At 37.4% G+C, this 72,089-nt stretch overlaps 2 protein-coding genes and 2 long non-coding RNA genes across 13 annotated transcripts; 3 read left to right on the top strand and 1 right to left on the bottom strand.

Annotated features, from left to right (window-relative positions):
* Positions 1–24,676: 24,676 nt before the first annotated feature.
* On the bottom strand, positions 24,677–27,646 carry LOC140180911 (uncharacterized). Its single transcript, XR_011875043.1, has 4 exons — positions 27,478–27,646; positions 27,332–27,385; positions 27,098–27,254; positions 24,677–24,956 (listed from the first exon to the last, which is right to left on the bottom strand). It is a non-coding gene; the product is annotated as an uncharacterized lncRNA (long non-coding RNA).
* A 3,700-nt stretch (positions 27,647–31,346) lies between these two features.
* On the top strand, positions 31,347–34,194 carry LOC112765016 (uncharacterized). The gene is made up of 2 exons (XR_003183438.3): positions 31,347–31,952; positions 33,501–34,194. It is a non-coding gene; the product is annotated as an uncharacterized lncRNA (long non-coding RNA).
* A 1,003-nt stretch (positions 34,195–35,197) lies between these two features.
* LOC112765015 (deoxyuridine 5'-triphosphate nucleotidohydrolase) lies at positions 35,198–36,409 on the top strand. The gene is made up of 3 exons (XM_025810871.2): positions 35,198–35,684; positions 35,780–35,871; positions 35,964–36,409. Exons 1-3 carry the CDS (start codon positions 35,338–35,340, stop codon positions 36,206–36,208), a joined length of 684 nt encoding a protein of 227 aa, XP_025666656.1. The 5' UTR covers positions 35,198–35,337; the 3' UTR covers positions 36,209–36,409.
* Positions 36,410–39,340: 2,931 nt separating this feature from the next.
* LOC112764623 (uncharacterized) lies at positions 39,341–47,328 on the top strand. Of its 10 annotated transcripts, XM_072222583.1 has the most exons (14): positions 39,341–39,509; positions 41,671–42,361; positions 42,464–42,497; positions 43,169–43,243; positions 43,316–43,351; positions 43,564–43,668; positions 43,872–44,089; positions 44,602–44,782; positions 44,911–45,008; positions 45,138–45,225; positions 45,378–46,185; positions 46,583–46,675; positions 46,768–46,833; positions 46,924–47,328. In XM_072222583.1, exons 11-14 carry the CDS (start codon positions 45,973–45,975, stop codon positions 47,107–47,109), a joined length of 558 nt encoding a protein of 185 aa, XP_072078684.1. In that variant the 5' UTR covers positions 39,341–39,509; positions 41,671–42,361; positions 42,464–42,497; positions 43,169–43,243; positions 43,316–43,351; positions 43,564–43,668; positions 43,872–44,089; positions 44,602–44,782; positions 44,911–45,008; positions 45,138–45,225; positions 45,378–45,972; the 3' UTR covers positions 47,110–47,328. The 10 variants fall into 10 exon arrangements, with proteins under 10 accessions (XP_072078684.1, XP_025666098.1, XP_072078683.1 ...); XM_025810313.3 differs by lacking the exon at positions 44,602–44,782 and having other exon boundaries at positions 46,017–46,185; XM_072222582.1 differs by lacking the exon at positions 44,602–44,782.
* Positions 47,329–72,089: the final 24,761 nt, after the last annotated feature.

The raw sequence follows: 72,089 nt of genomic DNA, 5'->3' as shown, positions 1-72,089 counted from the left end.
TCCACTCACTTCTTCTCACCCCTCTTTCACACAATCCTATAAACACTCTTCCCCAAAACTCTTCACCAATCACCTCAATCTCTCTTCCCTATCACCACTTCACCACTCACATCCATCCACTCTTCCCCATAAACCTACCTCATAAACTCCACCTACCTTCAAAATTCAAAATCAATTTCCCACCCAACCCACCCTAAATGGCCGAACCTAACACCCCTCCCTTCCCTATATAAAGCCATCCATTCTTCCTCATTTTCACACAACACAACCCTCTCTTCTCTTCTTGGCCGAATACATCTCTCCCCCTCTTCTCCACATTTCTTCTTCTTCTTCATCTATTCTTTCTTTTCTTGCTCGAGGGCGAGCAAAATTCTAAGTTTGGTGTGGTAAAAGCATAAGCTTTTTGTTTTTCCATCACCATTGATGGCACCTAAGACCAGAGAATCCTCTAGAAAAGGGAAAGGGAAGACAAAAGCTTCCACCTCCGAGTCATGGGAGATGGAAAGATTCATCTCCAAAGCTCATCAAGACCACTTCTATGATGTTGTGGCCAAGAAGAAGGTGATCCCTGAGGTCCCTTTCAAGCTCAAGAAGAATGAGTATCCGGAAATCCGACATGAAATCCAAAGAAGAGGTTGGGAAGTTCTAACAGAACCCATCCAACAAGTCGGAATCCTAATGGTTCAAGAGTTCTATGCCAATGCATAGATCACTAGGAACCATGATCAAAGTAAGAACCCGGACCCAAAGAATTATCTCACCATGGTTCGGGGGAAATACTTAGATTTTAGTCCGGAAAATGTGAGGTTGGCGTTTAACTTGCCTATGATGCAAGGAGATGCACGCCCCTACACTAGAAGGGTCAACTTTAATCAAAGGTTGGACCAAGTCCTCATGGACATATGTGTGGAAGGAGCTCAATGGAAGATTGACTCCAAAGGCAAGCCGGTTCAATTAAGAAGACTGGACCTCAAGCCTGTGGCTAGAGGATGGTTAGAGTTCATACAATGCTCCATCATCCCCACTAGCAACTGATCTGAAGTTACTGTGGATCGGGCCATCATGATTCATAGCATCATGACTGGTGAGGAAGTAGAAGTTCATGAAGTCATCTCCCTTGAACTCTACAAAATAGCTGAAAAGCCTTCTCCTGGGGCAAGGCTAGCTTTTCCTCATCTTATTTGCCATCTATGTTACTCAGCTGGAGCTTTTATAGAAGGAGACATTCACATTGAGGAAGAGAAGCTCATCACTAAGAAAAAGATGGAGCAAGCAAGAGAGCCCATTCATGGAGCTCAAGAGGCGCAGGAAGCTCATCACCATGAGATCCCGGAGATGCCTCAAATGCATTTTCCTCCACAAAACTATTGGGAGCAAATCAACACCTCCCTAGGAGAATTAAGTTCCAACATGGGACAACTAAGGGTGGAACATCAAGAGCACTCCATCATCCTTCATGAAATAAGAGAAGATCAAAAAGCAATGAGGGAGGAGCAACAAAGACAAGGAAGAGACATAGAAGAGCTCAAGGACATCATTGGTTCCTCAAGAAGGAAACGCCACCATCACTAAGGTGGACTCATTCCTTGTTCTTACATTCTTTGTTTTTCGTTTTCTCTATGTTAAGTGCTTATCTATGTTTGTGTCTTCATTACATGATCATTAGTAGTTAGTAACTTTGTCTTAAAGTTATGAATGTCCTATGAATCCATCACCTCTCTTAAATGAAAAATGTTTTAATTCAAAAGAACAAGAAGTACATGAGTTTCGAATTTATCCTTGAACTTAGTTTAATTATATTGATGTGGTGACAATGCTTCTTGTTTTCTGAATGAATGCTTGAACAGTGCATATGTCTTTTGAAGTTGTTGTTTAAGAATGTTAAATATGTTGGCTCTTGAAAGAATGATGACAAGGAGACATGTTATTTGATAATCTGAAAAATCATAAAAATGATTCTTGAAGCAAGAAAAAGCAGCAAAGAGCAAAGCTTGCAGGAAAAAAAATAGAAAGAAAAAGCAAGCAGAAAAAGCCAAAGCTCTTAAAACCAAGAGGCAAGAGCAAAAAGCCAATAACCCTTAAAACCAAAAGGCAGGGGCAAATAAAAAGGATCCCAAGGCTTTGAGCATCAGTGGATAGGAGGGCCTAAAGAAATAAAATCCTGGCCTAAGCGGCTAAACCAAGCTGTCCCTAACCATGTGCTTGTGGCGTGTAGGTGTCAAGTGAAAACTTGAGACTGAGTGGTTAAAGTCAAGGTCCAAAGCAAAAAAAGAGTGTGCTTAAGAACCCTGGACACCTCTAATTGGGGACTTTAGCAAAGCTGAGTCACAATCTGAAAAGGTTCACCCAATTATGTGTCTGTGGCATTTATGTATCCGGTGGTAATACTGGAAAACAAAGTGCTTAGGGCCACGGCCAAGACTCATAAAATAGCTGTGTTCAAGAATCATCATACTGAACTAGGAGAATCAATAACACTATCTGAACTCTGAGTTTCTATAGATACCAATCATTCTGAACCTCAATGGATAAAGTGAGATGCCAAAACTATTCAAGAGGCAAAAAGCTACAAGTCCCGCTCATCTGATTGGAGCTATGTTTCATTGATAGTTTGGAATTTATAGTATATTCTCTTCTTTTTATCCTATTTTATTTTCAGTTGCTTGGGGACAAGCAACAATTTAAGTTTGGTGTTGTGATGAGCGGATAATTTATACGCTTTTTGGCATTGTTTTTAGTAGAATCTGGTTACTTTTAGGGACGTTTTCATTAGTTTTTATGTTAAATTCACATTTCTGGACTTTACTATGAGTTTGTGTGTTTTTCTGTGATTTCAGGTATTTTCTGGCTGAAATTGAGGGACTTGAGCAAAAATCAGATTCAGAGGTTGAAGAAGGACTGCTGATGTTGTTGGATTCTGACCTCCCTGCACTCAAAGTCGAATTTCTGGAGCTACAGAACTCAAAATGGCACGCTTCCAATTGCGTTGGAAAGTATACATCCAGGGATTTCCAGAAATGTATAATAGTTCGTACTTTGGCCGAGTTTAGATGACGTAAAAGGGCGTTGAACGCCAGTTCTACGCTGCTATCTGGAGTTAAACGCCAGAAACAAGTCACAAACCAGAGTTGAACGCCAGAAATACGTTACAACCTGGCGTTCAACTCCAGAAAGAGCCTCTGCATGTGTAACATTCAAGCTCAGCCCAAGCACACACCAAGTGGGCCCCGAAAGTAGATTTATGCATCAATTACTTACTTCTGTAAACCCTAGTAGCTAGTTTATTATAAATAGGACTTTTTACTATTGTATTAGACATCTTTTGAACCATCTTTTGAACCATCTTGGGATCATATTGATCACGTTTGGGGGCTGGCCATTCGGCCATGCCTGAACCATTATCACTTATGTATTTTCATACGGTAGAGTTTCTGCACTCCATAGATTAAGGTGTGGAGCTCTGCTGTTCCTCAAAGATTAATGCAAAGTACTACTGTTTTCTATTCAATTCAACTTATTCCGCTTCTAAGATATTCATTCACACTTCAATCTGAATGTGATGAACGTGACAATCATCATCATTCCCTATGAACGCGTGCCTGACAACCACTTCCGTTCTACTTTAGATTGAATGAGTATCTCTTGGATCTCTTAATCAGAATCTTCGTGGTGTAAGCTAGATTGATGGCGGCATTCATGAGAATCCGGAAAGTCTAAACCTTGTCTGTGGTATTCCAAGTAGGATTCTGGGATTGAATGACTGTGACGAGCTTCAAACTCGCGATTGCTGGGCGTAGTGACAGACACAAAAGGAGGGTGAATCCTATTCCAGCATGATCGAGAACCTCAGATGATTAGCCGTGCTATGACAGAGCATTTGGACCATTTTCACAAGAGGATGGGATGTAACCATTGACAACGGTGATGCCCTTGCATAAAGCCAGCCATGGAAAGGAGTAAGACTGATTAGATGAAGACAGCGGGAAAGCAGAGATTCAGAGGAACGAAAGCATCTCTACACGCTTATCTGAAATTCTCACCAATAAATTACATAAGTGTTTCTATCCTTAGTTTATTATTTATTTTTGAAAACTCCATAACTATTTTATATCCGCCTGACTGAGATTTACAAGGTGACCATAGCTTGCTTCATACCAACAATCTCCGTGGGATCGACCCTTACTCACGTAAGGTTTATTACTTGGACGACCCAGTGCACTTGCTGGTTAGTTGTATCGAAGTTGTGACAAATTATGAATTGAGATTAGAGCACCAAGTTTTTGGAGCCATTACTAGAGATCACAATTTCGTGCACCACACTACTATTGAGAAAGAGCTTCTTGCTATTGTTTTTGCTCTGGATAAATTCTGAGCCTATTTACTTGGTGCAAAAGTAGTAGTGTACTCATACCACACAGCTCTAAAGTATTTATTAGCTAAAAAGGAGTCCAAACCAAGGCTTATACGTTGGATACTGCTACTACAAGAATTTGATTTAGAAATTAAGGATAGGAGTGGTAACTAGAATCTAGTGGCAGATCACTTGAGTCGCCTTGAGCACATTAGGGATGACTCCACTCCTATAGATGATAATTTCCCATTTGATAACCTGCAAGCAGTATCTGAAGTAGTCCCTTGGTATGCACCTGTAGCTAATTATCTAGTCAGCCACACCTTTCCTCCAAACTTTACTAAGCATCAGAGAGACAAGCTGAAAAGCGAGTCCAAATATTATATATGGGATGACCCATATTTATGGAGATGTGGTGCTGACCAGGTAATTAGACGGTGTGTGCCTCAACCAGAATTCTAGTCCATTTTAGAGGCCTGCCACTCATCTGAGAGTGGAGGACATTTTGGCCCTCAAAGAACAGCTAGAAAAATTTTAGACTGTGGATTCTGGTGGCCTACTCTTTTTTAAGATGCTGCTGAATTTTGTAAATCTCGTTCCCCATGCCAAAGGTTTGGTAATATATCCAAGAGGGATGAGATGCCTCAACAGACTATGCTTTTCTGTGAAATATTTTATGTTTGGGGCATTGACTTCATGGGTCCATTTCCAAATTCTAATGGTTATTTTTATATATTGTTAGCTATAGATTACGTTTCTAAATGGGTGGAAGCAATTCCTACCCGCACTGATGATGCTAACACTGTTGTTTCCTTTGTTAGAAACCATATTATTTGTCACTTTGGATCACCACGAGCAATCGTGAGCAATCAAGGCACCCATTTTTGTAACAGGAGACTAACAGGATTACTGAAGAAGCATGGGATAATTCATAAAATGGCAACAGCCTACCATCTCCAGACTAATGGGTAAGCCAAGGTGTCAAACAGAGAAATAAAGCGTATCTTGCAGAAGATAGTCAAACCTCATAGAAGAGACTAGAGCACCAGGCTGCAAGATGCACTCTGGGCATACAGAACGGCATACAAGACACCCATTGGGATGAGTCCCTTCCGCTTAGTTTATGAAAAAGCCTGTCACCTCCTAGTTGAGGTAGAGCACAGAGCCTTTTGGGTAGTGAAGGAGTGCAATATGGAATTTGAGAAAGCTGGAGCTGAAAGGAAGTTGTAACTGCAATAATTAGAAAGCCTTCGCCTAGAAGCTTATGAGAACTCAAGGCTGTATAAGGAAAAGATGAAGGATGTGCATGATAAGCACATCAAGAGGAAAGAGTTCCAACCTGGGGACTTAGTCCTCCTTTACAACTCTAGACTGCGGCTCATGCCAGGCAAGTTGAGATCAAGATGGAAAGATCCATATAGAGTCGAGAAGGCCGAGCCATACGGAATTTTCCACCTAAGTCATCCTTCCAGTTCTGAATTCATCAAAGTTAATAGACATCGCTTAAAGCTATATCATGGTGAGAAGGCGACGAAAAACAAAGAGCTAGAGATCCTCCTCTTGGAGGATCCACCAACAGCAGAAGACTGAGCTAGTGGAGCGTCCAACTTAAGGACGTTAAAGCAAAGTGCTGGGTGGGAGACAACCCACCATGGTATAATCGTTTCTTTCTTTTATCTATTTATTTCCTTTCTCAATAACTCTTCTCAGCACTAGTGCCTATAGTTTGCATCTGCATTTGCATATTACATATATATATAAAAAAAAGCGAAAGGAGGAAAGCGGCATGCGACGCGACAGCGTCACCGACGCGTTTGCGTCATATTGGTCCTGGGAAGCAAAAGCAAACTTAACAGAAAGTCATGCGAGAGCGTGGCTGGAGGCGTGCCTTTGGCACAGATTACCCCACGCGACCGCGTTGCTGATGTGTCCGCGTCATGCGGGAAAAATACCTCTCACGCGTCTGCGTCAAGCACGCGAACGCGTGCCCTAAAAATCGACGTAAGAGCAGCAAGTTGTGATGGAGTGGGGCTGGAATGGTGCTAGTCGCACAGGCCCTACCACGTGAACACATGCCCCACGCGTCCGTGTCATCTTCCAATATTAGCCATCCACGCGATCACGTCCACCATGCGAACGCGTCACCCTGGAACTTGGCAACAATGAGTTTCGAACAGAGAGTTGTGCGAGCGCGAGGCTGCCCTCGCGCCAGTAGCACAGAACAAGTCACGCGTCCGTGTTTTTTTAATGCAATATGCAGAATGCAATGCTTAATGTGAATGCTATGAAAACTTCCAGGTTCAATGAAAATTAAAATAAAATAAAAACAAACAACATGAAATAAAATTGAAAAAGAAACAATCATACCATGGTGGGTTGTCTCCTACCTAGCACTTTTAGTTAAAGTCCTTAAGTTGGACATTTGGTGAGCTCCTTGTTATGGTGGCTTATGCTTGTATTCATCTGGGAATTTCCACCAATGTTTGTACTTCCAGTAACCTCCGGGGTCCCAAACTAGGCATGTAAAGCCCTTAAGAAGCTTCAAATAGATTCTTAGGCTCCCGGGTGACAAATGTCAGAGCAGATTCCAGGATCCCAAATCTTGCTTTTACACCCATCTTCAAGTTGATTATCATGATTCCATCCGGGTGGTTCAGCTTTAGAATTCTCACTGAAGCGTCCAAACAACTTCCTAGACCCATTCAATTGAGCTTTACACCAACCTTTGCGTTTAAACTGAAAGCTTCCAACTGTAATGAATCTTGCAGGACAATTCTTACCACTGACCATCTTCCTCTTACTCTTAATGCCACAAAGAGCTTTAAGTTGACCATCCGTCTCCAGTAGCCCACACTACAAGAAAACAGCTCTATTGCCACGCTTTTAAAGCGTGGCAAAAAGCTGAAAAAAGCGTGGCAATAGCTTTTTGCCACGCTTTTTGAGCTACCGCCACGCTTTTGAAAGGGTGGCCTCTACAAGCGTGGCGGTTGCTCTATCGCCACGCTTTTGGTGACCTATCGCCACGCTTTTTCTTTTGCCACGCTTTTTACAAATGGCCACCCGTTAAAGCGTGACCGTATGTGGGAGATATGGCCACGCTTTAAGAGCGTGGCCATATAGGAGATATGGCCACGCTTTTGAAGTGTGACAATAGAGAGAGATATGGCCACGCTTTTGAAGCGTGACAATAAAGAGAGATATGGCCACGCTTTTGAAGCGTAACGATAGCAAGATATCGCCACGCTTTTAAAGCGTGGCCATAGGCAGAGATACAGCCACGCTTTAAAAGCGTGGCCATAGCCTTATAAAATTAAAAAAAAAATCCCTTTTCTGATTTTTACCTTCATCAATACAAAATATAAAATTTTCAGTTCTTTTTTATTACCAAATTTATAAATATAGTATACAATTTTTATTACAAGACAAATCAAATAATAATTAGTGACATATATAATTTTTGCTATAATTGTTTTATACATTAAAAAACTAATACTCAAATACAACATAAATCTCGAGTTCAAATTCCAAAACTAAAAACTAAAGAAAAATACAAAAACAATACGACTTAAATCCTAAGTCCTTTGCTGTTCCTCCTTCCTCTAGCCCTCTTAAACTTCCTTCCCTTAGATCTTATTCTGCACAAACATGAGATAACATTGGCAGATGATAGTAAGAAAGTAAAGAAACAAAGTTAAACTTAAAAACTACAATTCATCTTTCTACTCAATATCATATCCATGTTCCACTCAAACCTCATTGAATTTCAAATGTTTTAGCAGCAATGTGTAAAATTAAGAACATGATACAGTTCATTTGAATATCAGAATTCCAGATATATATGCCAAAGAAACCTACCATGTTTTGGCTAATATTTTTTTTGTTACCAACCATTTCCGATTCCCCAATTACTCACCAAATCCTTAGTTATATTTGACAAATTAACAATTGAACTTAACCAAGAACACAGACCTCACTAGTCTTGAGTAACCCCATGAGTTGATTTATGTATTCCATTGCATTTAACGGTTCAATCTCTTTAATAACATGGATCATGGTAGCAGCAGCCAATGTAGAAGGGAGATAACCCATGAACCTTGAATCTGAATACAATGATAATAAGTATATGAATGTGTATATAATTAATAGAAAATGGTGTAGCATAAATAAATGCTTACTGGGAATGACAGAAAGAAGAACACGCTGGCACCTCCATAAGAACTCCCAATGCAAAAGGGTCTTCAAACCAATCCTTCTAACAATGTGTTCAAAGAAGGAAATTGGGGTGACAGGGTTCATCCTCCATTGGAGTGTAGACAACACAAGAAGCTCCATTCTCTGAACAGTCTTGGCTTCGAACAAGAACTTGGGTTCCTCCACCTATGAATAAAACCCCAGGTTCAGAAAGAAAGAAAGAAAGAAAGAAAGAAACTTGAGGAAGAGTTAGAGAAAAAGAAGTATACTTGGAGGTCCAAGAGAAGTGGGACATGGATTTAAGAAAACTAATTTCATGTATTACATTCTTAAACCGTCATTATGAAATTCCATTCCTCATTTGTATGGGATCAATCAACAAGTATTTAGCAGGGCAAGTTTAAATCCCTTATTATGCTTAACAATAAGTTTATAGGCATCCACTTATATTTTTTCAAAGAAAAAATGAAAACAGAAAGCCTCATAATGACCTATCAATCATTCCAGATCCAAGTTTCTAATCTGCAAAGTATTTTTCTTATTTATCGGTGCTGTTCTCAGACTATACACTCAACATTAAGAAAGATAAGAACAACCCTAAACCAGGCAGCTCAGAAAATTCTAACCATAACCAAAACCAGCCCTTCTCACGTATCACATATGTACAAGTACAATTTACAACTTCAAGCAGATGAACACGAAGAGTGAGATTCCCACAAAATTTAAAGCAATCACAGCAAAACAATACTTAAAATCTCGATTTAATGAAACCAAACCGTACCATCACTCCGATTGTTCACAACAGGTGATTCAGCAGCTAGGGTTCCTGAATTCGACCCCTTCGGAGGTTTATCTGAACTCTTCATCACGCCGCGCTGCGACTCAGTTTCGCAAGGCGATTCACTAGCTCGTTCTTCTCCCTCTGACGCCTTCCCTTGTTGTCCTTGTTTGTTTCCACCTTCGCCGCCATGTTTGAACAATCTGCGGAATAAAGAGGAATCAATAGCATTCCTGCAATGGAAAACAACAAAAACCAAACCAAACCACCACAACTGAGACATGTTTTTTATATAGCATGATAACAAGAAGAAACTGTGTGCCTATCAATTCTCTTTTGCCATTACATCTCATGGGGACTTGTCAAAACCTAGCATCTAATTGAACAAAACCTCCAATATCTAATTTTAGTAGCTGTCAAAACCTGCAGGGTGTGAAAGAGGAAGAAAAGAATGCCTAAATCCATCTTTTAATATAATTATTCAGCACATTCCCTTCCTGAACAAACACACTGTGAACTTTCAACATATATCTCACCCTGAAATCAAAACAAGAACAAAATGTTAAAGAGTGTCATTATAATGTGTAACCTGAGTTTCTTCATTATTAATTCACGTAAGAGAAATAAAATCAAATGAGATGAAAGGAGAACCTGGGAAGCAGGGAATTGGAACAGGGGAAGGGAAGGGAAAGATTGATGATGATGAGTGAATGGCTGGAGCAACACGGTGGCGGCCTAGTGGTGGCGCTGGGGTAGCGGCAGTGGCGGAGGGTGGCTCTTAACAGAATCTTGGACAAGTGCCCCGAGAGTGCCATGCTGAACAAGAATAAAGGTAATTAATTAGTTCAAATAATCACAGTTGCTAGTCCAAAATTTAGTACAGAAAATAGAAAAATGCTCAAAAATTGACTCACATTCTAGCTTATTAATACATTTTCTGCAAGTTAAACTTACATTGCTATTTAAAGAAACAAGATAAACAAATCTTTGTAAAGAACAACATTCAGAGTTTGAGCATTGATAACAAAAAATTGATTTCTGAAACAAAACAAACACTGCAAAACCAACAGAACATCATTTAAAGTTTGAGCATTGATCACAAAAAATTAATTTCTGAAACAAAACAAACAATCAACAAAACAATGAAAACAGAATTTTTTTTCCTTCAGAAGAAGAAAACAATGAAAACATGAAGCATATAATAAATCAATGATCACCAATATCTAGCAAGAATCTCAAACACAACAATAAATACACAACAACAATTTATTCTAATTTCACGCCCAATCAACTTACTAAGTTTCTAAAGGCTAGAAATGATAAAACCAACCCGAAATATGGTTAAAGCATTTCATCAAACATGTTGAGTGCGAAAAACTTGAAACGAAATAAGAGAATTCAAAGCTTAGTATCAATGTGATAGAGAAGAGAACATAACTATTGTATACTTTAATGCAGTCTATGAAAAAAATCCAAACCACTGCCAAATCAAATAGTTACTTATTGTAATAGAAATAAGAAGTTGCAGAGTTTCAAGCAGTGTATTGGTGTTGTGTGAGTGTGTTGGTGGTGGGTTTAGGGAACTCACGGCGGCGACAAAAGAGAGCAGTTCGACAGCTAGGTGGAGCGCACGGGTTGGTCGCAGAGTTTGAAGCAGGGCAACGTGGCTTCCAGACGAACGCGAACCCGAACGGTGAACGGCGAGTGAACGCGAATGGTGAACGGCGAGTGAACGCGAACGGTGAACGGCGAGTGAACGCGAACGGTGAACGCCGAGCAAACTTGAACGGCGAAGAATGCGAACGAAGACGACGGCTGAACGAAGACGCGAACGTTAACGGCAACCAACGGCGGCGGAAGCGCGGCTGAGCAGACAAAGACGACGGACGCCGAGCTCGAGGAAGCAGCTGCGATCGGTGACAGCGAACGGGGGTTGGAGACTTGGAGCACGAGGGAAGCTAGATAGACGAACGGACGGCATCAGTATGCCACTCCTTGCGGCGGCGGTGGTGTAGGCTTACATTGCTAGGGTTTTTTGGCTGAGTTTCTGTGAATGAAAGAAACGGAGGGAGAAAGGGAGAAAGAAACGAAGGAGCTTTAGAACCAAGCTAAGAGTGAAAGTAAGCAAGTTTGGCAAAAACGACGCCGTTTCTTTTAAACCGGTCGGTTTTCTGTTCGGTTCAACCCTCTCGCCACGCTTTTAAAAACGTTCCTGTAGCTCTCTACGGCCACGCTTTTGAAGCGTGGCAGAAAAAAACCTTTTGGCCACGCTTTTAAAGCGTGCCAAAAGAGTACCAGGATATGGCCACGTTTTGTAAGCGTGGCCGTAATGAAACCCTGTCGCCACGCTTTTAAAACGTCCTTGTTTCTCTCTATGGCCACGCTTTTGAAGTGTGACAGAAAAAAAATGTTGCCGTTTCTCTAATCAATTGCCACCCTTACAAAAGCGTGGCCGTTGATCCTTTTCGCCACGCTTTTAAAGCGTGACAAAAAAAAAGTGGCCAAATCTCTAATCTACCGCCACCCTCATAAAAGCGTGGCCATTGACCACTTTTGGCCACGCTTTTGAAGCGTGGCAAGAAAAAAGCGTGGCCATAGGCCTTTTTTCTTGTAGTGCCATATTCAAGTGGGATTAGAAAGCTAAGGGGTATGAATTTTACCCACTTGAATGTTGTGAAGGATGATGGCAACTTAGGAGGAGGGGTCTCCAATAACTTTGACAAGGTGATTCCAAACTCCACTCCCTTGTGCTCCTTGACAACTTCCACCTCTTTGCAAGCTTCTTTAATTTCAACCTCTTCCTCTTGGTAGCTTTCTTCCAATTCAATCTCTTCTTCATTACTTACCAAGGGCATGGGAGGCTGTGCTTCTTCTTCTTTAATCTCCATCTCTTGATCGACCTCTTCCAAGTTTTTAATCATGATATGCCTTGGAGGTTGTACACCCTCCTCAACATCAATTTCAATCGCCTTGGAAGGAGGTTCTATAACCTGACTTTCCCATGGAGGTTCAGCATCTCCTAAGTCTGCAACCACTTCTTCTTCTTCAATAATTACAGCTTCCACCACTTGTTCCAGTACAAAGTCATGCTCCGTACTGTCCACTGGAGTTTCTAATATCTCCTTCATGCTACGTTCTTCATTAGATTGCCCACATGAAGCCATGGGAGCACTTTGAGTGTCCGAGCGTCGGGAACCTAATTGACTTATCGCTTGATTTAGTTGATATAGAGTTGCATGAAATCGATCCGCTGCTTCCTTGAGATGATCCCTTGATTCTTCCTTCACTAATTCTTCAACCACTCCTTCGACTTCAAGGGTTTTTACTACCTTCACCCTTAGGGCCTCCTCTAGCTCCTTATGAAGTATGGATTCTCGAAGATGATCCTTTCTCTCTTGTTCCATGTCAATAGCATCATTGGGATCATGTTGCTCCTGGATTGATGGATGTGGGTGCTCTTCCATGGATGGTGGTGATGGGATGGAGAGATCATTCTGTGGTTGAAAAGGAAGTGCACTAGAGCTTGAGGGTTGATTGTTGAAGGTATTTGGTGGTCTGGTTTGGGCGACGAGAGCTTGTATAGTAGAGTTTAGATCAGTAAGTGCTTTCTCCATAGAGGTTTGGGGTGGATATGAGGGTTCATTTGGCTTATAAGGTGGTTGGTATGGTGGATACGGGTTAGGGTCATATGGTGGTGTTTGGTGGTGAGGGGCTTGTGAGTATGGTGGTCCAAAGTCATGTTGAGGAGAGGGTTTATAGGCATATGGCGGTGGTTGTTGATAGTCCATTGGAGGTGGTTGTTGCCATGAGGGTTGATCAAATCCTTGTGGCTCCTCCCATCTTTGATTGTTCCAACTTTGATGCCTGTTCTCATTGTAATTTCTTCTTCCTGCAACATAATTGTAACCAGACTCATAGCCAAAGGGGTGAGAGTTCATAGTAGCAAATAAAAATTAAAAACAAAAATAAAAACAAATTTAAATTAAAAGGTTATTTAAATTTTGAATTTGAAAATTAAATTTTGAAATTTTGAATTTTAAATTTTTGAATTTTGAATTTTTGAAATTTGAAATTTGGAAATTTTTAAATTTGAATTTTGAAAATTTTTAAATTTGAATTTTGAAATTTGATTTTTGAAATAAGATAAGATAAAATAAAAATTTTAAAATAAAAACCAATAACCTCTTAACTTAACAAAAAGCAAAAATGAAAACAAAAATAAAAACAAATAAACAAGCAAGAATAAAATATTTACAATAACCAATAATAAAGCACACGTTTGCAACTCCCCGGCAACGGCGCCATTTTGAAAGAACTGAAGATTGATGGTTTAGAAGTTATAGTAAACTCTCGTTGCAAGTATAGTTACTAAACCAAGCAATCAACCTTTCTTACAAAAGTTTTGGTTGTCACAAGTAACAAACCCCTTTAAAATTGATAACCGAGTATTTAAACCTCGGGTCGTCTTCTCAAGGAATTGCAGGGAGGTGTTCTTATTATTGGTTATGAGTTTGTAAATTGGGGGTTTTTAATGTATAAGATAAAAAGCGAGAATAGTAAATGGCAAGAAAGTAAATTGTATTAAATTAAATAGATAATAAAACTCTTGGCAAGGTATGAAAACTGGAAGTCCTATCCTGGTTATCCTTATCAATTATAATGAGAATTTGATTTTTCTCCCACTTTGTTAACCTCTAATTATGAAGGTAAGTTAAGTGGATGAATTAATTCCGATTCCTCAAGTCCTAGTCTTTCCTTGGAAAAAGTTAGAGTTTGGAACTCGAATTAATTCTTGAAGAATTCTAATTTTCAATTAATAATGAGTTTGATAACTCAAGAGTCTCCAATGACTCAACCAAAGCCAAAAGAGAAAAATCCAAATTATTTATATAATAAATAAAAAAAGCAATCATAATTCTGAAATACCTCAATTAGCACTAATAAAGATATCAAATGTAACATGGAAGAGTTCATAAATTAAATTAGAAAAATAAATAAAAGGAACATTGAACCTGTGATGAAGAAGAAATAATCCTAAATCCTAAAACTAAATCCTAAGAGAGAGGAGAGAACCTCTCTCTCTAAAAACTACATCTACTCCTAAAACTGTGAATGTGAAAGCTTGTTTATGAATGGATGTATTCCCTCTACTTTATAGCCTCTAATCTGTATTTTCTGGGCCGAGAACTGGGTCAGAAACAGCCCAGAATTCGCTGGTTGCGAATTCAAACACGCTGAATTTTTGTCACTGCGACGCGTCCGCATGGAGCACGCGGTCGCGTCGCCTAGCGTCAGAGAAACTATGTCATATTATATATCAAATTGAAGCCCCAGACGTTAGCTTTCTAACGCAACTAGAACCGCCTTGTTTGGACCTCTATAGCTCAAATTATAGCCGTTTTAGTGCGAGAGGGTCAGGTTGACAGCCTTGCAGTTCCTTCAGCTTCTTGTATTCCTTCCACTTTTGCATGCTTTCTTTTCATCCTCTGAGCCATTCCTACCCTGTAATCTCTGAAATCACTTAACACACATATCAAGGCATCTAATGGTGATAAGAGAGGATTAATATTAGCAAATATAAGGCCAAAGAAGCATGTTTTCAATTAAAGCACATAATTAGGAAGGCAAATGTAAAACCATGCAAATAGTATGAATAAGTGTGTAAAGAGTAGATAAAAACTACTCAATTGAGCACAAGATAAACCATAAAATAGTGGTTTATCAGTCCACGTGACCGACGTGTCCGCGTTGCTAGCGCTGCACAACATATCCATATTTGTCAAAATATCTTATCTTTCTCTTCCCCAAATCCTACTTTTTCTTTTCCCTTCTTATTTCTTTCTTCCCCTTTCTTCCTTCTTCCTTCTTTCTCACTTTCTACTTTCTCTCTCTCACCACCATTATCAAGGTTTTTCTTTTCTTCTTCCCTCCTTACTTTTCTATTCTTCTTCTTATTTTTATGTTTTCTTCTTCTTTTCTTTTTTCCTTTCACTTTCATTATCCATGTTTTCTTTTTCTTTCCTTTTTCTTTTAATTGGTGTTGGAAATTTATTAGGGTCATTATTATTTCTTATGATTTGCTTGTGGACTATTAAGGAATTGTTGACAATTATATATTACTTTTTAAAGGGTTGCTTGCATGTTCAATTTATTATTTTCAATAGCTTATTTACCATGCATGCTATATGTTTGTGAAAACGTCCGTATGGCATTATGCACTATTTTTCGATATCTTTTATTCTACTACTCTAAATGCTTGCTTTTCACAAAACCTTTTTATATTATATTATTTACATATAATTGTTATTACAAAAAGGTTATTAGTTTGAAAGGCTTGGTAATCTAACTTGGACATTGAATGCTTGATATATGCTACTCATGCCCTTGCCGGCATGCCAATAAACACCTTGCATTTATTTGTCATCATATGCACTTGCTATATTTCCATTGATGCTTTTTCACATGTAGTCATGACCATGTGTTAACACCATTCATCTTTAATGTGCATTGATTACCACCTTTCCCGTTCTCTTCCTTGCCCTACTCCCAAATCAACAGCGATGAGAGGAACAAAAAGAGCATTAGTGGCAGAGCCATCTTCAACTACAGTTAAGCCCTCAACAAAAAGAATTAAGAGGATTATAAGGGTTGATGAAAAAGAGAAAGCCTTCCCAGCAAAGGACACTGCGTGATTTACCAACCGCTACTGTGAGCAGATGTTCCCCATCCTGGCAGAAAGGAGTTACAACAACAAATACCTTCTTATCCTCCCGACCCGTATTGCTGAATTTGTTGAGCCGCAAATTGAACGAAGACAATGGGATTTCCTACAGAGACAGCCACGGCAGGTTAATCTTTCCTGGGTAGTCGAGTTCTACTCTAATTTCCACCTGCCAACCCTGCAGTCTGTCTATATCCGTCAGAAGCAAATTCCCATTACAGAAAAGGCCATTCAACGAGCTTTAGATCTTCCCCCTACTCCAGAAGGACTGGACGCATTTCAAGAAGCCTCCCTCAAGCGCCAGACGTACCAATTTGACTGGGACGCTGTTCTCAGAGTTATCGCACTACCTGGCAGCAGATGGATTTATGGATATCATCGTTCCCGTCCTAAGGGAATATTGGCTTCCGCACTTACCTTGGAGGCTCGCGTATGGGCACAGATTATGTCCCATTACGTCTTTCTGAGCACTCACGAGTCCTCCTTCACTGCAGACATGGCTGTTTTACTATGGTGCATCCTTACAGACCAGCCTCTAAACTTACCAAGACACATCCGGAATGCCATGGGACACGTACAAATTGCGGGCAACTTACCTTTTCTCGCCTTGGTCTCCGATCTTGTCTCAGCAGCCGGAGTCTCCTACAGAGCTAGAGACACCAAAGCCATGCTCCCACGGGATGATCAGTATGTCCCTAACGGGAAATATATCAGACCTCCAGCAGCCACTACAAGCCAACCTACTGAACCGGCTAGAGCATTCCTTCTTCAACCCCTCAAGCACCTACAACAAACCAACTGTTCCATCAGATACTTGAGAGGTTGGATTGGCAGAAACACAAAGCAAAGCTAAGAGAGCGCCGTAACAAGCGCCGATTCACATACCTCAAGGAGCTACTTATGGGAAAATACAAAGACCCTGACACCCCGGACTCCACTTCATTTACCAGCACAGGGAGCCATGACGGTCCCGACTGTGGAGATACTGCTACCAGCCCACCTTTGTTCCTGACAGATGGCACCGAGGACGGTGCAAAACCTTAAGTGTGGAGAGGTCGGTCAGTACCTGACTTCCGGAGATAATTTCTCTTCATTAACATCAATAAAATAGGATATTTAGTTGGTTTTTCAATTTTTTTTGTTTTAGAATGTGATAGATTGCATAGTAATAGGTTAGTTGCATGCATGTTCTACTTGATTGAAAAGATAATAAGTTTCTTCTAAGACCCTATTTTTAGAACAAAATTTCACTAATTTTAATCAAAATTTTTATGTTAAATTTGCTTGAAGTTATATTTGGAACATAGTTAAAAAAGCTAAGAACACACAACCCATAAGATTTGAGCTTAGTTACATGGTTACATTATTTAACCATCAATATTTTATTCTTATGTGTTTACTTCTCTATGATTGTAATCTATATTTTGTTTCATCCTATATGTCCAATGTTTAATATATTTATATGCTTGCATATGATTGAGGCAATTATTTGTTTAGCTCACTTATCCAAATTAAGCCTACCCCTTAAGTTACCTTTGTTAGCCACTTTGAGCCTTTAAATCCCATTTGTTCTGTACTTTACCACATCACTAGCCTTAAGCGGAAAAACAATTATATATCCCAATTGAATCTTTGGTTAGCTTAAGATAGAATTGTGTGTTAATTGGGTATGGGAAGATTGTGGGAACAAAAGATAATAAGGAAATGTGTCATGATAATATAATGGGAATTTGGGTACCTACTCATGTGAAACTATAAGAATTAAAAATCCATGTGCATTGATAAGCTATGTTTATTTTCATGCTTTAAAAAAAATCCAAAAATAGTCAATAAATAAATAAAGGGACAAAATTACCCCAATGCTAAGTTAAAATTCAAAGATCAATGCATATGTGATAAAAATTAAAATAAAGGGTGATACATGAGTATGGAATGTGAAAGGGAAATTTTGGGTAGCTAGGTATGAAATTTCAAGTTATATAGAAGATACATATATGTGTTAGGTGAAAGCTTAGGTTAATTAAAGATTCAATTTATAAGCATACTTAGCCATATATACCCTTACCTTTACCTTGGCCCCATTACAACCTTGAAAAGACCTCATGATGTTTGCATTGGTACATTAAATGTTGTTGATTGGTTAGGTGAAGAACAAAAATTAGAAAGCATGATTAGAAAAGGATAGAGTGACTACCCTATACACTAGAGAGATTAGAGTGTACATACATCATCAGTGAGGGTTCAATGCTTAAATTCTATGTTTCCTGCTTTCATGAGCTACCTTCTTGCATTTTTATCTGTTCTTACTGTATAAGAATTGAGTTAGTGGAATTTGATTTGTGATTGTCTTGAAGAGCTTATTTACTTTTAATCAAGTGGACAAGAATCATATAGTTGCATTCATACGTATAGGTTGCATTGCATTGCATGAGTTCTACATGTTCCTACTCATTTATTTTATTTCCTTCGACTAAGCATGAGGACATGCTAATGTTTAGGTGTGGGGAGGTTGATAAACCATTATTTTATGGTTTATATTGTGTTTAATTGTGTGGTTTTATCAAATCTTTACCCACTTATTCATATGATTTGCATGTATTCACAATTCCTTCCTAAAATTGTTCTATGATTGAAAACTTGCTTCCTAGAGACTTTTAATTATGTATTTTAATTCTCCTTTATTCCATTTGATGCCGTGATCTGTGTGTTAAGTGTTTTAGGCTTTATAGGGCATGAATGACTTGGAAATTGGAGAGGAGGCTTGCAAAAATGGAAGGAACACAAGAAATTAAGGAGATGACCAGCGAGAAACGATGCGAACGCATGGCTCACGCGACCGCGCAAAACAGAGGAAATTGCAGTGACGCGCTCGCGTGCCTGACGCAAACGCATGGATTGGAAATTGCACAAGTGACGCGAATGCGTGGACGACGCACACGCATGGCAAGGCAAAACGCTGGATGACGCAAACGCGTGGATGACGCGATCGCGTGACGTGCGCGATGTGCAGAATTTACAGAATTTGCTGGGGGTGATTTTGGGCCATGTTTTGACCCAGTTTTCGGCCCAGAAAAGCATATTAGAGACAGGGAACATGCAGAGACCAGGGAACAACATTCATTCCGCATAATTTTAGTTTTTAGATCTGAATTTACTCTTCCTCTAGGTTTTCTCTCTACACATTCATAGTTCTTAGGATTTTGTTTTTATTGCTTTTTGGATTGGGATATTGAGAAAAGTTATTACCTCTGCCAAGACTTCATCATTCTAGTTTGTTTCCTTACTTGTCACTTACTCTTTCATATTTTTAATTTGTTCAGAATTACTATTGGATTATTTTTAGAGTTTATTTAATACAAGAACTATTTTTATTTTTAATTGATCTTTTTTATTATTATTTATCATGTCTTCCTTTATTTCCCTTTCTTATTTTGTGAAGTTTACAATCATAATGAGTGAGTAGTTCCATAACTTGATTGGGAGTTGGTTAAAAGAAGAACCTTGAGTTAGAATGTTCAAGAGTAAAATTATAATTGGGTTTATCGTTGGGTCGCCCTCTAGTCACTGACACTAGTCCTTCCTAAGGGAGAGGATTGGAACTTGTGAATAGAAACTGACTTCCAACTTGCTTGACTTTCCTTTATCTGGTAAAGGATAACTGAGCAAAACAACCTTCAATTATCAATTAATCTTGGGAGAACTCCAACAAGGATAGGACTTCCGACTAATCTACTCCCGGTCAAGTTTTTTTTATTTAAATTACATAAATTCTCTGATTTAATTTCCTGTGTATCAAACTCAAACCCTTTTGGAAAACATCTGATTAATAAAATAGCACATCTTTCTGCAATTCGTTGAGAGACGACCTGGGATTCATACTCCCAGTATTTTAATTCTAATTTTGTGACAACCCTTCTAAATTGATAAGCGGATTTTTGTTGATTGAAAACTATACTTGCAACGTATCTCTTATATTAATTTCTTAATCTGCCAATTTCTGCCACGTCAGTCATCTTGGGAATTCTCCCCATGGTGTATTTTTGAGCTTGAAAACATGTCAGGATGGCTACGTAACTGATAGTTGATATCAACAGCCATAGGACAAGTATGCACATGTGCATATGATTTGAATTGCTTATTTGTGAACTATTTGGGAATGCCTACGTGATTATAACATGCTATTTGTTGTACTTATTATCTGTATTTCTTGCAAGTTACCTGTGTTTGTCTTGTTTGCTTATTTGTCTGTGTAAACTAATCGGAGATGGAGTAACGGAGGAAATGGTGGAAAAGACTTAGTATTAAGGTCAGGTTTAAGCTAGGCTTAGATATTCTTAGAAGACCACCCTGATTTATGATTTCTATTTAGTTCTTTAATTTTTATAATCTGAGTGTCGGTATTCTAGGATTGCCTCTGGCATTCCCAGGACCTTATATATTATGTGCGTGGCACCTTTACCATGCTGAGAACCTCCAGTTCTCACCCCATACTGTGTTGTGTTTTTCAGATGCAGGTCGAGAGGCTCCTCGCTAGGGGTCTGGATTTCTGAAGTGGAGCAGTTTCTGGGTTCTTTTGTTATGTAGCTTATGTATATATGTACTTAGCTTTCTCTCCAAGAAACTTGTTTATTTTGTTCCTCTTAGAGGTTAAAGGAGAGCTAGGATTTTACCTATGTATTTGGGGTTTTTGGGATATGTATATATGTAGTTAAATATTCTCTGGCCAGCCTTGGCTTCGCATGCTGAGTTATGAGCTAATTATTCTGTATCCTTGAATCTCTATTCACATTTTCTGTCTATTTATACTTATTATCTTTAGATTTCTTAGCACATAAGTTATCTCGTTTTCTGAGTGTTGCGCTTTTACTTTGCGATTTTATTTTACCCGTTTTTCAAGGCTCCTAGTTAAATATCTCTTTCACTATTATTATATATATATTTTTACTTTTACAGATCGTAATACTTTACTATCTCAGTCTTATGACTTAAGCATAAGATTAAGTGTGATAGGGTGTTACATTATGGTATCAGAGCAGTTCATTCCTATAGAGTCTGAGGGACGAACTGACTATGCTTCTGTGCATTCTCTGTGTGTGTGACTATGTGCTACTTAGGATATCTAACTGATATGAGTAGCATACATGTTCGTGAGCATGCATTTGTGATTCTAAAGTACTAAACTTGAGATATTGAGACTGATCACCTTAATATCAATTGTTTGGTGTGAACAGGGACCAAATGTCATCTTGCGGATCCGAGCGAGGTATTCGGAGAGAAAATCCCATGGTAGGACCAGTGCAAGGACGTCGAGATGGAAACTCTGGTGCCGGTACAAGTAACGTAGGTCGATACTATAGGTCTATGACCCTTACTGATTTCCTCCAAAGTGGTCCACCTCGATTTAATGGAAACGCCAATGCTTTGGAGGCTGATCAGTGGTTTCGAGACGTGGAGTGATTTTTGTACATTCAGCACGTTCCTGAAGTACAATCAGTAGAGATAGTGACTTATATGTTGGAGGAAGATGTTCAGAATTGGTGACAGGAGCTATGTCATACCTTGCAGGTGGAGTTAACAGATGTCCCTTGGAATAGGTTCAAGACGGAGTGTTATGGGAAATATTTCTTGCATGCATTTCACACTGCAAAGGAGTTGGAATTAACGCAGCTGAAGCAAAAGGACATGTCCGTTGCTGACTATACCCGTGAATTCGACAGCCTGTGCCGTTTCTCAAAAGTTTGTCAAGGAAATCCGGCTGATTATGAAGAGTGAAAGTGTGCTCAGTACGAGAAAGGACTCATGAGAGATATCTTTAATTACGTATATCCACAAAAGCTAATGAGTTTCACCGAGTTAGTTAAGAAGAGCCAGCTCGCGGAAGATTACACTATGAAGTGGGCGCTACTACAGGAAAGTTGTGGTGAGACTACTCTAGATGAGCCGCACAGGACCGAACTTGGTTTATGTTTTCAATGTGGGGCACCAGGGCACATGTCGAGAGATTGTCCGCAAGGAAGAGCCACAGGTGCAAGATGGCCGCAACAGGATCGAGGTAAGTGTGAGACCGAACACATAAGTTGGATTTCTTCTGCTTGGAGCTGGAACCTCGCATTCAAGTTGAAAGTTTAGGACTGGTAATATCAGACGTCGTGTTGAGTTTGGGATCAAACTAGGAGTTGAGGCCAAGGAGAATGTTTTCGACCGCCTTTGTTAGTAACCGGAATTTTCGAGGACGAAAATTTCTATTAGTGGGGTAGGATGTAAACCCCGAGTAAATAGTAAATAGTTAGCGAATAAATTAATTATTAATCAAAGTGATTAGAAAATGAGATTTGATAGTTTAATGTGATAGAGAAAATTAAAACATGAATTTTGACACCAATTTCAAAGAATTTGGCCTAAGATTGGGCTAAACCGGGCGAACCGGGCCCAAAATGGGCCCAAGGCCCAATTCAGCCCAACAACACTCAATTAAAACACAGCTTCCCCTTCCTCCTTACCTTTCATTCACGGTGGAAACATTCTTGGAGAAGAAGAACTTAAACCCTAAGGTTTGATTCAAACCTCCATAACTTTCCACTCCGAGCTTCGATCGCCGCACCGTTTGTAGCCACGCGATCACCGCGTCGAGCTCTATGATTCTATCAGATCAATTTCATAGGTAAGCTTCAATCTCACCTCATTTTCTCTACCCCTTTGATTTTCAAAAATTGTGAGCCTTTATGTTGAGATTTTGTCGATTTTGGTATTCTAGGTTCATTTTAGCTTGCGGAATTAGTTGGGTTTGGTTCATTTGGTCTTTGGGTACAGTAAGTACCATTAATCCTACTCAATCCTTTGATTTAGTGTATGGAGAATTAAATTTTGGATATATATGTGTTATATATATATATATATTAGGTGTGTATGTATGAATGATATGAAGTCTTTGGAGTCATTGGAAGCTTGATTGAATACTTGGTGGATATTAGAGCTGAATTCTTGGTGATTGAAGCTTTGCCCTTTTTGCCTAAGTGGGTTGCTTTGGATAATACGTGGAAATCGGCCAAGGTATGGTTTAGGTTTCTCATATTTAATATTTAATGTTCTGTGAAAACTTAGGCTAATTGACTATAGGGTAGGTTGGAATGCACGATTGTGTTTAATGCTTAGTAAAACTTATGATGGATGTTGAATGAGTATGAGAGAGGTTGGATGGTTATTGCTTGTGGTTGATGATATTGTTTTAAGGAGTTATGGATATGAGTTATTATTGTTGTTTCATTAATTAATGTTTAATGTTATTTTGAATTTGGATTGTTGGATTGGAATGGTTGAAATGAAGTGTTGTATGATATGTAAATTGTTTAGTACTTTGATGTGGTATCTTGAAAAAGGTTGGGTTGTGGCTTGTGTTAATATTGGTGTTGGAATCCTAAATGATAAATTAATGAGGTTTACTAATGTATGAAAATGAAGGTAAGGTTGTGGTGGTTTGTTGGTAAATCTTGTTAATTAGGTAATGAATGTTTGGTATGAGATGATGTGTATATTGAGGTATATTTGTTTGAGGTAAGGTGTGGAGGTCTTGGCATTTTTAAATGGTGTGTGGTTGTGTTGAATATGAGTAAAGGAAGTGGGATTGAGTTTAGTCTTTGTGAAAATTTGAGGTTTGAGCTTTCTGTGCAAAGTTGGTTTTTGGCCAAATTTTGGCGAGCCATAACTTGGCTTTCGGACTCCCAAATGGTTTCAAACTTATTTTATGTGAAAATTGAATCCGTGAATCTTATACTGTTCGAAGAACGGATGAAAAATAGTTTAAAACGAAAAAGTTATACGTGTCGGATGTTTGAGGTTAGAAATTAAAATTCTGCAGCTTTTGAAACTTAGTGAAATTTTTTGGAAAAACGCATGCCCACGCGTACGCGTGACATGGAACTTTTACGTACACATATACCCCTTTCGTGGACAAACACTACTGCCTAGTTTGCATGCGTACGCGTAATCAAGGGATGCGTACGCGTCTTGGCCTAAACGCGTATCGACGCGTATGCGTGACCCTGTTTTCAGCAAAAATAGATTCTGTGTTTTAAAGCTCAAAGTCAAACCTCTAGATTTCTATTTTCATTTCTTTAGTCTAGATATTGTTAGTAATCTTAACAATAGGACGAAGCTAGGAAAAATGAGATAACTTAGAGACGAAGGAAGATAACTAAACTAAGGATTGGAGAAGATAGATTTTGTTTTGATAAGATGATGGAAGAGAGATATATGAGGCAGTTAAAAGAATAATGTAATAGTGAGATTAATTAATGGGATAATCGTGGACATTAACGAAATGAGGACGATGAGACGAGTTATGAATTTATAATTGTGTATCATAAAATATAAGAGGAATGAGTAAATGTAACACCCTACTACACAGTGTTTTACGCTTAAGTCGTAGAACAGAGGTAGTGTGGTATAACAGACCTCTAAACAGTAAAGATATACATATAATACTGAAAGAAATAATATACTAGGAGCCTTGAAACAAAACGGGTAAACAAAATCGCAAAATAAAAATTGCAATGCTCAAGGAATAGGATTACTTGCATGCTAAGAGACCTAATAGGAACATGATAAAGATAAGCAGAAGGATAAAGGAAAGCCAAGGTAACAGCATAACTAGCCCCTGACTCAGCCTGCGAAGCTAAGGCTGGCCGGAGGATATATATATACATATAAACATACTTAAGTATCCCCAAAATACACCAAAAAAATCAAAGTAAACTCCTATCTCTCCCTAATCCTCTAAGAGGAGCAGCATACACAAGTTACTTGGAGAGTAAGCTAAACAAATATATACATATATACAACCAAAAACCAAAATACACCCAAGGACTACTTCGCTTCCCAAGATCCAGACGTCTAGCGAGGAGCCTCTCGACCTGCATCTGAAAAACAACAATACAATATGGAATGAGAACCGGAGATTCTCAGTATGGTAAAAGTGCCACGCGCATAAGAAATACAGTCCTGAGAATGCCATAGGCAATCCTAGAACTCCGTTATTCAATTATCCAACTTAAGTACTAAACAGAAGCCATAAACAGGGGTAGGTATTCTAAATCTACCTAACTTACTCAAGTTCAAGCTTAACCTAACACCAAACCATTTCCTCCGTTTCCTCCATCCTTTCATCATTCAAAATGTAACAGAAACAAGCAACCAAATAAGTTCACGCACAAGTAATGATCAAATAGTACAAATAGCAAGTATAACAAATAGCAGGTAATATATATCAATTAGGCATACCCAAAACAATGCATAGCAATCAATACAAACAAATGCATATGATGCATGCCTGTCCTATGGCTGATGGGGCCCATCTGTCGGTTATCCAGCCAACCCGACAAGTCCGAAAACCTTAGACTGTCCCCCGTCGCGCATCCCCAAGAGTCTATGCATAGAGTTCACATTCATATTTCATAAAATCACTCAATGGGGGCTATCCATACCCGGGAATTTATACATGCCCGGTCACCCTTACGACGTAGGGTCAACAGAGTATCGAGATTCAACCTGGAACACGTGATGGCGAGCCACGGCTCTTACCCAGGTAACTCGTATCTCAGATAGCATTATTCATAAGCCATTTCATAGTCATAATCATTATTTAATCATTCATCAAGCCATGGCATATTAACTCCTTCTATTAACAACCTCCTTTTCACATTTTTCATCGTCATTCCCTTATAATTCATCTTGATTACCCTTTCCGGGTCCTGACCAAACTTTTTATCAAACTCTTCTCATCCTTCTTAATATCGAATAATCTTAAAATCAACCCAACTCTAACATTAAATCAATCACATCACACGAGGATTGAACTTTAACTTCTCGAACTCATGACTATCACTAAGACATCCTCGACACTCTATTTTCTTTTCTGTTTCTAATATAGCAAATGAACTCAAAATTGCACAAACTTTATGTCCAGGCGTTCATATTGAAATAAGCTTTCTAACAAACTAAATATCATAATTTTCTGATTTTTCTAGCCTCAGGAATAAAGGAAAAACCGTGACTGCACTGCAGTGCATAAAACCAGAAAAACAGCAGCAGTATGTGATATTCAAAATTCAATATAAAATCCAAGTTAAATCCAATGACTTTGAAAATTAATGTAGTTAAACTTTACTCATCCAGGTTTCTTTCTCAATTGGTTCTGAGTCAATACCATTTTTAATGAAAAAGTTACATTACCTGGAAGTTAAGTAAAAATGAGACAAAATCTGTTTTAAAAACCAACAAGCTTAGTACCTTTCAATTGAAATAACTTTTATTACAAAACTCCAATTAAGCTAAATTTTGATTTGAGAACCCCTAGCTCATCCAGAAACAAGTGTGTCTTGGTTGCAACCCAATTTCTATTTAATTCTAAGAGTTACAAGCATTGGAAGTTGATGCATAGCTTGCTGAAATCTGTTTCTTTTCAGTTTTGACCACCAATATTCAAAAATTCATAGCTCCCAATCCTCAACTCTTAAAATTCTGAAATTTTAGAGAAATAAATAAAGTTAATCAAATTTTATAACAAAATTTGTTTCGCTCCAAAACTCAACTCGTAAAAGTTGCAGCAAGACAAACAAGTTGCTGCCCTGTTTGATCTTTTCTGCTGCTGGACAGATTTAACAACCTAACTTTAAAAATCTGCCATAAATTGTATATTTAACAAAAAGGTCCCAAATTTTCCAGTTTAGTTCCTTATATTCCCAAGTTTAGCCTAAACTTGGTCTCATGCAATTCTGATCATTACATAATTAGTTACAGCATATACAATACCACCACAACACAACTCTACATCCTTATTAACAAACACCAATTCTAATCCATCATAAATAAATATAAGAGCACACCATTAATAGCTTTCACACCTCATAATTCTAATATATAAATTCACTAACAAATCTATTCTAACAACATTACAAGGCTAATCATTAAATACAACAAACAATCCAACTTATTCTATGGTTCCTCTAACCTAAGTTTTCACAACACCGTAAATATTAAACGTGCGAAACTTAAACCATACCTTGGCCGATCACTTAATTCACCCAAGGCAGCTTCTCAACATAAAATCACAGCCCCTCCAAGCTCAATCAAACAGCCCCAAAGCAAGCCTTGTCACCAACAAAGCTCCAAGTAATCCAAATTCAAGTTCAATGCATAAACATCCTCTTAAACTACACCTAATACACATATATATGTTCCAATTCAGTTTTCTATTACCAAAAACAAGATTGAGCTAGGGTTAGGGTGTTCTTACCATACCCATATGCTCAATAGCTTGAGCCCACAAGTTCCGGAAGCTAACTTGAACCTAGAACACAAAAATTGGACAAGATTCACTATAGGTTTTCAAGTTTACCAAAGAAAGAGGGATAGAGATTCTGAACTCAATAGAAGGCTTACTAGAGAAATTGTTTGGATAGAAAGGTAGAGCTCGACGCGCTGAGCGCGTGGCCGCGAACAGTACGGCAATCGGAGCCCGGATGAGGAAGTTATGGTAGTTGGAAGGAATGGTGAGGGTTAGGTTTCTTCTCTTCTCCCCCTTGCTGTGTTTTTCGTTGCTGTGGTGAAATGGAGAAGATGAAGCTGCTGCTTCATTTATGTTAGGGGCCCGGTTGAACCCATGGGTCCGATTTGGGCCCCGGTTCAACCGGTTTGGCCCTTCCGGTCCGATTTTGGGCCAAATTATCGAAATTGGTATCAAAATTCTCGTTTCGATGAGCTCTATCCTATTTTGATATTAGTTTTGTATTTTTAACTTTTCTAATTAAAATTCAATTTACTAACTAATAATTTACCGATTTTAGCGGGGTTTACAGTAAATGCTTATGATTTATTGAGAAAGTGCAGTAGTGTCGCGAGTATGCCGAAGATGCATATGTAAGCTAAAGATTAAACATTATTGAGCTTGGGGTGTTGTTTCCCCCATGTCAGCCAGGGATTAGTCCTATGGATAACATTGAGCTTGGGGTATTGTTTTTTCCATGTCAGCTTGGAGTATTGTTTTCTCCATATCAGCTTGGGGTGTTGTCTCTTCTTCCCATGTCAGCTTGGGATTCATCTCATGGATATTATTGAGTTTGGGGGTGTTCTCTTCCCCATGTCAGCTTGGGGATTCTCCCCATGGTGTATTTTTGAGCTTGAGAACATGTCGGGATGGCTACGTAACCGACAGTTGATATCAACAGCCATAGGACAGGCATGCATCATGTGCATATTGTTTGAATTGCTTATTTATGAACTATTTGGGAATGCCTACGTGATTATAACATGCTATTTGTTGTACTTATTATCTATATTACTTGTAAGTTACCTGTGTTTGCCTTGTTTGCTTATTTGTTTGTGTAAACTAATCGAAGATGGAGGAACGGAGGAAATGGTGGAAAAGACTTAGTATTAAGGTCAGGTTTAAGCTAGGCTTAGATATTCTTAGAAGACCACCCTGATTTATGGTTTCTATTTAGTTCTTTAAGTTTTATAATCTGAGTGTCGGCGTTCTAGGATTGCCTCTGGCTTTCCCAGGACCTTATATATTATGTGTGTGGCACCTTTACCATGCTGAGAACCTCCGGTTCTCACCCCATACTGTGTTGTATTTTTCAGATGCAGGTTGAGAGGCTCCTCGCTAGGCGTCTGGATTTCTGAAGCGGAGCGGTTTCTGGGTTCTTTTGTTATGTAGCTTATGTATATATGTACTTAGCTTTCTCTCCAATAAACTCGTTTATTTTGTTCCTCTTAGAGGTTAAAGGAGAGCTAGGGTTTTACCTATGTATTTGGGGTTTTTGGGATATGTATACATGTAGTTAAATATTCTCCGGCCAGCCTTGCCTTCGCAGGCTGAGTTAGGAGCTAGTTATTCTATATCCTTGACTTTCTATTCACATTTTCTGTCTATTTATACTTATTATCTTTAGATTTCTTAGCACGCAAGTTATCTCGTTTCCTTAGCGTTGCGCTTTTACTTTGCAATTTTGTTTTACCCGTTTTTCAAGGCTCCTAGTTAAATATCTCTTTTACTATTATTATATATATATTTTTACTTTTAGAGGTCGTAATACCTTATATCTCAGTCTTATGACTTAAGCATAAGATTAAGTGTGATAGGGTGTTACACAACTCACCCAATTTGATGTTAAAAATCTTTGCTAAAATGTCTGGACGATCTTCTGTTTTGAATTATGTGTCCTTTAATAGACGTTTGATCTTATCCCATTCAAGATTGCATGTTATTGTAATAAAAAAACTAGGGTACCCCGCATACTTGCATATTGCAAAAGTATCTTTGTAGTTGTTACACATGTACCACAAATTACTTATGAAGCTATTTGGTAGGATAATCCCCTGTCCAATTGCAACAAGATTAGCTTTCCCCTAACCAACGACTCATCTAGTGTATTGTATTTGTCAACCCTTATTTTTTTTGTTGGTTGTGTCTAATGAAACTAAGCTGTTCAGACTCTATCGTGGTGTAAGCATCAACCGAAAATTGCTGAAATAATCTTCGACATTATAGCATAACAGGAGACTTGTTAACTCTTATTTGAATGTGAAATGAGAATAACTTTCTCATACTAATGGTCTTTTATTTTTTCGTACTATCAAGACCATATTGCATAGGAGTCGTGATGCCATTTCTAAATCCATCCTCTTTGTATGAGAATATTAAGGGATACTGAAAAGTCAAGTACAACAGATGGAGAACATCTATCCTTTGCAACTTTTTTTATGTTGTCCGAATAATTATATCCCTATTAGAGATTGAGTCGTCTATGTTGCCAACAATTAGAATGATAACCTCAGACACAGTGGGTAAATTATATACTCTTCCATCCTCTTTCCTCTTCTTGATTAGCGTTAGTTTGATTTCAGAAGTTCTTCCATTTCTAAATCTATCTCTTGTAGATCGAAAGGTTTTGGTAAAAGGGTTACAAATGTCGAGAATTTCCTTTAATCGGTTTACGATTTAGAATTCTAAAATTCTTGTTGATTCACTAGATCTGAGAATGTCAAGACCATTCACCCCATTAAGCAATCAATACACATTATAGAATGAATTTATCATTTGCATCATTAATTGTTAGCAAGTTAAAAATTGTCATGCATATCTAGAGGATAACGGTTGATATCTTGTTTTGTATTTTTTCTCCATATCATATATGTACAATTGAGCAAACCTGGACCTATCATTATTAGTAGGGATCAAACTTCTAGTTGAATGATAGTTTTGACCACTTATAAAGAAAGTTGGTGGAGTTGTTCCATTGTTTGTAAGGATATGTTTTCAGTGTTTTAAAAATCGAATCGAACCGACTGATCGACTCGGTTAACCAAAACTCGGTCCTTTAATTTGTCCGGTTGGCACAAAAAATCACTTGACAAAAATCGGTAAAAAACCAGTTGAACCGATAATAAACCGGTGAATTGATCGGTTTTTTAATGGATTTTTAGAATTTTAATTTAAAATAAAAAAAACCCTCAAGCGGTCAAGCACGAATATACCCGCTACCCCTTTTTCTTTCTCTTTCTCTCTCATAAAAGGAAGAACCCTAACATAAAAACTATGGTTTTGAAAATTGCACCGGACCGGTCAGTTGGACCGGTCCAACTGCAAATTGGCAACATTAACGATCCGGTCAGACATGTAAAATCATAGTTATAAAAATCGAACCGGACTAATTGGTTCGACCAAAAAATGGTAAACCGGACTTTAAGCCACTCAGCCATCTTGCTTTTTATTATCATATATGACAAAAACTAATTTTATAGTTAACATTCAATTTAATAATTTTATAGATATCTAATTTAATTTAATTTTTTATTCTCTTTTTTTTTGAATTAATTATATTTTAATTATGTACCATTATTAATATAAACATAAATCTTACGAAAAATTTATTAATCTGCTTGATCTATTTCAATGCTAGTATTGTGATTAAAGTTATCTGTTTTGACTTTTAATACTAGTGTTGAAATCTACTGATATTATAGTTAGATGATAGGCTTTGTGAATTAATTTGGTGGTGTACTAATATAATTGTTATTCTTATTGTATCAAGTTAAGATACTATTATAGTAATACTAAAAATTTTATGTTTATTTTTATATTAGTTATTTTTAGAATTTGAGACTTGATTCTTTATAAAATGTTAGTGAAAATATGTATTTCAAATTTTAATTTTAAGTTTTTTACTATTTTATATTTTTTATTTACGTGAGACCGGTTCTATCGATTCAACCAGTAATTTATCAGTTGAACTAATAAACTAGTAAATCAATAATTTGACCGGTTCGATCACCGATTCGATTCTGACAACTATGTGTAAAACCACGATCAAGAAACCGTTGAAGAACCTCTGAACCGGTCGGTCGGACCGAACCGGGACCCTCCCGGTTTACACAAAAAAAAAACTTTCTCCCTTTCTTTCTTCCTTTCAGAAAGAAATCACAGAAACGAAGCCAAAAAACCCTAGCACTGTAAGCCTACACCACCGCCGCAAGGAGTGGCATATTGCCGCCGTCCATTAAGTTCGCAGTCCGTCCATCTATTTAGCTTCCCTCGTGCCCAAGTCTTTAACCCCTGTTCGCTATCACCGATCGCAGCTGCTTCCTCGAGCTCGGTGTCCGTCGTTTTTGTCTGCTCAGCCGCGCTTCCGCCGCCGTTTGTTTGCCCTTCACGTTCGCCTCTTCGTTCAGACGTCATCTTCCTTCGCGTTCTTCGCCATTCACGTTCGCTCGGCGTTCACCGTATGCTTTCACTCGCCGTTCACCGTTCGGGTTCGCATTCGCGTTCGTCTGGAAGTCACGTTGCTCTGCTTCAAACTTTGCGACCAACCCGTGCACTCCACCTAGCCGTCGAACTGCTCTCTTTTGTCGCCGCCGTGAGTTCCCTAAACCCGCCACCAATACTCTGCTTCAAGCTCTGAAACTTCTGATTTCTATTACAATAAGTAACTATTTGATTTGGAAGTGGTTTGGATTTTTTTCATATATTATACAATTGTTATGTTCTCTTCTTTATAACATTGATATCAAGCTTTGAATTTTCTTATTTCGTTTTAATTTTGCCGCACTCAACATATTTGATGAAATGCTTTAACCATATTTCTGGTTGGTTTTTATAATTTCTAGCTTTTAGAAACTTAGTAAGTTGATTGCATGTGAAATTAAGAATAATTGGATCTTAGTAATTAGGAAGTTTTAGCTGCACAAATAGTATCTTTGTAGAAAACATATTAGCATGATGATTCCACTTGCATTAGTGTTCTTCTGGTAAATTTTAACTGTTATTGTGAACTTGTCAATTTGGTAATTGTTCTTGTGTTGTTGTTCTGTTGTTCTTCTGTTATCTTTAATTTTTTTTTTTTTTTGTGTTTGTTGTGATTTTCTGTTCTTGGTTTAAGTTGTGATTGAAGGTTCTTTGGTGTGGGTATTCTTCACTTTCCTGGAAGCTGAGCTTTTAATTCTTTGAGCATACACGTATCAAATTATTGCTTTCAGCAATGATGATTTTTAGATATATTTTTTGGTTGCTTTGTTTTAAATGTTCCTATTGGTGTTGTTGTGTTGTTGCTGTGATTTAAATGTTCTTTTGATTCTTTCTTTTTTTCTGAATGCCCAATCAGTGCTTGGTTGATTGGTTTTGCACACTGATTGTATTTAATGATAAATTTTAAATTGATAACTCTATTACTTACTATCTGTTTCAGTAGTTAAATTTTATTAAAGTTTCTTGAATTTGCACTGCCTATCTTACTGATTCACTATTCCTTCATTGCTATTTTTTTTGTTAATCATTGTGATGAGTTTTGTTAAAATTGGGTTGAAAATTGTTAATCTTTCTTCATTTTTCACTGTTCTAACTTCTGTTCTTATTAAAAAATTTGCAATTGGTGATTTTTTTTATTTATTATATGCTTCATGTTTTCATTGTTCTATTCTTATGAAGAAAAAATTTGCAATTAGTGATTGTATGATTCATGTTTTGATTGTTCTGTTATATTAAAAAAAATTCTGTTTTCATTGTTTTGTTCATTGTTTGGTTGCACTGTCCTTGCTCTCGATCTCCGCCGACTAGCTGCCCCTCCTCAGTGTTGCATTCTTTTTGTTTCAGGCTCTAATGTGTTTTTGTTTTAGGCTCTGGCGTGTGTTTGTTGTGCAACACTATCATTTTTTGTTTTACTTTTTGACTCAGCTACATTAAGACAATATTCTCTATCTCTAACTTGTGCATTATAATTCAATCCAACAATTTTTAATGGAAGTATAATTATGTTAATTGTCAACAAATTTGCAGCAAGTTTTTGCATATTTTGATGATTAATTATATTTAGTTGGTGATATTTTATGTAGGGTTTTAAATTTGAAAGATATTTTAGGATGTTTATTTATAGTTTATTTATTAATTTATTATGGAACAATTTTTCCAGTTGAACTGCGTTTAGACCAGTTGGACCAGTAAATCAGTGAACCAGTGACTAGAACGGTTTGATGACCGGTCCGGTTTTCATAACCTTGCTAAATACCCATCTCTCTGAGTTCCTGCGCCGCTAGCCCCGCCGCCTCCTCTTCAAGTGTCTCCTCGCGTCACCAGAAGGTCTGCTCGGAGCTGCTGTTGGCGTTGCCATCTCTGCCCTCATCGTCAAGCCCGCCTCTGTCCTCCTTGTCATCGGTCGCTTTGAACTCGTGTCTCTGTCAACGTGTCATCGCCGCCAGAAGTCGTCTCTACAGATCGGCCCTCTTCTCGCCATCCTAAAGGTCTCCTCGGAGCTCTTTTCCTCGCCATCCTGAAGGTCTCCTCGGAGCTCTTTTCCTTGCCGCCACGTCTCTCTCTTCAAGCTTTCCGTCTCTCTCCGACGGTTGTTCAGGTCCACTGCTCTTCGGACTTTAAAGTTAATTTTTCTGAAATAATTTTGTTGATTGTCGATGGTACTTTGTTAATTTTTTGTTGATTTATGTTTTTGTTGTCTAATTGTAATAGATTTTGACTTCTGAGTTTGTCTTCTAAACCTCTGAATGTAATTGTTGACTATGTTCTGATGTTTCATGTGTTATTGGTTTATTGATGTGATTAGAAATTGTATAAATCTTTGTTAATAATTCAAACTTAGTTGTTGACTGTAATTAATTTGTGCAAGTTTGTGTTTGTGATGGTTGCTAATTATAAATTTTTATTTTTGAAAATAAAATTTTTAATAATTTTATTTTATATTTAATTAAATCGGTTAAATTCTAGTTGAATTATTAAATCAGTCATCTTACCGGTTCATTGATTGGTTTGATTTTTGGAACCTTGATTTAGTTTATATTTTTTATTTTTATTTTTTCACTCTTTAGAATTTTGTCAAAAAATAAAATAATACTTTTGTTTTTAAGGTTTTTTTTATAAAAAACTTATAAAAACAAAAAACACAAACTAAACACTCCCTAAATTTTTTATACTTATTGTCTTTATAGATGAACAACTTAATTAGGAATGAATTTTTTCAATTTTTTGTTCTCAAGTGGTGTTGTTAAGTATCTATGAAGCACGGACACTTCGTTGAGTTGTCGTGATAATATTATTTATTAAAACAAAAAATATTTTAAATGTTTTTATAGAGTTAAAAGAAGACATAAAAAACAGTTAAAAAATTATTTTATATTTTACTACCAATAAAATATCAAAAATTCATTGTAATTTATCTAAAAAATACTTTATATTTTATATATATGTCGTGTCCGCGTGTCTTATAAGATTTGTCTTGTCCCGTATCAGTGTCCGTGTATTATTTTTCTGTATGTTTTTTTATTTTATTTAAAAAATATATAATAAAAAATTATGTGTAACAAGTAACAACACGGAAAAAATTTTTAAAAATTCTATTGACCAACCTAGTCAATTACGGAACTACCACCATCTTTAGAAGTTAGAATATAGACTTTTTTGGTATTTTTTTTTTTTTTTTTTCGGTGAATGACTTTTTTGGTATTTTAGAAGTTAGAAGATTTGCCGGTCCTAGTTTAAAAAAAAAAAAAAAGAGGAGTAAGAAGGCTATAGCGAGCATTTGAAGTTTGAACCCAAGCCCATTTCAATGTTGGTTGTCTAGTTCAGGTGCGGAAGAGTACTATAATGGATTAATGGTTGCAGTTTGAAGTTTGAACACTCAATCTCTACTTACCATATACTGCCCACTGTGGCAGTGTCCCCTGTCTTCTGTGAGTTCTGTCTATCCGCTTTCATCAAAACAAAGATGACACACAACCACACCCCCACACCCAATAAAAATGGCGGGAAAATTTGGCGCCACTATTCCACTCTCCATTCTTCCTCTATATAAACCCTTTGCTTCCACTTCTTATTCCCTGTCCTTTCAATCCTTCTCTCTTCTTAACCAACGCTATCCTCATTTCTGCAACAGCCTTGTTCTCACCATGGCCCAACCAGACTCCCACGCCACCAACGGCTCCACCGTCGCCGAGATCCAAGAGCCCTCCCCCAAGATCCTCAAGGTCCACCAAGACGCTGACATTTCCACCAACCTTGCTTCTCTCCTCCGTGTAAAGAAGCTCTCCGACAACGCCGTTCTTCCCTCTAGGGCTTCTTCTCTCTCCGCTGGTTACGATCTCTCCAGGTACCTCTCCCTCTCAAGTTAAACTGAAACAGGTACTCTGTTAGAGAAGCCGAAACCGAAACTGAAATTCTGTTTTATTTTGTTTTTTCTGTTAGTGCTGTGGAGACGAAGATTCCGGCGAGAGGCAAAGCTCTGGTGGCTACTGATCTCAGCATTTCGATTCCAGAAGGCACCTATGCCCGAATTGGTGATTAAATTACCGATATCTTTGTTTTTGTTCGGGTTACGGTTTCATAATTTTTTGGGTGCTGATTTTGGGGGGTTTTTGTTTCTCTGCAGCTCCGCGATCGGGTCTTGCATTGAAGCATTCTATTGACGTTGGTGCGGGGGTGATTGACGCTGATTACAGAGGACCGGTTGGGGTGATACTGTTCAACCATTCGGATGTTGATTTTGAGGTGAAGGTTGGTGACAGAGTTGCACAGCTGATTTTGGAGAAGATTGTGACTCCTGATGTTGTTGAGGTTGAGGATTTGGATTCAACTGTTAGGGGTGAAGGTGGGTTTGGATCAACCGGTGTTTGAATTTAGGGATTAGGGCTTGGTCTTCTAAGTTGAGATTTTAGGGTTAGTGGTTAATGTAGATGGAGAAAGCTCTTTTGGTAATTTTGTGGAGCAGTTGGTGGGCGTTGTAGTGCTTTTCTCCCAGTAACTACGATTATTAGGGATGTCAACAAATTATCTTTGGTTTTTATAAATGAAACTACTAGTTATATATTTTGTTCATGACTGTTCTAACTCTAATCTCTGGTTTTATTAATTCAAAGATTCAAGTATCTAATATCTGGACAAACTACTTAACACTTAATGAACATTACTGTTTCATGCATTTTTGAAAATGTATCCTGTTATGTTGGAGGTTTGAACTATGAGGATAGTGCTACTGGAGATATTGTTTTGTGTTCTCTGTCTTCCTGGGCTTATTTTATTTTTCGAACGTGATTTAATTGATATTCATCTGAAATATTTCTTGCAGGGGTTTTACCAATCAAGTTATTAGGTTATTGGAACTTTGAATATTCTAATCAATTCAAAACTTTGGTACAACTAGGCCTTTAGAACTAATTATATTATATAATTCATATATATAAATGTTAAATATTGCCTAATGTAAGAGAATATCATAGACAACAATGATCTAATTTAAGAGGAACTGGTTTGTGGATCGTCCTTTACAACTATGTCAAATGTATTAGACTATTAGCTCTTTTAAAGAGTCTGCAAAAGTTGGGTTATGTGAAATGTAGAAAAAAGTAAAAAACCAACTTTGAGGTGTTTGGAAATGTCATTATCTCAACTGGTATACATCAAGACAAAATTTACGTGGGACTATCCACATTCTTGGAATGCATCTTGGTTGATTCCAAATAATGAAAGGATACGCTAATGTTTGACAATGAAGATTAACGATGTGAATGAAAAAATGGAAGGTAACCCATTCTTATTGGTGTTATATGGACTATTTGGAGAGGAAGTTGGTGCCTGTTACAATACTTCCTTATTGTTAGAAAGAAAAGTTTAACCGTGCATGTATATTGAGAACATCATCAAGTAATTAATGCATCTGTATTTTTGAAAATTACAAACACATTAATTATAATCTTTAAAATATATTTTCAATAAATCGCAATTATGATTACTATTGGGAATTTAACATTCTCTTTTAGTATATAAGTCATTATCCCGTACACACAAATTATGTTCTCGTATATATAATTTTTTAGTTGTTTTAATTAATTTGGTTTGGTTGAGTGATTATTTTACTTGTCTTAATAAATAGAATTTCAATTTGTGATATATTAGTCCTCGACTTGATTGGGTTTGAAATTACAGTGAAAAAAAAAAGTATTTGCTTTTAAAATAGAATAATTTCTCATTGATAGCAATATTTATAAATATTTGTTTTTGTTGAAATTTATCCGTCACAGTTTTATTTGTTAGTATTATATTCATTCTTGAAGTCAAAACAATATGGTCAACATTGTTACCACCAGTTAAAATTTCATATTTTATGATATGATTTTCAAGTTTTCAAATTTTCAAACTTATAGACCTATGGCATTACAAAAACTATTAAATTGATTAATATTATTTAGTAATATTACCAAAATACCATCGTTGAGTATTAGTTTGTACGAGGAGAAATTATAATAACTTTTATTATTCAATATGTAATTTATTTTATTGAAAAAATGAATTATTATTCCCTAGATTGGTAAATACATTTTTCTCTAATTTCTTACACTATATTATTTGATAATAATTATCCTAAAAAATAAATAAATAACTACATTATCCTATAATATAATATGCAATATAATTTTATTTTAAAATTAATTCTGGTTAGTGAGATAAAATTTAAAATAATTTTTTTATTTTCTTACACATTTAAATTTAAATTCAGAATTGATTAATAATTCACTCGTTTTCAATGTCAATAACAAAAAAAAAATAGTTATGTATAAAATATATATTCGGTCTTTAATAATTTTAATCATTTAAATTTTAATTATCCCAAATTAGGTTAAAAATTAATTATAACTTAATAATTGATAATATATATATATATATATATATATATATATATAATAATATGTAATGTATAATTTATTTTTTTTACAACACTAATATATAATTTATTGAGGGTTGATTTATTATTCAAATTTTTTTTATAAATTTTATAGTATGTAAAAATAATGATCTTATTTTTATCATTATTTAAGAAATTATTCATAATAATTTTATTATGTAATTAACTTAATTAATAACATTTATTATTTATTTTTTACCAAAAAAAATCAGTTTATACTATTTATATATTTTTTAATATTAATAAGTAAGTAGGTATTTGAACTATTATACTTATTATCCTAGATGATGGCTTAAATTACTTATTTCGTATGTTAAATAATGTAAATTATATTGTGTATATTAAATTCATTAAATTATCTATATTGAGAGGAGAAAATTATGCAATAAATTATACATTATAAAGATTAGTTGATTTACATATAAATTATTTTTACAAAAAATAAAAAAATTATTTATCATATATAAAAATTCTTGATATATATAATGTCATATATATTAAGATAATATATTTTAATTATGTGAATTATTATTGTTATTCATTTTTTATTGCATTAATAAATAATATTTAAAACTAAAAGAGAAAAGAAAAATGTTTTTTTTTTAATTTGAATCGAAAAATATCTTGCACGTATATTCAACTTTTATATATACTAAATGCAATAAAATTTAATAGTATATATCTATTTGTTACAACAATGACTCAAAATATTAATCAAATATATATTTGTTCCCAATAAGACCCTCAAGCGAGCAAGATCAACCTAGACCTATTGTTAGGGTCCTAAATACGATTTAGGTTTATTATCTTAAGGCCCGATACAGATAAATTCTGTAAACCCCGCTAAATTAGCACATAATTAGTCAATAAATTAAATTTTAATAAGAAAAATTAGAAATGAAAATCTTATATTAAAATAGGATAGAGCTCTTTAAAATGAGAAATTTGACACTAATTTCGAAAAATTTGGCCTAAGATTGGATCGAACGGACCGAACCGGTTGAATTGGGCCCGTAGACCCAACTGAACCCATCAAATAAATGAGCCCAGGGCTCATCTTCTTCCCCATTTCAGCAGAAACCAACGCTGAATAGCCAAGGGGAGAAGAGAGCTTCCAAACCCTCGCCACAACCTTAATCCACCATAACTTCTTCATCCGATTTCCGATCGCCGCACCGTTTGCGGTCACGCGTCCACCACATCGAGCTTTACGATTCTATCGAATCAATTTCATAGGTAAGCTTCAATCTCACCCCAGCCTCTCTATCCCTCAATTTTCGAAATTAAAGGGAACCCATGTTGAGATTTTGTTTAATTTAGTACTCTAGGTTCAATTTAACTTGTGGAGCTTGACGGATTTAGTTCGTTTAGTCCGTAGACACGGTGAGAGTCCTAAACCCTAGTTTTTCTTGTTTGGATTATATTGGATATTGAATTGTTGGATATATGTATGTATGTATATATATGTGTTAGGTGTATGAATGCATGATATGGAGATTCTTGGAATCATTGGAAGCTTGATTTGAGAGCTTAGTGGAGTTAGTGTTAAATCTTGGTGATTGAAGCATTGCCCTTTTGTCTTGTGGTTTGTCTTCGTTAATACGTTGAAATCGGCCAAGGTATGGTTTAGGTTTCGCGTGTATAATATATAATGTCGTGTGAAAACTTAGGCTAGAGAACCTTAGGATAAGCTGAACTGATTATATGTATTATTGGATGTTTAGTAATAATGATATGGTTTGAGTATGTGTGGTATTCACTTGGTTTTATTGGTATTGGAATGATGAATGATGAGGTGATGATGTTTGAAGAACTTGTGATTTTGGCATTATGTAAATATAGGTTGGTTTGTTGATGTTTGATGATAAACTTGTGAAGTTTAGGTTGAAGTGAGATGGTATTGAATTGAGAAATGGTAAGATTGAAAAGATTATTGTGATATTGTCAAAAGTATGTGATATTGATGATTATAGGTATGATGAATTGGGCTGGAATGAGCTTTAAAAAGAAAATGAGGTTTTGGAGCTTCTTGTAAAATTTAGTTTTTGGTCAAATTTCGGCGAGTCATAACTTGGCTTCTGGATCCCCAAATTATTTCAAACTTATTTTGTATAAAAATTGGGTCCGTGAAGTTTACGCCGTTCGAAGAACGGAGGAAAAATGATTTAAAACAAAAAAATTTATGTGCGTCGGAAGTTTAAGGTGAAAAATGGAAATTCTACAGCTTTTAAAACTTAGTGAAATTTTTGGAAAAACGCATGTCCACGCGTACGCGTGGCCCACGCATATGCGTGACATGGAACTTTTGCGTATGCATATACCCCCTTCGTGGACAAACGCTACTGCCTGGTTTGCATGCGTACGCGTGACTCCCCTATTTTCAGCAAAGGTATTATGTGTTTTAAAGCTCAATTTTGAACCTCCAAACCTCTGTTTTTACCCTTTTAGCACTAGAACATAATGATAAGCATAGTTATAAGTTGGAGTTAGGAAATAGAGATAACTTGGGAATGAATTAAATGTTAAAAATGATGAATTGTATAAGAAGGAGGTGCATGTATGAATGAGTTCTGATGCTAAGGCTTGAATGATTGATTTTCTACAAGTATTATGAAATGTATGAGGCAAGTAAGAGAATAATGTAAGAAATTGAGAATTGATGATATTAATTAATCAAGGATAATAAAATGTATGATCAATGAGTTAAGTGAAATTGAGAATGATGAGATGAGACATGAATTAGTATCGAGAATGAAAATGATAATTATGAGAAATGATTGAATATTTTGAGCTTGGGGTATTATTTTCTCCATGTCAGCTTGGGATGTCATCTCTTCTCTCCATGTCAACTTGGTTCTCCACCCATGGATATTATTGAGCTTGGGGTGTTTTCTCTTCCCCATGTTAGCTTAGGGATCCTCCCCATGATGTATTTTTTTAGCTTGAGGACATGTCGGGATGGCTACATAACCGACAGTTGATATCAATAGCCATAGGACAGGCATGCATCATGTGCATATTGTTTGGATTGCTTGCTTGTGAATTGTTTGGGATTGCCTTCGTGATTATAATCTGCTACTTATTATAATTGTTATCTGCATTACCTGTAAATTACCTGTGTTTGCTTATCTGTCTGTGCATATTCACCGGAGATGGAGGAATGGAGGAAGGATAGAAGGGTCTAGTGTTTAGGTCGAGTTTTAGTTAAGTTTCGGAACCCTTAGAAGGCCACCCTTATGGTTTCTGTTTAATATATCTTAAACTTTATAATCTGAGTGTGGCGTTCTAGGATTGCCTCTGGCATTCCCAGGACCTTATATCTTATATGCATGGCACCTTTACCATGCTAAGAACCTCCAGTTCTCACCCCATACTATGTTGTATTTTTCAAATGCAGGTCGAGAGGCTCCTCGTTAGGCGTTTTGAGGCGGAGTAGTTCCTGGGTTTATTTTGATATATAGCTTATGTACTACTAGAAAACTAGTTATTACAGATGGATATTTCCGACGGATTTTATCCCACTGAAATACAGAGGGAATTTCAGAGGAATTTTTTGTCGGAAAACAAAAAAAAATGAATTAGCATAAATTACAGACGGAAAAAAAAATCCGTCGATAATTCTGTCAGAAAAATTAATTTTTTTCCGTGAAAAATGGTTACAGATGGAAAATCCGTCTGTAACTAAATAAAAAAATATAGCATTTTATTAAATTATTACAGACGGATTTTTCCGTCTGTAATTTAAAATTTTCCGTCGAAAAATATTAAAATAAGGGTTGTTACCAAAAAGCTCTGCATTTCAATCACGATTACAAATCTCTACGCTCATCCCTTCCATATCCTCCATTAGCGGCGCATCTCAGCTTTGGTTCAGTCACACTGAAGCTCCGTCACACCCCTTCCAATGGATCTTCTCCGTCACGCTCTCTTCCGTTCCTCCTCCTCCTCCGCCGCCGCCTCTATTGCCATTGTTTGATCGTTCCTCTGAGTTTTCGTCTTCTTCTGTCGCTGCCGCCACCGCTTGCGTTGCACGATCTCTCTCTATCATCCCTTGCGTCGCACGAGCCCCCTCCTTGCTGTTGCTTAGGGTTCAATTTTTCTGTACCAATTTTAGGTTTATCAATTTTTCCTCGCAGATTCTATCTTCTTGTTGTTATTGATGCTGATTGAGCTTCTTGTTCCTGTTTCAGTTTTCTATCACATGCTGGTATCTCGAAACAGATGGTAATTTTGCCCTTTCCATTCTCTTTCTTCTGTTTAAATTTTTCTAATTTCCAGCTTAGGGATTTGATGACCTGTTCTGAGCTTGTTCCATGATTCTACTCTATTTGTGATTTTTTTTTGTGTAGATAAATGCATTGCTTTCAATCATTCATCTTAGTATTTTTCGTTCTTATACAATGTGTGAAACACTTGGATTTCAATTTTATATATATAGCTTGAAGAGGCTTTCTGAAACTTTTTCAGTTTCACCATTGTAACGCTGGTTTAATCTATTTCCTCTCATATTGTATGCATGTTTGTTTATTCTGTTTGGTTAATTGTTTTTGAAACCCTAGAATTGCACATTCTTCATTAATCAATGTTCTAGCAATACAGTGAAATTCGTTGAACTCTTATAAATATAGAATTGAATTGAACTTCTAGATTATGGCTTCTCTTAATCACTTATTGCACCAGATAGATATATCTATGCAGAAATTGTATTATTAGGATTATTTATTGCAGTATTATTCTCTCTTCTGTGATTTGGAAGTTGTAGAAGTAGTTAGGTGATATGTTAAGATAGAATATTGGAAGGTTCCTTTTTTTTCCTTCTGTTTTATGACCTTCTTTTCAGCTTAAATATTAATGGAAAATAAAATTAACTTTGTCTATGATCTACTTGGCTGAAGAGTGAGGAGCAGATACTCCGGGATGATATCAAGTTTGGTGGAAAAGCCCAAACAGCTTTTCATGAAAGATATCAGGTTAGTGCACTGATTGATTCTATGGATTTGTCAAATAGAAATTTGTTACTGACATGGTTATTTTGGTGGCAGGATGCTGTCCAAGTATAATGTCACTACCACGTTAAGGTTGGTTTCAAATTAAGAAGGAACATGATTTATTTCCTTTTTTCTTTTCGAAGGTGTTTTTGTTTTTGGTATATATACTGCAAATGAATTTGATTTTCACTTTTTGGATCTGTTTGGTTTATGCTTTTATTTTCTGTTTGGTACAAGAGGTATGCATTTCATGCAAAGATTGCAAATGCTGATTAGTTTTGTTGGCTTATATGATTTGGCAGGTCTCAGGACAAACCTCTGGCTGCATGGTTATTTACACAGGTTGTAGAGGTAGTGCAAGCTGTAAGATGACCAATGCTAGGGGGGAAGTTAAATACCCAATCAAGGTTGGTTTTTCGAATTCCTTTTCATCTTATTATTTATATGGCTTGCTCCTAGGTGAAACTAAAACATTCTATTTTCAGCATGAGTTGAGAATTTGTGATGTGTACTTCAATTAGTTAAATCTTGCCTTTACGTGCTTTAATTATCACGGTCATTCTCTGGATTTTATCCTCTGTCCTTTTTTTTTGGTTCACCATTATTATAGGGAATCAATATATTGAAGGCTCATGGAAAAAGTGCTAGAGACGGCTTTCTGATGAATGGTTTTCCTCTAAATACTGGCCGTGCAGCTCAAGGAATGCCTCTTAAGGTTGCCCCTGCAAAAATTGCATGTCTTGATTTTAATCTTCAAAAGACTAAAATGCAATTGGGTGTTCAAGTATTAGTTACTGATCCCAGAGAGCTTGAGAAAATTTGTCAAAGGTAATATTAGTACAATTTATGCTTAAATCTTCTATCAGTGACATATGATCATGCTTTCTCAAGCTTAGTTAACTTGGAGAAATTGGACTTAGAGAGGTGTTCAGAGATTCATAGTGAATTTGTTCATCTTAAAGATTTTTTCCTAATATTCTGCTCTATCTTTTAGATCCTGAACTTAGCTTGTTATTATTGTAAATTTGTAATGATGATAACCTCTTGTTTAAGGTCAGTTCTACATACAAATTTAAGTATGAGACAGTAATGATTGGTGGCTTGGCATGAACTTTATCACGTGGGAAGATCCATATGATAATTATCTTGAATTATCTAGTCTCGTTGTATTCTTTGAATACATAGCTTTAGTCGAGGCATTTATTTTATTATTGGTTATGTTGTTCGAAGACTTCTGGTTAGTTTTCTAGCCTACAGTTAATGGCTAGGATAGGTGCTACTCTCCTATCAGGAGCCCCTTTTTCGGTACAAAAAAGATTAGTGGTTTGGCTGTATGGCAGGCTGGCAGGCTACTAAGTCATGGCAATGGTATCACCATGCCCCAAGGAGTAGCAATGGCTTACAGATTAACTGCCAACCTACAAGAAATCAAGATCAATGAGGGAATGCTATGCGATCATAGCTGTTGAGCCAATCAAGATCAAGATTCATTTGAATTTGAGATTGCTATGTTGTGTGCTGGTGCGGTTGCTTATTCGTAATTCTTATCTGATGTTTAATCTGTTTTGAGGGAGGGGTAGCTTTATGTGTCATTTTTTATTAGTTGTGTTCTTATTTTGGGGATTTTTTGGATGGTGTTGTTTTTGTAGGGATCTCCTGGAATTGAAGATAGCGACAAGTCTGAGGCGCATTTGACTTCAGCTGCTGCTTCTGTGGAGGGTTAAATTCAGGCGCATTTAGCTGTCTAGTATGAATATAAGATTTGTGTTTATTTTTTATAAGTTAATGTGCTACTGGTTCTAATATGAATATAAGATTTGTGTTTATTTTGAGTTACATGACTTGGTTGCAATACCGGATTTGGTAAACAAAGCAGATGTGGAAAGTATGGAAAGAAATGGTTATGAAAACCCTTCACTTCCTACTGTACCAGAGACACATTATGTTGAGACAGCTAGTCATAGGTATGTAAACTATATTCTTCCTTCAGTTTTGTAAATTAATGAAACACAACGATTGTGAATGCTCGACATCTTATCTGAAAGTAGAAACCAGTATAGATGTGATTTTTTCTAGGTTTCATCATCATTTGTTTTGGATACTTGCATGTGAACAGGAGAAAAAGTTCCACAGTAGAGTTTTGCATATGACCCTGGTCACCTATTAATAAGATAAGTTAACCATATGCATATCATACATGAGATTTAACTTTTTGTGAAACTTGAATCCTAAATGATGGATGGTAAATATGCCAACTAGTAATGCTGGACATTAAATCAAGGAACTCATGGAAAAGTGCATAATTTTTAACTTTTTGTGAAACTTGAATCCTAAATGATGGACGGTAAATAAGCCAACTAGTAATGTTGGACATTAAATCAGGGAACTCATGGAAAAGTGCATAATTTTTTTGTTGTCTTAATTATTAGAGTTTCTTTTGGATACTCCTTGAAAATCATTCAATTGTTCACAATTTTTCCCTCTTTATACTAATACTTGCCACATAACTATAGATTGTGAGTTAATTTAGAATATGAAATGGGTTTATTCGTCATTAACAAAATTTAATCCTGAGATATATTATTTAATTTATTAAATATTGTTAGGCTTATCTATGATTAAAATATTTAGTTACTCGAAAAATGCTGAAATGGGAAATTTGTTGCAATTCACTCTTCACCAATTTTTCTTATGCATATAAATGTTAACCAATGATTATCTCTTATAATTCCCTCTGCTTTGTTGGAGGGAACAGCATTGGTAGTCCTCGTCGAACTTTGTCATTGGTTGCCACCACTAGTTCCTCAAAGCTTGGAAGAGAGAGTTTCATAGATCTTAATCTCCCTGCCCCAGCCGAACAAGATGATGCGAACCAATTCGAGAATTCCGCGATTTCTGATGCAGAGTTTGTGAATTCGGCGAAGGTTTTTCCTAGATGAAAGTTTTTTTTTTTTTCACGATGATTATAATGATTATCTTGGTTGTTATTGATCCAAAAAGGTACTAAAAGTTTTGGTTCAGTATTTTTCTCTTTTTTCTATGTTCTCTTCTCAAGAACAATTTTTAGATTTGTTCAGTTACAGCTAATTGGAGTAATATGGTTTACTCTATAGTTGTTATTTACTTAATAATTTCAATATCAATTATCATTATTTACATCGATGTTTGTATTCATATATCTTGTTGAAAATGTTGTCTCAATTTTATTTAGTGGAACATGAATAATTGCCATACTTCATATTTGTTTTATGAATTACACACAATTTTCGCAATTTGAAATCAACTATACTTAACTAATGTAATGTAATTGTAATATTTCAGGCTCTTGACACCTTCAACACTGCAGTAGTTTCTCCTATATACTGTGTCATGTTCACAACACTTACCATCCTAGCTAGTGTGATAATGTTCAAGGTATCATCAACTAATTTTAGCATTTAAGTTTTAGTCTCTGTGTATTTCAGTTGCATTATAATTACAAAACATATTCTTTTGGAGTCTGCCAGTTGAGAAATGAAGTTAATAAACTGGAGGAGAGGCTTGGAGTTACTGATGATCATCTCAAACAAAAGGTGCTCTATAGTCTGGTCCTGTTATTTCATGGAATTTGAAATCATGTTTAGTATATCTAAATGCATGTTTTTAAATCTACTGCCATGCAGAATATGAAAATCAAGAAACTGGCAAATGAAAAGAAATGTGCATTGGCTACACAATATGCGGCAGAAGCAACTCTTAGAAGGGTACATGCAAATCAAAAGGATGATGATATTCTCCCAATTGACAGCATCATTACTCCATTTGAAGCTGAGATTAAAATATACAAGAATGAGTTACAAATAATGTAACTCCCAGCAAGGATGCATTTGTCAAATAATTAATTAATTTAATGTAACTTCTTCTTCCTCTTTATATGATGCTATAAGAACAATACACTGAGTATATATTTTGAATTATAGTTGATGTATCAACACATTTTGTTGATGTATAGTTATTTATTATTATAGTTGATGTATCAATACACTTTGTTTATTTTTTGAATTATATTGGCTTCCTTGATTATAGTATTTTTCTTTTAGTTCGATAATATAATAAATTTGTTTATTTTTTGAAATATTATAAATATTCGAATACAAATTAGATAAAAAATTTATTTATTAAATTTATATTTATTTTGTATGAAAAAATGTGTATTTTGTAAAGAAAAAATCTAAAAAAAAAATTTACCTTACTGATGGATTTACAGACGGAAAATTCGTCTGTAATTACAGACGAAAAATTCGTCTGAAAATTTTTCTGTAATTACAGACAGAAAATTCGTCTGAAAATCTGTCTGTAATTACAGACAGAAAATCCGTCTGAAAGTGCGTCGCCATTGGGAAATGGGTAGAAAATTTAGAGAGGGAAAATCCGTCGGTAACTGGTAAAAATCCGTCTATAATTTTTTGACGAAAAAAATTCGTCGGTAAATAATTTTCGACGGGGCTTTTACAGAGGGACAAAATCCGTCGGTAATTTCGTCGGTAACCAAAAATCCGTCTGTAATAAAGACTAAATCCGTTTGTAAATCTGTCTGTATTAATCCATTTTCTAGTTGTGTGTATATACATATACTTAACTCTCTCCGATTGACTTGTTATTTTGTTCCTCTTAGAGGCTAATGGAGAGCTAGGGTTTTATTTATGTATTTTGGGCTTTGGGATATGCATATATGTATGTAAATATTCTCCGGCCAGCCTTGACTTTGCAGGCTGAGTTAGGAACTTGTTATTATGTATCTTTTTGGCTCTTTACTCTTAGTTTCTGTTTATATTATGTTCGCTGACTTTCGGTTTCTTCACACGCAAGTTATCTCGTTTTCTAAGCGTTGCGCTTTTACTTTGCGTTTTAGTTTTACCCGTTTTTCAAGGCTCCTAGTTAAATATCTCTTTTACTATATATACTTTTAGAGGTCGTAATACCTTGCTATCTCAATCTTATGACTTAAGCATAAGATTAAGTGTGGTAGGGTGTTACAAATTTCACATGTCCCATCTCAAATCAGCCCATATTAAATATTCGTTGCTAGTTAGAGATGATAATGAATACTTGTGGGGGCGCGACGGGTCTCCTTTCCCGTCCCTCACTCTCGTTTTAAAAAAAGGAAAAACAACCATTTGTACCCATGAACTTTACGAATGCTGACAAAAGTACCCATTAAAGAAGGAAGCTAACGCTGGATCCATCAAAGATAGATTCCGTACGACAAAAGTAGCCAAATCCTAAAATGTTGACTTTTTAATAAAATTCCAGAATTACCCCCACCATTATCTTCAACCCCTCCTCTCTTCTTTCCCAAATCTCAAACACCTCCATTACGTAAAAATCCTAATCTCAATACCTAAAAACCCCAAATTATCATTTTCCTAACCCTAATCTCAATACCCCTTTTAACAAATTTCAACCCTCTCTTTATTCTTTTCATCAATTTTACCACCTCCTTCACCAACACGTGTTGATGGTGTATTGAGTTTGTGCTTCCCCACTGCCGTCGGCGGAGCCTTCTCCTCCTGCTGCTGTAACTTCCGGCTGAGAGCAGTTTTGGAAGAGGTAGTCTCCCGATGAGTTGGCACCGTAATCATAATGATGATCGGCGAAGGAGTGTCCACCGAGGAAGTTCTCGAGCTTGGGTTGTTGGTAATGGTGGTGGTGATTGTTGTCGACATTGTTATTGTTGTTGCATGAAGTTTCCAATAGCAGGTTTTGGTTGATGTAGTTATTCTCCTTCCAATCTATGATGATAAAGAAAAATTAAAAAAAAAAGAGTAATTTGTAATAATAATAGAGAAATTAAAAGAGAAAAATAATTATTAAACCTTGATGAGTAGAAAGGTGATGATGATTGTTGAAGGGTTTTTGATAGATGGGAAAAGGAGGGAGGTTGAGAGTAGTAGCGGCATGAGTGGAAGGAGTGAGATCGAAGCAGTTTCCATCATCAACAGCAGTTACATCATCTTGTGCAGTGGGATTGAATAGCCCAAAACGAGTTTGATGATGATGAGTAGTAGTAGTGTGTTGTTCTTGAGGGGAGAGAGAGAAACCCAGCAAGTTCATTGAAGCCATAGAAGAAGAAGAAGAAGAAAGGTTAAATTGCTGAATAAAGAGAGGGTTGAAATTTGTTGAAAGGGGTATTGAGATTAGGGTTAGGAAAATGATAATTTGGGGGTTTTTAGGTATTGAGATTAGGGTTTTTAGGTAATTGAGGTGTTTAAGATTTGGGAAAGAAGAGAGGAGGGGTTGAAGATAATGGTGGGGGTAATTCTGGAATTTTATTAAAAAGTCAACATAAATTTAGGATTTGGCTACTTTTGTCGTACGGACTCCATCTTTAATGGATACAACGTTAGTTTCCTTCTTTAATGGGTACTTTTGTCAACGTTCGTAAAGTTTATGGGTACAAATGGTTGTTTTTCCTTAAAAAAATGTCTCCCGTTCCATCTTCATCTTCGTCTCAAATCTCTATGTAATTATCCCCTTAGAAAACACATATATTCACAAATATCTTCTTTAAAAAAAAAAGAAATCATAATATAATAATCACAAAATAATTAATTCAATATAATTCAACATAATTCATAACATATTCATTATGAAAATTAAAATTTAAAAAAGAAAAAATAAAAAAAACATCTTCTAATATAACAACAGAACAAAATTTTTTGAGACAAGACTCAGCGATATAATGACAAACTTGAGAGATAGAAAAAGTCAATTATAGAGAGAGATCCAAAATCGAGCCTCAGAATGAGTTTGAATGAAAAAAAAGGGTTCGAATCGGAGGCAGAAATTAGGGTTACTAATGAATTTATGTATATATAAATTAGAATAAATCAATAATTTCATATGCGCATTGATTTAATGGGTCCCATGGGTAAGAATGACAATAAGTCTCCATGGGCGGGAACCCCTCCTCAACCCCGTCCCTGTTTAGTAAAATGCCCCGGTCTTCGCTCCATCCCCGTCACGGATCCTCGTTTATTTCTCCTTGCGGGGAGGCAGGTATTCATAAATATTATTAAGTTTTATTTTTTTAAAAAAATTAACACAATCATAACAAAATCATATACAATTCAACCATATATATCTAATCAAATACAAATTTAACATAATAACATACACATAAAATTTTGAAAATATAAATTAAAATAAAATGAATTAGAGTTGCTTACATAATTTATATATAAGGACATTTAATTAAATTTTCTTTCGTGAAAATTTTATGGTCCCCATGGACGGATACCTCAATCCCTGTCCTCATTCCCATTTATTCATGTGGCGGATGATGAGAGAACTTTTGCGTGGTCTAGAAATTTGCGGATAATCCTCGTTGCAAGTATAGTTTCTAAACCTTCAAAAGTCCTTTCATACAAACGTTTTGGTTGTCACAAGTAACAAACCCCTAAATAAATTGATAACCAAAGTATTCAAACCTCGGGTCGTCTTCTTAAGGAACTGCAGGGAAGTATGTTCTTATTATTGGTTATGGAGATTGTAAATTGGGGTTTTGAGAATGAGGAGCGAATAGTCTAATTAGCAAATAAAGTAAGTGAAGAACAAGCAATTTAAATGGCAAGGTATGAGAAATTGGAGGTCCTATCCTAGTTATCCTTATCAATGATGATGAGAATTGAATCTTAATTCCACTTTTTTAACCTTTACTAAGATAAAGGAAGGTCAAGGGATTAATTGGTTTGATCTACGGATCCTATTTATTTCCTAAGAAAAGATTGAGATTATTGAAGTTCAATTTAATTAACAAAGATAACAATTATCAATCATGTTTGAGTTTGATAACTCCTGAGTTACTGATTTCTTAACCAAGACCAAAAGGAGAAAAGTAAATCTACTGGAATAAAAATGTCTTCAGATGGGAATAACAATAATGTAAATAAAAGAAAGCAATATTAAACTGAAATACCTCAAATAACATTAATTCAAAAGAGTAATCTGTAACATGGAAGAATTCATAAATTAAATTGCAAAAGTAAATAAAAGGGAATATTGAACCTGATAAAGAGATAATCCTGAAAGCGAATAAAATCCTAATTCTAAATCCTAATCTTAAAGAGAGGGGAGAGAGGAGAGAACCTCTCTCTCTAAACTAAATATAAATCATGAAAACTAACTAAAGTGGAGACTCTCCTTGAATGGATGCATTCCCCCACTTCATAACCTCTGGTCTAGGCCTTCTGAACTTGGATTTGGGCCAAAAAGGGCTTCAGAATTCACTATGAGCGTTTTCTGCAATTTCTGGTGCGTGGCCTCTGTCACACGTCCGCGTGGGTCACGCGGTCGCGTCATTCGGAGTTTTCCTTGTCACGCGGTCGCGTCAGTCATGCGACCGCGTCATATGTGTTTCGCTCGAGGCGCGCGGTCGCGTCAGTTATGCGGCCGCGTCAATGTCTTTTCGCGCTGGCATGCGGCGGCGTCACCCATGCGATTGCGTGGTTGCCAGTTTCTTCAAAAACTCTGTTTTGTGCTTTCCTTCCATTTTTGTATGTTTCCTTTCCATCCCTTAAGTCATTCCTGCCTTAGAAGATCTGAAACTACTCAACACACTAATCACGGCATCGAATGGACATAAAGGGTAATCAAAATAATTATTTTTAAGCATAGGAAACATGTTTTCACATACATCACATAATAAGGAAGGTAAAGTAAAACTATACAATTAATATGAATAAGTGGGTGAAGGATTGAATAAATCACTCAGATTAAGCACAAAATATATCATAAAATATGGGTTTATTAACCTCCCCACACTTAAACAATAGCATGTCCTCATGCTAATGTTAGGTTAAAGTGGTGGAATGCCATGCAATGCAATCTAATCTAAATGTAACTACCTAGATGCATCATGCAATTCTAATTTTTATTCACTTGTATATAAAGCTTGCATGTAGTTGAATTAATTCACATTCTCAAGGAGTCATATATATATATATATATATATATAGCCAAACCTTAGATAGTTGATAAAGTACCTTTACAATTGAAATGGGAGAGAAAATTATTTTATAAACTTGCAAGACAATTAATAATTTCAGCAGAGATATATGTTAATGAGCTATTGAATCTTCACTGGATTTTGTGTTTACTCTCTAGTCACTCAGTGTTTATTGGGTTAATCACTCTATTCTTCTTTTTATTCTTACTTTCTATAACTTTTTTCTTCATCTAACCAATCAACAATTATAGAATATAGACATACCAAAAATCATGAGGTCTTTAGTTAAGGTTGTAATGGGGCCAAGGTAAAGGTAAGGGTATATTATAAGGCTAAGTGAGCTAATAAGTGAATCCTTAATTAGTCTAAGATCTCACCTAACATACATACCTTGTAAAGCAAAGCTTCTTTACCTATTTTCCTATATTTTCCCACTTTTGATGTTACATGCTCATGTTTCAATGTTTATTATTTTTATCCCATGTGCATTGCTTTATTTCACATTTGGGGAATTCTTTTGTGTCCCCTTTATTCAACTATTGAAAAATAACACTTTTTTTTAATGCACATGGTAATTCAATTATTTTGATTTCACATGAGCATGCTTCCCAAAACTTTTATTTTGAATTATTTTATTCTTTTCAACTTTTCTACCTTTTGTTTTTATCATCCATGTTCCCAATAGGTTTCCCATACTTAAACAATTACACAATTTCTATCTTAAGCTAACCAAGGATTCAACTTGGGATTTTTATTTTGTTTTTCTGCTTAAGGCTAGTAATGTGGCTGATAGAATAAGAGAGATTTAAAAGCTCAAGGGGGCTAACAAGGGTGATGTAAAAGGTAGGCTATTTTGGGATAAGTGAGCTAAAATCAAATAATGGCCTCAATTACTCTCTTGGTATGTATTTCTATTCTATAATTGGACATATAGATTAAAACAAAGTAAAGAACATCAGAATAAATAAGAAGGGCAGAACACACAGGAATAAAAATTATGGTTTGAATGTAACCATACAATTAAGCTCAAAACTCACAGGCTGTGTGTTCTCTAGCTCAAAAATCATTTATCAATTATGCATGTCATGCAAGTAAAATTAAAAGTTCTCATTATTCTCAATGTAAAATTTATTTTGAATGGCTTTAAAGTTCTAGTGTTCCTCCTTGATGAAATGTTGTTAACTAACTAACATGTAATGCTATACATACAAGGTGTGGGTTGTTTCTATTATGTTCAAGTTCCTAGTTTACTCCCTTTTTATATTTTTCAATTTAAACTAAGCTATCTTATGCTAAAAAGGGTAAACTATACTAATTAATCCACAATTTCTATAACTAATAAGTTAGAATTGCTACTAAACTAAATGGCTAAAATATGAACTAAAGTGCAAAATGCAGAAATAGAGTAAAAATACATAAAAATAGCAATATATAAGCACTGAGAAAAGAAAAATACAGAAAAATACAGAAAAATAGCGAAATAAAATAAAAAAGAGTCTGTAGTGGTTCACCAAAAAAATGTACGCCAGAGATGGTGACCTTCCTACACTTAAAATGAAGCATCGTCCCTGATGCTCACTCAAGCAGGGTGTGAAGGGGTGTCATCACTGGAAGGACGGGTAGTTGGAGTCTCTGCGGAGGTGGTCTGAGGATCTGCTTGCTGCAGAGGAGGTGCTGACTGGATAGGGATCTCGGGGTCTACAGCCTGAATCTGAGGTGGAGCCTCCTGATGTGATGCAGCCTGCTCTGTGTCTGCCTGTGCAGCCTCGCTCTGTGGATGGGTCTCTGCCTCGTGATCATCCGCCTCCTCCTCAGATGCCTCGGATGGTGTGTCAGGCTCGGAGGGGATGTCGCCAGATCGTATCATCAGCTTCAGGTGCTCATAGCGTCGCTTGTTGCGACGCTCCATCTGGTCAAGCCGTCGAAACAGGCGGTGCACTAGATGATAGACAGGCTCTGGGGCAGGTGGAGGTGTAGTGGTGGTGGCAGGGGTATCTGTAGAGGAAGAGGGGCCAGCAGATGGTGTGGCTGTCTCAGCAGTAGCAGTGAGAAAAGGAGGTCTGTAGCCCAAAGCCAGAAAGTTCCTGCTGTGAGGGATAATCTTCTTGCATTCTGCAGCAGGTGACTTTTCATCAGCATCCTTCCAAGACACGTCAGCTCGACAAAGCGTGGCAGGTACAGGTCATTACCCTCCATCACACACCATAGGAGGGTGATCATAGCGGCAGGTATCTCAGTCTCGTGAGTGTTCGGCATGATGAAGTTGCTAAGTATCTGATGCCATAGCCGAGCCTCATCATTCAAGTAAAACTGCTTGATTCCCTTTGGCATGGTGGTGTTCTGACCCATGATCCATGGAACGGTCGGGTCAAGGGCTATCCTGGCCTTGACTGCATCCCAATCAAACTTCATGAAGCGCATATCTTCCTCAGCTCTTTGATAACCATCCAGCTGATCAGATTTAGGCAGAAGTTTCAGAACATCCTCTATGGCCTCTTCAGTGACCAGAATCTGCTTCCCCCTAAGGTTTACTGCATCTAGGGAAGTCTTGAAGTAATTGCAGTAGAATTCCCTTACCCAAGATGCATTGACCTCAGTCAGGTTTCTTTCCAGGAAGAACCAGCCTCTTTGTTTGATCTGATCAGAGGTGTATTGCTGGAGTTCTTCTGGGATTTTCAAAGTCCTCTCCAGGTACAGGTTCCTGGAGGTTGCAAATACCGGATACTTCAGCTCACAGTATCGGTTTGCAAACTTTACTGGATCAGTAGCAGGGAGTAGCTGGTCGGCCTTCTCCTGCGGGGTAAAGTTTTTCTCCCTCCAGGAGTCATCGTGCATGATATCCATGATGGACATAGCGGATTCTCCTCTTTTACGTTTGCCAGTAGTTGCCTTTGCTTTTCCCTTTCTCTGGGTGGAAGACATCCTGAAAAAACAGAAAATCAGGATATAATAAAAACAGGAAAACAAGTAGGCAAATAGTCAAAAGAAACACAAAGTGGCAAAGGAGCAATAGGATAAGGAAAATGAGTTAAGTAAATGTGCATTAAGGATTGTATAGGAGTTAAAAGTCTGAAAAGAAGAATTCACAATCCAAAATGTAATAGAAGGATGTTAATTAGGAAAAATTATCAGTATGCCATGGTTAGAAGGTTAAAGAGAAAGTGAAAAACCAAGAAGAGAGAGAATGAAAGGTTAGGTTGGTTAGAATTGAAAAAGAGTGTAAGAAGTTAATATTAGTGAGTTAGGAAAAAGTGGGTTAATGTAAGTGGCATAATGATAAGTTTCTAAGTAACAAGCATTCACAATTAAGGGCTGCAGGTAACTCATAACCAAATAAGGAAATTAGGTTGATGATGATTCAGATAGATATAGAAATAGCAAAAAATTGGAATCTAAGCATCAAAAATGCAATTTATGAACCAGGAAATCAAAAAGAATAAGAAAGCTTGCCCTGGCATTCATGAATTGGTTTGGTAAAAGCAGAGTAAAACAGAGTTTAAATAGCCAAAACCAAAACATGAATGAAAGTCAAAAACAGTTTATAAAAATTTGGGCAGCATTCCGGCTGAAATTGGATTGTCCCGGAAAATAAACAGCAATCAGAATAGTTCATATGAATCAAAAGTAAAGCTCCAATTCAATAGTATGAATAAGAAAGAGCATAGCAGCATGAACTTGAAGAGCAGCATATGAACATTACTAAACTTCACAGCAACAACAGAATTGCAAATTGATAAAACAAGAAACACGAACAGTTCAAGTAAACAGGCCTAAATCCACTAACCACATCCTAAGCTACCTAACAACCTAGAATCCACTACAACATGCATATCTAACTAGCCTAAATATGAACATAAACAGAAAAATATGAATTAACTACGAATGGATAGAAGGGTGGCGTTCGTCGGAACCTGGTAGGCGAATTAAGGAGAGTGGGGCAGAGAGGTGGCTGGGGATGGTGGCGGTGGTGTCTGGCGCGGCGGAGGAGGGTGGCGCGGCGGCGGTGGCTGCTGTTCGGGGGCAGGGAGGGAAAGGTAGGGGTAATGGGGGTAGGGGGATAGGGGAAGGAAGGGGGCGTGGGTGGCGCTGGTCGGTGACGGCGATGCGGTGGTGGTGATCGCGGAGGAGGGCAAGGGCGGTGGAGGGAGGAAGAAGAAGGAAGAAGAAGAAAGAGGGGGGGAAGGAAGGGGTGGGTGGCGGCGGTGTCTGGGTGGTCGGCGGGGTGGCGGTCGTTTGGTGATGGTGGCTGGGTGGTGGTGGTGTGATCGGAGAAGAAGAAAGGAAGGAGAAGGGTTTGGGGGGGCGCGAATGGTAGGGTTCGCGTGACTGGGGAGGGTTATAAATTTGAATCCACGCGATCGCGTGGAGCACACGGTCGCGTGGCTGGAGTGAAATAGGGGTCGACGCGACCGCGTGAGTGGCGCGATCGCATGGAATAGCTAAAAGAGTGAATGACGCGATCGCCTGGGGCATGCGATCGCGTTGCTGAAAATTGTGCTAAACGCATAAATCCAGCGTCGTTTCAACGCAACTCTCTGTCTCCTTTAGGGGTGTTGTGTAATCCATACAACGCGATCGTGTCGCTGATGCAATCGCGTGGGATTGATGTTGTGCAAGTGACGCGATCGCGTCAAGGACGCGATCGCGTGGGCCGTTTGTGCGAAACGCACAATGGCCGCACGATTCTAGCCTAACTTTCTGGACGTTGGATCTTTACGCCGATCTCCAGGTCACGCGGCCACGTGAATGACGCGGTCGCGTGGGAAGTGTTTTTCGCAACTTGACGTGATCGCATGAATGATGCGGTCGCGTCGCGCACCTTTTTTTTTTGAACTGTATGCGGAATGCAACGATTAATATGAATGCGATGCAAACTAAATAAAATAAAATAAAACTTGAAAGCAAATAAAACTAAATAAAAATTGAAAAAGGAACGATCATACCATGTTGGGTTGTCTCCCACCTAGCACTTTTAGTTAAAGTCCTTAAGTTGAACATTGGATGAGCTTCCTGTTATGGCGGCTTATGCTTAAATTCATCCAGAAATCTCCACTAATGCTTGGAATGCCAATAGCCTCCGGTGTCCCAAACTAGGCATGTGAAGCTTCTGAGCAGCTTCAAACAGATTGTCAGGCTCCCGGGGTGATGATTGTCAGCATAGATTCCATGATCCCAAACTTTGCTTTTAAATCCGCCTTCGTCTTGATCTATACTTTTCCATCTGGGCGGTTTAGAAATTAGATTCTCACCAGGATAACCAAACTTTTTCCGAGATCCATCCGATTGATCATGATGCCAATCCGTGCACTTCGAGTTAAAGCATGGAACCTTATTAAACCTGTGCACCAGCTTTGAGTACGAGCCATTTCTCGCTTACTCTTAAAGCCGCAGAGAGCTCTAAGCTGGCCATCTGTTTCAAGCAAACCATATTCAAGCGGAAAAATAAAGCTAAAGGTTAAGGATTGTACCCACTTGAAACTTGTATTGGGTGGTAATGGCCTTGGGATAGGTGGTTCCAGTGGTTTTGTGAGTTCTACTCCCTTGTGCTCTTCTGTGAATTTTTCCACTTCTTTGCAAGATTCTTCAAATGTATCCATGTCCTGATCAAAGCTATCTATGTCTTCCTCATCACTTAAGTCATAGACTGGAGGTTGAGAGAAATCTACCTCCGTATCACCTTCGTATTCACTTGGGGAAGATTCTTCGATCTCAAAGAATTCACTCGCGGATGCAAGTTCATTATGTGGGGTTGGGCATTGTCCTCCTTAGCATCAATTGTAACGTCCTTGACAGAATTTTCCATAACTCTGGATTCCCATGGAAATTCAGCGTCTCCTAAGTCTTCAACCAACTCTTCTTCTTTAATAATGACAGCTTCCTCTACTTGTTCCAGGACGAAGCCATGCTCTGTCTTGTCCACTGGAGTTTCTAGTATCTCCTTCATGCTACGCTCTTCGTTAGATTGTCCACACAGGGCTGTGGGAGGTCCTTGAATGTTTGAACGTCTAGAATATAATAGACTTACTGCTTGCTCCAGTTGATGAAGGGTTGTTTGAAGTTGATCTACTGTTTCCTTGAGGCGAACCTCTGATTCTCGGGGTGATAGATTTGGATATGGTACATGGGGAAGTGGTGTTGTTTGGGAGTAATTGGACTGGAATCGGGGTAGATGAGGATCATACGGTGTTGAATGGTGAAAAGGAGCTTGTGAGTGTGGTGGTTCGAAGTTATGTTGAGAGGATGGTCTATAAGCACATAGTGGGGCTTGTGGGTAATTGCAGGGTTGTCCACCATGTCTATTGGCTTGGTATGCATTGTAGAATGGTCTTTGTCTATGATATCTTGGAGGGTGTTGTTGCCTAAAGGGTTGATCAGATCCTCTTGGCTCCATCCATCTTTGATTGTTCTGACCTTGATGCATGTTCCTGTTATAACTTCCATTCCTTTCAATAACATTAGAACCAAACTCAAAGCGAAAGGGGTGAGAATTCATAGTAGCTAATAGAGATAAAAAGGGGAAAATAAAGACAAAAAAATAAGTAAAAGAAAAATATTTACAATAACCAATAATAAGGCACACGATTGCAGTTCCCCGGCAACGGCGCCATTTTTTATGAGAAAACTTTTGCATGGTCTAGAAATTTGCGGATAATCCTCGTTGCAAGTATAGTTTCTAAACCTTTAAAAGTCCTTTCATACAAACGTTTTGGTTGTCACAAATAACAAACCCCTAAATAAATTGATAACCGAAGTATTCAAATCTCGGGTCGTCTTCTCAAGGAACCGCAGGGAAGTATGTTCTTATTATTGGTTATGGAGATTGTAAATTGGGGTTTTGAGAATGAGGAGCGAATAGTCTAATTAGCAAATAAAGTAAGTGAAGAACAAGCAATTTAAATGGCAAGTAAATATGTGTTTCACTCAGTCATATGTGTTTCGCTCAAGGCACGCGGTCGCGTCAGTCATGCAGCCGCGTCAATGCCTTTTTGCGCTGGCATGCGACCGCGTCGCCCATGCGATCGTGTGGCTGCCAGTTTCTTCAAAAACTCTGTTTTGTGCTTTCCTTCCATTTTTGTATGTTTCCTTTCCATCCCTTAAGTCATTCCTGCCTTAGAAGATCTGAAACTACTCAGCACACTAATCACGGCATGGAATGGAAATAAAGGGTAATCAAAATAATTATTTTTAAGCATAGGAAACATGTTTTTCACATACATCACATAATAAGGAAGGGAAAGTAAAACCATGCAATTAATATGAATAAGTGGGTGAAGGATTGAATAAATCACTCAGATTAAGCACAAAATATATCATAAGATATGGATTTATCAGCGGATCCCCGTTCTATGGAGATCTTATGAATCCCCCCGTTAGTCTCATCGCCGCGAGTAATTTCTGTAAGGATTCACAGGTGCGGATTTTTTGTCATCTCTACCCATGGGACAGATAACTATATTCTCGTTCCGTTCATTTCATTTGGACGAGTCCCACCCAAAATATACTTCCTATGAAAAAGAAAAATAAACTTTTTGTTCATTGAATTAGAATATAATTGATAAAATTTAACCACAAAATTTAAATATTCTTATTTTTAAGCGGTATAATTTAATAACTTTTTATTTTCTATACCAATAATTATGTTAATTCTCCTAATTTTTTTGTCTATGTACCCCCAACAAATTTTATCGCCAATTCAACGTCCAAAAGTTTTATATTTCAACAAAAAATTTTTAGTTGTAGTTTTTTTTTCTTACTGTTAATTAAATTTATTTAATTTTATCAATCTCTTTTTGTATCTTTTATTAATTTTAATTAACTATATTGTCTATACTAACTAATTCTATTAAAAGATTAGCTTTCACTCTTTTTATAATCATTTATTAAAGTAAAAAATTAGATTAATAATAAAAATATTTAATATACAAATACATATATTTAAATAATTAAGGAATCACTATTTATCTTTAAGATATAACTTAACTTTGTATATTATCGAGAATGTTCTTATTAAAAAATTAAAAAAAAAAATTATGAAGAAGAACTTATTAATCAAGTAAAAAAATATTACAGAAAATTTAAAATATTAAGAAACAAAATACTGATACCCTTAAGAATTATTTAATAAAAATACATAAAAAAATAACATAAAACAAAATCATAGAAAATTTTGGCAAAATAAAGATAAATAAAATCAAAAAATAAAAAATTATAAAAATAATAACTGAAATACAAAAGAGATAATTAATTATTTATAACTAATGTTGCTCATCCTAGTGGTGTAATTGAAACATTGAAATCTCAATGGTAAAATTAAAATTAAATATTAAGGATAAAATTGAAAAAAATAGCATTTACTATCTTATAATTTTTTTAAAATAAAAAGCATATTTATACACTTTTAAAGTGTATCACTTTAAAATAATAATATTTTTAATAAAAATAAAAATTATAATAAATAGCATATATATTTGTTAGTAAATTATATAAAAATATTTTTAAAGAATATTACTTTGATTATATGAAAATAACTTTAATAACTTTAAATGTGATTATGATAATTAACTAATTATTATATATTCTTTAATAATTTATATTTAATAATTTACCTCAAATAATATATTTAAAAAAGTAACAATTTTTTGTATTTAAAAAATTTTTAATTATTGTAAAAATCTAAGTTATAGTGCAAAAAAATGACATAATTCTTTTATAAAAAGGTAAAACATACTTTTTATTCATTGGATTAGAAATATAATTAGTAAAATTTAGCTACAAAATTTAAATGTTCTTATTTTTAAGCTGACTAATTTAATATTTTTTATTTTTTATACTAATAATTAAGTTAATTCTCCTAATTTTTTAGTCTCTTTATTCTAACAAACTTTATCACCAATTTGACATCCAAAAATTTTATATTCAAACAAAAAAATTTATAGTTGTAGTTTTTTTCTGTTATTGTTAATCAAATTTATTTAATTTTATCAATTTTTTATGGTACTTTTTATTAGCTTTAACTAATTACATTGTCTATATTAACTAATTCTATTAAGAGATTAACTTTCACTCTTTTCATGATCTATTAAAGTTAAAAATTGTATTAATAATAAAAATATTTAATATACAAATATAGATATTTAAATAATTAAGGAATCATTACTTATTCGTAAGATATAGCTTAACTTTGCATGTTATTGAGTATGATAAATTTTTAACTTTGCAAGCTATTTTGTTGTATTTTCTTTTTTTCAATAAATCAATCATAATATATAAGCTCAATTTTGTAACACCCTACTATACAGAGTCTTATGCTTAAGTCATAATTCAGAGATGGCAAGGTATTACGATCTCTAAAACAAAAATTTAGTACGTATAGTAGTATGAATAATTGATTATAACTAGGAGCCTTTGTAGAAAAAGGGGGTAAACAAAAACTGTAACTTGAAAGCGCAACACTCCGATCGATAACGTAACGAACAGGGATAAGCTAACGCGAAATCATATATATACAAAGGAGTGTCAAAAACAGGAATATCAAGACTCAAAATCCGGTTGCGAAGATAACCGGTCCGAGCATAGCAATATATACATATAATAAAATAAGGAAACCCCAAAGGAAACCCAAAGGGACACAAATACAGAAACCTATTCTCCAAAATCTCCTCTAGAAGGAGTCATCACAGTTTGTATTATTTAATGGAGATAAAAGTATCTACGGAAAACATATAAACCAAAACAGAGCCCCCAAGGACAAAGATCTTCGCTAATCCGGAAGTCTCCAGCATGCCTTAACGAGAAGCCTCGCGTCCTGCATCTGAAAACCACAAAATCCGCATGGGTGAGAACCAGAGGTCCCCAGCACGGTAACAGCTTCCACATATATAATACATAATAATAGAGGAAAGCCGAAGGCAATCCTAGAACTTCCTCCAGATAATATCAAAGCTTATAAACAAACTAAACCGTAAGTGGCAACTGACTAATGATCCTTCAGTCTAACTAATACTTCCCTTTCCAATTCCTTCAGACCTCCCAACCACCAGCAGAAGTATAATATAGCAAACACAGTTATATCAGACAAGAGATTTACAAATAGGAACAGATAAGGCATTTAGACAATTAGCAAGTAATATGCAGTCAAATAGGCAATCTCAAACAATTTATGTAGTATGCTTATGATGCATGCCTGTCCCTAGTGGCTGATGATATCATCTGTCGGTTATAGAGCCAACCCGACAAGTCCTGGTAGCTAACCATTGGACTGTCCCTCTGTCGCGCATCCCCAACTCGAGTTATACTCATCATAAACTTGATCATAATCATGATCCATATCCATCACCCTCACTGGTGAATATTTACGGGGGCGAGCTCATCTGGGCCTTTCACAGTGCCCGGCCACACTTACGACATAGGGTCAAAAGAGCTTCGAGTATCAACCTGGAGCACGTGGTGACTAGCCACTGCTTCCTCCCAGGGAAACCCTCATCTCCGATGGTGGAAGTGCAAACATTCACAATTCATTCAACAGCATATATGCATTTATACTTAGCCATAATCATGGCTCCGCCGTAACACGGCAATAGTCTAGCCACCCGGCTCACGGTTAAATCCATAACCAGCCAATTCATTAACAATTACGGCCCTTCGGCCCATGGCACAACAAGCACTTCCACCGCCATCCTCCGCATCTCACATAATCATCTCTGATCCTCAATGATCATTCATTTTTTTCCGTTGCTTCACTCGCAAGTTACCACATTCACTAGCCCTTTTCCTCATGCTAGGCATATCATAATGATTCAAGACATAAGTGGTGAGATCGGAGGCTTAGAAGTATGAAATTTGGCTTTTAAAACTCAAAAATCAACTTTGGGATGAAAACAGGGCCACGCGTACGCGCACTCCACGCGCACGCGTGGATGGCCACAAAACTCATCGACACGCAAGCGTCATACGCGTGGGCGCGCGGATTGAAAAATAGCCAAACAACGCGCAAGCGTCAGCCACGCGTACGCGTGGGTGCTCTTGCGCCCCAGGCACAAAACTGGCACAACTCTCTGAAAAATGGCTGGGCATTTGGTGTAGTGCATCGACGCGCTCGCGCACACCACGCGCACGCGTGGATGGTGCTTTCTCGAAGAACGGCGCGTACGCGCCAAGTACGCCTACGCGCGGGGGGTCATTCTGCTAAAAATTTTCTAAGTTAAAAGCTGCAGAATTCACAAATTCAACCCCCAATCTTCCGACGGACATAACTTTCTCATTTTAAATCGTTTTTCACCCGTTCTTCGAACGGCATAGACATCCCGGATCCAATTTCATTTCTAAATAGATTTGGCACAAATCAGAGATCCGTAGTCCAAGTTATGTCCCGTCAAAGTATGCCCAAAAACCATATTTTCATACAAAATCATAAAGTGCCATTTTCAAAACAAGCCACTTTCAACTCTTTTCAAAATCAATCAAAACATGCCAATTTCATCCCTTTTCTTTGAAATCAATCAAAATGTACCAAAATCAACATCAATCCATCCTCAACTCACACATTGACATTTTACCAAATTTTCCAAAATCACCATCCAACCCTTTTAACACTTCTCAATCAAATGGCTAAAGGACAAACACAATATCATGTCATACATCCTCCCTCATCCCAATTTCCAATAATACCATTTCTAATCAACCATCATTATACATAATCAACATCATACTCACCATCAACATGGTATCACCCATCAATTCAACCTCAATCATCCATCAAGCATATATCACAACATGCATTTCTCATATATCACACAATCAAGGCATCAATATTTATAATCACATATATGATCACATCATATATCTCAACCATTCAACAACATCAACAATTCAATACCTATCTTAGGGCCTCTAGCCTAAGTATTTCCTACCACATTACATATTAGATACGAGAAACCGAGACCATACCTTAGCCGATTTCCCAAGCTCAACCGGAGCACTTCCAAACCACTTGTCTACAAGCTCTCAAGGTCTCAACACCTCCAAGAACAGATTTTATCACACAAAACTCCCTTTTCAAGCTTTTTAAAGTCACCAATCAAGCTCCAATATTCACATACACACAACCTAAGCCACAATCATCATACCCATACACAATATCTCAATACCCAAACATCATAGAACAACAAATTACACTAGGGTTGAAAATCTTACCATACCCAAGGTCCAAGGAGACAAGATTAACCTTCTCCTTCAAGAGAGTTGGGTCCTATAACATCAAAGAGTCCAAAATCTCAACATTTTTGCTCATGAAACTCGAAAACAAGGACCGGAATTTCGAAGAGCAAAACGTGGCTTACCTCAAGATTGATTGTATGGATTTTGTAGAGCTCTCCGCGGTGAACGCGTGGCCGTAAACAGTGCGGCGATCGGAGCTCTAGATCAAAAGTTATGGTGGTTTGAAGATCAACCAAGGGAGAGAACTTGAGAGAGTGTTCTTCCCTCCATGGCCTCCATTTCAGCGTGTTTCTTGAGTGTAGTGAGGAGAGAGAGTGATGAAATGAGTGTATTAGGTTTAGTTTAGTTGGGCCAAGGGCCCACTTTGGGTCCGGTTGGCTCGGTTTGGCCCGTTCGGTCCAATCTTGGTCCGATTTCTATAAAATTGGTACCGAAATTCTCGTCTCAATTTCCTCTATCACATTTAGCCATAAAAATAACATTTTTGGCTTTCTAGAATAAATTCTCATATATGGTTTAATTAGCCGTTAATTAACCGGATCTTACATTCTACCCACCTAATTGGGAATTTTGCCCACAAAATTCAAATCCAATTACCTGAGAATAAGTGCGGATAATCCGTTCGCATCTCCGACTCAAGTTCCCAAGTGTGTTCCTCAACACCGCCTCGACTCCATGCCACTTTGACCAATGAAACCTCTTTTCCACGCAATCGTTTGATACTAGTATCATCACTTCTGACTGGAGCCACTGGAAGCGTCAAATCTTCCCTTAACTGAACCGATTCAGGTTCTAACACATGGCTAGCATCAGGAGTGTACTTCCGAAGCTGCGACACGTGAAACACATCGTGCAGGTTCGAAAGATGAGGTGGTAGAGCCATCCGATACGCCACCGGTCCAATCCTCTCCAGGATCTGAAATGGACCAATGTATCGAGGATTCAACTTCTTCGCTTTAATCACCCTACCTACTCCTGTGGTCGGAGTAACCTTCAGAAAAATATGATCTCCTTCCTCAAATTCCAAGGGCTTCCGCCTCTGATCGGCGTAACTCTTCTGGCGACTCTGCGCCGTAAGCATCCTATCTTGGATTTTCTTAACTTGTTCAGTGGTCTCAGCTATCATTTCCGGCCCCAACAAGCCTTTCTCTCCAGCTTCATACCAACATAGCGGAGATTGACATTTCCTCCCATACAATGCCTCATATGGAGCCATTTCGATGCTCGCATGGTAACTATTATTGTATGCAAACTCCACTAACGGCATATACCAATCCCAACTCGCTGGTTGGTCCAAAACACAAGCTCTCAACATATCCTCTAGGGTTTGGATCGTCCTCTCGGATTGACCATCTGTTTGAGGATGGTAAGCTGTACTCAAGCTTAATCGGGTTCCAAAAGCTTTCTGAAATGCACCACAAAACCTCGAAGTGAAACGAGGATCTCAATCAGAGATTATAGTGGCAGGTATACCATGAAGTCTCACAATTTCCTTTATGTATAACCGTGCTAGCTCCTCAAGGGTGTAAGTCATCCGAATGGGTAAAAAGTGAGCTGACTTCGTCAATCGGTCCACAATCACCCAAATAGCATCATAACCAGCCCCAGTCCTTGGCAATCCCGACACAAAGTCCGTTGCAATACTTTCCCACTTCCATTGTGGAACCTCTAAAGGTTGCAACATCCCGGAAGCTCTTTGATGTTCAATCTTTACCTTTTGACAAGTTAAGCACTTTGAAACATATTTCGCCACATCATTCTTCATACCCGGCCACCAAAACATCGCCTTTAAATCATGGTACATCTTAGTACTTCCCGGGTGAATGGAGAATCCGCTTTTGTGTGCCTCCTTTAAGATATCTTGCCTCAAAGTGCCAACTTCCGGCACAATGATCCTACCCTTGAATCTCCATAACCCATCTTTTTCTTCTGACACTCTCCACTGTTTTCCTTGCTCGATAGCCGGTAACACCTTCCATAACGCTTCACCATTTTCATGAGCCTTTAGGAGTTCGGACTTAAAGTCACTCGAGATTTCTAATCGGCTCAAACACAAGGTTCCAGATACTTCTCGAGCATCAATTTTTAGACTCTCGAATCCCTTGAGCAACTTCTCCTCTTGAAGCATCATCCAAGCCGCATATAACGACTTCTGACTTAACGCATCCACCACTACATTCGCCTTTCCCGGATGGTAATTCAACTCAAAGTCGTAGTCCTTCAATAATTCCATCCACCTTCTCTGCCTCATATTAAGCTCTTTCTGATCAAATAGATATTTCAAGCTCTTGTGATCGGAGAAGACTTGGAACTTAACCCCATAGAGATAATGCCTCCACACATTCAAGGCAAATACAACCGCAGCGAGTTCCAAATCGTGCGTAGGGCAACTAACTTCGTGAGGTCTCAACTGTCGTGAGGCATACGCCACCACATTATGATGCTGCATCAGCACGCACCCTAGACCCTTTAATGAGGCATCACAGTACACCTCAAAAGGCTCGTTCGGCTCAGGTAACACTAACACAGGTGCAGTGGTCAACTTTTTCTTCAATGTCTGAGAGCTCTCCTCGCACTCAGGAGTCCAAACAAATGAAGTGTCTTTGCGGGTTAACTTTGTCAACGGCAAGGCTAATTGCGAAAAGTCTTTGATGAACCTTCGATAATAGCCAGCTAAGCCCAGAAAACTCCTTATCTCAGTTACTGTGGTTGGTTGCCTCCAATCCATCACAGCTTCCACCTTAGTTGGATCTACGGCTATTCCCTTCTTACTCACCACGTGACCCAAAAACTTCACCTTACTCTTCCAGAACTCACACTTAGACAGTTTCGCATAGAGTTTCTTCTCTTTTAAAATCTGCAACACGGTCCGCAAGTGTTCCGCATGCTCTTCTTCAGTTTTGGAGTAAATCAGTATGTCGTCAATGAAGACAACAACGAATTTATCCAGAAACGGACGGAACACTCTATTCATGTAATCCATAAACACTGCAGGAGCGTTCGACAACCCAAAAGACATTACAGTGTACTCGTAATGACCATAATGAGTCCTAAAAGCGGTCTTAGGGATATCCTCACCCTCACCCTTATCTGGTGATAACCGGATCGCAAATCGATCTTAGAGAAAACCCCAGCTCCTTGTAACTGATCCATGAGATCATCAATTCTCGGCAATGGATACTTATTCTTTATGGTGACCTTGTTCAGCTGTCTGTAATCCACACAGAGTCGCATACTTCCATCTTTCTTCTTTACCAGTAACACTGGAGCACCCCATGGGGAAACACTTGGTCGGATAAAGTTCTTACCCAACAATTCCTCTAACTGAGACTTTAGCTCGGCCATCTCTAATGGTGACATTCTATAAGGAGCACTTGAGATTGGTCCCGCCCCAGGCACCAATTCAATAGCAAACTCGACCTCTCGGTTAGGTGGAAATTCCTCAATATCATCGGGAAACACTTCCGGAAACTCACACACTACCAGAATCTGATCCAACCTTTGATCATCACCCGAAACACCCGCGGTTAACAACAGGATACCCTGACATTCGATTCCGGAACAGTTCACCATCATCGAATTCAAGTAATAATTATTCACCACGACCGGCCCTTCTGTATCCTCCGGCATAAAGCACACCGACTTTGTAGAACAATCAAGCAGGACATGGTTCTCAGATAACCAGTCTAATCCCAAGATAAGATCAAGACCGATCATCGGTAAGCAGATTAAATTATGGACAAAATCACGCTGCTTGAACCTAAACGAGACTTTTGGGCATCCTAGCCTAGTTACCATGGCCTCATGGGTAGCATTATACACTTTTAGGTTATAACCTAAGGTTATGATCTTCAACCCTAACTCATGGGCTTTCTCAAATGCAATGAATGAATGCGATACTCCCGAATCAAATAAAGCATTTAAAGTTTAACCAGCCATTTCACAGTTACCTCGAATAAGCGCCTCAGATCCCTCAGCACCTATAGCTGAAGTGGTGAACACCCGACCAGTCTGCTGTGCTTTCCCTGCACCTTGTTTTTTCTTCTCCGGACACCTTGGGAGCTTATGTCCTGCCTTACCACAGAAATAGCACAAACTCCATCCGGCCATGCACGGGACTCCCGGATGGTGACTTCCACACCTAGCGCAAGCTTGCTCATTCTGTGGCTGCTTCCCAAACCTTTTTCCTTGGGAGTTGTTGTTGTTGAACCTCCTAAAAGAGCCTCCCCGCTTGAAAGGCGGACCTCTAGGTACAAAGCTTTTCCCTCGGTTCTGTGGGAATGATCCCTTGCGACTCTCTCTCTCAGCAGCTGCCTTCTTTACACACTCTTCAGCAACTCCACACTTGTTCACCAACACAACGAAAGTTCTAATCTCCATTGGTCCCTGAGCTCCATTTCTGTCGTTGCCATGGTTGTTCATCTGTTGACCAAGAGCCTCAGCAGTGGCTTGCATAGCAGCAGCCATGTTCTCCAACGCAGTTATAAAGTTCACCGGGTCATTAGGGTTAATCTCTGGCACACGAGCGTTTGTATGACCTCTCCCACGGCCTCTACCGCGCCCACGAGGCGCCATCTGGTTCCTATACACACCAAACAATCAATATTAAGTTGATCAGTCTCAATATCGGAAGTTTAGTGCTTCAAGTCCCAAATGCATGCTTATGAACGTTTATGCCAATTATATCAAGCAGATATACTAACAGCACATAACACACACACAGAGAATGCACAGAAGCATAGTCAGTCCATTCCTCAGGCTCTACAGGAACGAACTGCTCTGATATCATAATGAAACACCCTACCATACAGAGTCTTATGCTTAAGTCATAATTCAGAGATGGCAAGGTATTACGACCTCTAAAACAAAAATTTAGTACGTATAGTAGTATGAATAATTGATTATAACTAGGAGCCTTTGTAGAAAAAGGGGTAAACAAAAACCGTAACTCGAAAGCGCAACACTCCGATCGATAACGTAACGAACAGGGATAAGCTAACGCGAAATCATATATATACAAAGGAGTGTCAAAAACAGGAATATCAAGACTCAAAATCCGGTTGCGAAGATAACCAGTCCGAGCATAGCAATATATACATATAATAAAATAAGGAAACCCCAAAGGAAACCCAAAGGGACACAAATACAGAAACCTATTCTCCAAAATCTCCTCTAGAAGGAGTCATCACAGTTTGTATTATTTAATGGAGATAAAAGTATCTACGCAAAGCATATAAACCAAAACAGAGCCCCCAAGGACAAAGATCTTCGCTAATTTGGAAGTCTCCAGCATGCCTTAACTAGAAGCCTTGCGTCCTGCATCTGAAAACCACAAAATCTGCATGGGTGAGAACCAGAGGTCCCCAGCATGGTAACAGCTTCCACATATATAATACATAATAATAGAGGAAAGCCGAAGGCAATCCTAGAACTTCCTCCAGATAATATCAAAGCTTATAAACAAACTAAACCGTAAGTGGCAACTGACTAAAGATCTTTCAGTCTAACTAATACTTCCCTTTCCAATTCCTTCAGACCTCCCAACCACCAACAGGAGTATAATATAGCAAACACAGTTATATCAGACAAGAGATTTACAAATAGGAACAGATAAGGCATTTAGACAATTAGCAAGTAATATGCAGTCAAATAGGCAATCTCAAACAATTCATGTAGTATGCTTATGATGCATGCCTGTCCCTAGTGGCTGATGATATCATCTGTCAGTTATAGAGCTAACCCGACAAGTCCTGGTAGCTAACCATTGGACTGTCCCTCTGTCGCGCATCCCCAACTCGAGTTATACTCATCATAAACTTGATCATAATCATGATCCATATCCATCACCCTCACTGGTGAATATTTACGGGGGCGAGCTCATCCGGGCCTTTCACAGTACCCTGCCACACTTACGACATAGGGTCAAAAGAGTTTCGAGTCTCAACCTGGAGCACGTGGTGGCTAGCCACTGCTTTCTCCCAGGAAAACCCTCATCTCCGATGGTGGAAGTGCAAACATTCACAATTCATTCAACAGCATATATGCATTTATACTTAGCCATAATCATGGCTCCGCCGTAACACGGCAATAATCTAGCCATCCGGCTCACGGTTAAATCCACAACCAGCCAATTCATTAACAATTACGGCCCTTCGGCCCATGGCACAACAAGCACTTTCACCGCCATCCTCCGTATCTCACATAACCATCTTTGATCCTCAATGATCATTCATTTTTCCCCTTGCTTCACTCGCAAGTTACCACATTCACTAGCCCTTTTCCTCATGCTAGGCATATCATAATGATTCAAGACATAAGTGGTGAGATCGGAGGCTTAGAAGTATGAAATTTGGCTTTTAAAACTCAAAAATCAACTTTGGGATGAAAACAGGGCCACGCGTACGCGCACTCCACGCGCACGCGTGGATGGCCACAAAACTCATCGACGCGCAAGCGTCATACGCGCGGGCGCGCGGGTTGAAAAATAGCCAAACGACGCGCAAGCGTCAGCCACGCGTACGCGTGGGTGCTCTTGCGCCCCAGGCACAAAACTGGCACAACTCTGGCATAACTCTCTGGAAAATGGCTGGCCATTTGGTGTAGCGCATCGACGCGCTCGTGCACACCACGCGCACGCGTGGATGGTGCTTTCTCGAAGAACGGTGTGTACGCGCCAAGTACGCCTACGCGCGGGGGGTCATTCTGCTAAAAATTTTCTAAGTTAAAAGCTGCAGAATTCACAGATTCAACCCCCAATCTTCTGACGGACATAACTTTCTCATTTTAAATCATTTTTCACCCGTTCTTCAAATGGCATGGACATCCCGGATCCAATTTCATTTTTAAATAGATTTGGCACAAATCAGAGATCCGTAGTCTAAGTTATGTCCCGTCAAAATATGCCCAAAAACCATGTTTTCATACAAAACCATAAAGTGCCATTTTCAAAACAAGCCACTTTCAACTCTTTTCAAAATCAATCAAAACATGCCAATTTCATCCCTTTTCTTTGAAATCAATCAAAATATACCAAAATCAACATCAAGCCATCCTCAACTCACACATTGACATTTTACCAAATTTTCCAAAATCACCATCCAACCCTTTTAACACTTCTCAATCAAATGGCTAAAGGACAAACACAATATCATGTCATACATCCTCCCTCATCCCAATTTCTAATAATACCATTTCCAATCAACTATCATTATACATAATCAACATCATACTCACCATCAACATGGTATTACCCATCAATTCAACCTCAATCATCCATCAAGCATATATCACAACATGCATTTCTCATATATCACACAATCAAGGCATCACTATTTATAATCACATATATGATCACATCATATATCTCAACTATTCAACAACATCAACAATTCAATGCCTATCTTAGGGCCTCTAGCCTAAGTATTTCCTACCACATTACATATTAGATACGAGAAACCGAGACCATACCTTAGTCGATTTCCCAAGCTCAACCGGAGCACTTCCAAACCACTTGTCTACAAGCTCTCAAGGTCTCAACACCTCCAAGAACAGATTTTATCACACAAAACTCCCTTTTCAAGCTTTCCAAAGTCACTAATCAAGCTCCAATATTCACATACACACAAC

This window comes from Arachis hypogaea, chromosome 17, assembly GCF_003086295.3.
Source record: "Arachis hypogaea cultivar Tifrunner chromosome 17, arahy.Tifrunner.gnm2.J5K5, whole genome shotgun sequence".
Lineage (NCBI taxonomy): Eukaryota > Viridiplantae > Streptophyta > Magnoliopsida > Fabales > Fabaceae > Arachis > Arachis hypogaea.
Note: the sequence above shows the minus strand (reverse complement) of the source record. Positions and strands in the feature narration are given on the sequence as shown.

Excerpts from the sequence above, each read along its gene's own strand:
- LOC112764623 (XM_025810313.3), top strand. The coding sequence starts at position 45,149 with ATGGAAAGAAATGGTTATGAAAACCCTTCACTTCCTACTGTACCAGAG. Across the intron at positions 46,186-46,582 it reads AGTTTGTGAATTCGGCGAAG|GCTCTTGACACCTTCAACAC; the intron begins GTTTTTCCTAGA and ends GTAATATTTCAG. Across the intron at positions 46,834-46,923 it reads ATGATCATCTCAAACAAAAG|AATATGAAAATCAAGAAACT; the intron begins GTGCTCTATAGT and ends ACTGCCATGCAG.
- LOC112765015 (XM_025810871.2), top strand. The coding sequence starts at position 35,338 with ATGGCGGGAAAATTTGGCGCCACTATTCCACTCTCCATTCTTCCTCTA. Across the intron at positions 35,685-35,779 it reads GCTGGTTACGATCTCTCCAG|TGCTGTGGAGACGAAGATTC; the intron begins GTACCTCTCCCT and ends TTTTTCTGTTAG. Across the intron at positions 35,872-35,963 it reads AGGCACCTATGCCCGAATTG|CTCCGCGATCGGGTCTTGCA; the intron begins GTGATTAAATTA and ends GTTTCTCTGCAG.